Genomic DNA, 67,835 nt, shown 5'->3' with positions numbered 1-67,835 from the left:
AATGCTGGGATTACAGGTGTGAGCCACCACACCCGGCCTCAAGAAAGTTTTTAAAAAGTGTGAATGAGGAGCTGAGATCATGCCATTGCACTCCAGCCTGGGTGACAAAGCGAGACTTTGTCTCAAAAAAAAAAAAAAAAAAAAAAGTGTGAATGAGAATGTTTTGAATGGGAGTCTCACTATGTTGCCTAGGGTGGCCTTGAACTCCTGGACTTAAGCGATTCTCCCACCCCAGTCTCCCAAGGTGCTGGGACTACAGGTGTGAGCCACCACACCCGGCCTCTTTTCTTTTCTTTTCTTTTCTTTCCCCCAGCCTCCCCTCCCCTTTTTTATTTTTTTAACAGAGTCTCTCGTTCTATTGCCCAGGCAGGAGTGCAGTGGCACAATCTTGGCTCACTGCAACCTCCGGCTCCCAGGTTCAAGCGATCCTCCTGCCTCAGCCTCCCAAGCAGCTGGGGTTACAGGTGTGTACCACCATGCCCAGCTAATTTTTGTATTTTTAGTAGAGATAGGGCTTCACCATGTTGCCCAGGCTGGTCTTAAACTCCTGACCTCAGGCGATCCACCCACCTTGGCCTCCCAAAGTGATGGAACTATACGCATGAGCCACCACACCCAGTCCACATTTATTTTCTTGAAGCTGATATTAGATAACTTGAGTTGACAACTGTGATTATTTAAGGCTGATCAGAAACCGTGATTAGTATTATGTTGATGAAATTTTTATGGAAAATAATTGTTATTTAACAAATTAGGTTTGTTTCATAGATAAAATCTTTTGAAACGTGGTATGCCCCGGGAAGGCTGCTCAGACGTGACCTTCAGAGGTCACCACAGCACAGAGCACCAGGTCCCTCTACCTCATGTACCCAGCGTCCATGTGGTTGGGGTGTCTCGCTGTGCTAAGTGGACATGCTTGAGCTTTGGGCCCAAGGTGACCTTAGTTCAAGCCCCAACTCAGAGTCTTACTGACTGGGCAGAACTGAGCAAACATTCATTTATGTAACTTCTCTGGGTCTCCATTTTCTCTTTTATAAAATGGGGATAATGCCAGGTGTGGTGGCTCTGCCTGTAATCCCAGCACTTTGGGAGGCCAAGGCAGGAGGATCGCTAGAGATCAGGTGTTTGAAACCAGCCTGGGTAACATGGCAAAACCCTGTCTCTTCAAAAAATACAAAATTTAGCCAGGCATGGTGGTGTGTCCCTGCGGTCCCCGCTACTCGGCAGGCTGAGGTGGGAGGATTGCTTGAATCAGAGAGGTTAAGGCTATTCAGTGAGCCAAGATTGCGCCACTGCACTCCAGCCTGGTGGAGAAAGTGAGACTTTGTCTCAAAAAAAAAGGGCGGGGTATAAATCGTACCTCATTGGCTTGTGGTAAGGATTAAATGAGTTAATTCATGTTAAATGCTTAGAACAATGCTTTGTACAGGGTGCTTGTGTTATTATTAGATCAAGCTAAGGGGTTCTATCTTATACTGGTGAAACTTAGAAAGAGACTGATATGTAAGCTAGATGCCAGTTTATTAATTCATCATTAGAAACACAGCTGACAGGTGGCCTGAAAGTCCATCTTCCTAAGTCAGCACATCCTCTGTGGGTGAGAAGTTACACCAGAAGCCAAGTCATAAGCCAAAGGAGCCACGCAAGAGTGGAATGCAGTTAGGGAAGGAGAAGGAGCTCAGGGGCTGGTGGTGTCAAGCTCTGATAGACTGAGGCACCCAGGGCCTTGCCCAGTCTTGCTCATGGGACAAGTCACTAGATAGGGTCTGCCTCCTCCAAGGCAGGGCTGGGGATCCCGTGACCAAAGCTCGCTCTGTCACACCCTTCCTCATTGCAGGATCCCATCACACCTCACGTGTTCTTCCAATCGCTGTGTTCTTCTTTGGCTTATTGTGCGCTAGTCAACCTGATGGTTCTTTTTTTTTTTTTTTTTTTTGAGATGGAGTCTCGCTCTGTCGCCCAGGCTGGAGTGCAGTGTTGCAATCTTTGCTCACTGCAGCCTCCACCTCCTGGGTTCACGCCATTCTCCTGCCTCAGCCTCCCGAGTAGCTGGGACTACAGGCTCCCACCACATGCCCAGCTAATATTTTGTATTTTTAGTAGAGATGGGGTTTCACTGTGTTAGCCAGGATGGTCTCGATCTCCTGACCTCGTGATCCACCCGCCTCGGCCTCCCAAAGTGCTGGGATTACAGGTGTGAGCCACTGCACCCGGCCAACCTGATATTTCTTAAATGTGCTCCCAACCTGACACCACCAAACCACTATTTACAATATCTTGAATGACTTCTACATCTCAACTACTATCTGTAGGTTCTCACTAGTTTTACTCTAATATAACTCTACTCCCACATTCTGGGTATGCCATACTTGTGTTCTCACTGCAGAGTTCATGGTGGAGGAAGAGTACTGGATCTTTGGTGGGAAGGAGGTTCAGAATGACCACACTCGGGCCTGGTGCGGTGGCTTACGCCTGTAATCCCAGCACTTTGGGAGGCCAAGATGGGTGGATCACCCGAGGTCAGGAGTTTGAGATCATCCTGGCCAACATGGTGAAACATGTCTTTACTAAAAGTACAAAAATTAGCTGGTCATGGTGGTGCACACCTATAATTCCAGCTATTTGGGAGGCTGAGGCAGGAGAATTGCTTGAACCTGGGAGTTGGAGGTTGCAGTGAGCTGAGATCCCGCCACTGCACTCCAGCCTGGGCAACAGAGTGAGACTGTCTCAAAAAAATAAAAATAAAAATAAAAGAATGACCACACTCAAGGGGCCCTAATAGTCAAGAAACACCTGGACCCTACACTGATGGAGAGTCACCAACCTGGAACAAGGTAGAAAGAACCAGAAGTACGTGTATGTGTGTGTGCATGTGTGTGTAGTGGGGGCAACCAAGAAGGGGTATTTTCTGGGCCCAAGGAAACAAAGTTGGAGGCAAGGATATCTGTTCATTTTGACTGAGGCACTATGACTAACTATGGCCATGCCTCGGTAACCATGGGGGATTGGTTTCAGGACCTCTTGCAGGTATCAAAATTTGTGAATGCTCCACGCTACCTGACTTCAAACTATACACAAGGCTACAGTAACCAAAACAGCATGGTACATACCAAAACAGAGATATAGACAAATGGAACAGAACAGAGTCCTCAGAAATAATACCACACATCTACAACCATCTGATCTTTGACAAACCTGACAAAAACAAGAAATGGGGACAGGATTCCCTATTTAATAAATGGTGCTGGGAAAACTGGCTAGCCGTATGTAGAAAGCTGAAACTGGATCCCTTCCTTACACCTTATACAAAAATTAATTCAAGATGGATTAACGACTTAAATGTCAGACCTAAAGCCGTAAAAACCCTGGAAGAAAACCTAGGAAATACCATTCAGGACATAGCCATGGGCAAGGACTTCATGACTAAAACACCAAAAACAATGGCAACAAAAGCCAAAATAGACAAATGGGATCTCATTAAACTAAAGAGCTTCTGCACAGCAAAAGAAACTACCATTTAAGTGAACAGGCAACCTACAGAATGTGAGAAAATTTTTGCAATCTACTCATCTGACAAAGGGCTAATATCCAGAATCTACAAAGAACTCAAACAAATTTACAAGAAAAAATCAAACAACCCCATCAAAAAGTGGGCGAGGGATATGAACAGACACTTCTCAAAAGAAGACATTTATGCAGCCAACAGACACATGAAAAAATGCTCATCATCACTGGCCATCAGAGAAATGCAAATCAAAACCACAATGAGATACCATCTCACACCAGTTAGAATGGTTATCATTAAAAAGTCAGGAAACAACAGGTGCTGGAGAGGATGTGGAGAAATAGGAACACTTTTACACTGTAAACTAGTTCAACCATTGTGGAAGACAGTGTGGAAGACAGTGATCACAGCTCACTGTAACCTCCGCCTCCTGGGTTCAAGCGATTCTCCTGCCTCAGCCTCCTGAGTTGCTGGGATTACAGGTGCACACCACCATGCCCAGTTAATTTTTGTATTTTTGTATTTTTTTTTTTTTTTTTGAGACGGAGTCTCGCTCTGTCGCCCAGGCTGGAGTGCAGTGGCCTGATCTCAGCTCACTGCAAGCTCTGCCTCCCGGGTTCACGCCATTCTCCTGCCTCAGCCTCCCGAGTAGCTGGGACCACAGGCGCCCGCCAGCTCGCCCGGCTAGTTTTTTGTATTTTTTAGTAGAGACGGGGTTTCACCGTGTTAGCCAGGATGGTCTCGATCTCCTGACCTTGTGATCCACCCGTCTCGGCCTCCCAAAGTGCTGGGATTACAGGCTTGAGCCACCACGCCCGGCCCTTTTTTTTTTTTTTTTGAGATGGAGTCTCGCTCTGTGGCCCAGGCTGGAGTGCAGTGGCCGGATCTCAGCTCACTGCAAGCTCCGCCTCCCGGGTTTACGCCATTCTCCTGCCTCAGCCTCCCAAGTAGCTGGGACTACAGGCGCCCGCCACCTCGCCCGGCTAGTTTTTTTTTGTAGTTTTTAGTAGAGACGGGGTTTCACTGGGTTAGCCAGGATGGTCTCGATCTCCTGACCTCGTGATCTGCCCGTCTCGGCCTCCCAAAGTGCTGGGATTACAGGCTTGAGCCACCGTGCCCGGCCTAATTTTTGTATTTTTAGTAGAGACAGGATTTCCCCATGTTGGCCAGGCTGGTCTCGAACTCCTGACCTCGTGATCTGCCTGCCTTGGCCTTGCAAAGTGTTGGGATTACAGGTGCAAGCCACCACGCTCAGCCTTTTTCTGGAATTTTTTCTATCCATGGTTGGTTGAATCCATGGATGCGAAAATCATGGGTGTGGAAGTCTGACCCTACAGTGGTTCTCAGCCACAGAGCATTACAATCAATATCTCACTAAAAATCAACAGAGTAGTGAGGGGCTCAACAAATACTAATAGTCATCGTAATGGCTAATACTTACTGAACTGCTGGAAATCATAATGAGAGTTTTGCCTGCATTATCTTTTTTTAAAAAATAATTTTTCTTTCTTTCAAATAGAGACAACAGGGTCTCACTATGTTGCCCAGGCTTGTCCTGAACTCCTGGGCTCAAGCAATCTGCCTGCCTCAGCCTCCCAAAGTGCTGGGATTACAGGCGTGAGCCACTATGCCTGGCCTGCTTGTATTGTCTTATTTAATAATCACCATAATTCTTCAACGCGGCCGGGCGCGGTGGCTCAAGCCGGTAATCCCAGCACTTTGGGAGGCCGAGGCGGGCGGATCACGAGGTCAGGAGATCGAGACCATCCTGGCTGACACGGTGAAACCCCGTCTCTACTAAAAAATACAAAAAACTAGCCGGGCGAGGTGGCGGGCGCCTGTAGTCCCAGCTACTGGGGAGGCTGAGGCAGGAGAATGGCGTGAACCCGGGAGGCGGAGCTTGCAGTGAGCTGAGATCCAGCCACTGCACTCCAGCCTGGGCGGCAGAGCGAGACTCCGTCTCAAAAAAAAAAAAAAAAAAAATCTTCAACGCAGGGACTATTATTATTCCCACTTTATAGATCAGGAAACTGAAGTGCAGAGAGGCTTAATTTGCCAAGGTCACACAACTATTACAAAATAGAATCCAGACTCAAATGCAGTTCTTTCTGACTCCAGAGTGGGCTCCCTAATTGACAAATTAAAAACAAATTAAATCAGATTCACTATCACTCCCTCTCATTTTGAGTTCAAAATACTTCCTTAAAAGGATAGAAGGGCATGTCCCTGGGTGTGCTCAAAGGCATGAGGGACATGAGAATGTCACCCATTGCATGAATAGCCCCACAGGGGGCTCTAAACAAATTTGAGACCAGTTGATCTGGATGTAAAAAGGCTGGGACCCAGATACCGGGGTTCTTGCCCCATCTCTGCACCCACAGAGGTATTTAAACCAGGGAAAACAACATCTTTCTGTCTCAAACTCCTCTTTTTTTTTTTTTTTGAGATGGAGTCTCGCTCTGTCACCCAGGCTGGAGTGCAGTGGTGTGATCTCGGCTCACTGAAACCTCTGCCTCCCAGGTTCAAGCGATTCTCGTGCCTCAGCCTCCCAAGTAGCTGAGATTACAGGTGCCTGCCGCCACACCTGGCTTTTGAGAGGACCAAAAGAAAAGGTTTGGAGGCCAGGCACGGTGGCTCACGCCTGTAATCCCACCACTTTGGGAAGCTGAGGCAGGTGGATCACTTGAGCAAAGGAGTTTGAGACCAGCCTAGCCAACATAGCGAAACCCCGTCTCCACTAAAAATTTTAAAAAGTTACCTGGGTGTGGTGGTGCACATCTATAATACCAGCTACTTGGGAGGCTGAGGCATGAGAATCGCTTGAACTCAGGAGACGGAGGTTGCAGTGAGTTGAGATTGAGTCACCATACTCCAGCCAGCCTGGGCAACAGAATGAGACCCTGTCTCAAAAAAAAAAAAAAAAAAAAAAAAGTTTGGGAAAGCATTTCCCAGTGTTAAAAATGCTGTAGTATGGGCTGACGAATATTCATTCTAATTTAGAGTTTCACAGGTTTCTCTACATACAGTAAAACAGAAATCATTCCCAAACTACCTATTTATTTAACATAAAGAAAAAAGAAACCTAGAATTACTGACAGGGCATGATCTATACATATTATTAGAATGGGCTTCAATTGCATGGCGATTTCTGCCTCATGCCATGGGAATCAGTGGGTGCCAGGCAGAGCCTCATACAGCACTGCTATGTGCATGCTTTTTTTTTCCCCTCACATCTGAGCAGTCAGAGTGTATGCTTACTTATTTTTATTTTTATTTTTTGAGATGGAATCTCGCTCTGTCACCCAGGCTGGAGTGCAGTGGCACAGTCTCGCCTCACTGCAACCTCAGCCTTCCTGTTTCAAGCGATTCTCCTGCCTCAGCCTCCTGAGTAGCTGGAATTACAGGTGCCCGCCACCACACCCAGCTAATTTTTTATATTTTTAATAGATAGTTAATACTTTTTAATAGTTAATAGTTTTTTTTTTTTTTTTGAGACGGAGTCTCGCTCTGTCACCCGGGCTGGAGTGCAGTGGCCGGATCTCAGCTCACTACAAGCTCCGCCTCCCGGGTTTACGCCATTCTCCTGCCTCAGCCTCCCGAGTAGCTGGGACTACAGGCGCCCGCCAACTCACCCGGCTAGTTTTTTGTATTTTTTAGTAGAGACGGGGTTTCACTGTGTTAGCCAGGATGGTCTCGATCTCCTGACCTCGTGATCCACCCGTCTCGGCCTCCCAAAGTGCTGGGATTACAGGCTTGAGCCACCGCGCCCGGCCAATAGTTAATAGTTAATAGATAGATGGTAGTTTCACCATGTTGGCCAGGCTGGTCTCGAACTCCTAACCTCAAGTGATCTGCCTGCCTCAACCTCCCAAAGTGCTGAGATTACAGGCGTGAGCCACTGTGCCCGGCCTTATTTTTTAGAGACGGAGACTTGTTCTGTTGCCCAGGTTGGAAAACGTGCTGAGACCATAGCTCACCGCAGCCTTGGGTTCAAGTGGTCCTCCTGTCCCTGCCTCTTGAATAGCTGGGACTACAATTGTGCGCCACCACACCCAGCTACGTGCATGCTTTCTGATGCCTGATTCAGCAGACATGGAGGCTATGGGGGCTGTCTTGGGGTGATTCAGGCCTGAGGATGGCCTGGAATATTTATGTGCATGTGTGTAAGCATGTGTCTCAAGGAGGCTCCAGGCTGCTGACCTCAGAGCCAGCTCTTTCCTTATGAAATAATACCTCTTAGATCCGTAAGACTCTACAAAAACTTTTATTCTGTTTACACAGGACCTTGTCTCATTCAATCCTTCCATTTACCGAAAGAAGCAGGCAAGACAAACTGTTATGCCCATTAGAATGCTTTACTCCAGGAGAGATGCACTTGCCTAAGACCATCAGCTGTAGAGCTGGGCTAATCCCAGTGCATGACTCTTCCACGAACTGTGTGTTAATTATTTATTTATTGAGACAGGGTCTTGCTCTGTCCCCCAGACTGTAGTACAGTGGCATGATCACAGCTCACTGCAGCCTAAACCTCCTGGGCTAAAGTGATCCTCCCACCTCAGCCCCACAAGTAGCTGGGACTACAGGCACACACCCTCATACCTGGCTAATTTTTGTATTTTTTAGAGACGAGGTTTTGCCATGTTGCCCAGGCTGGTCTTGAACTCCTGGGCTTAACTGATCCGCCCACCTTGGCCTTCCAAAGTGCTGGGATTACAGGTGTGAGCCACCGTGCCCAGCCCCATTTATTTCACGAACAACTAACTACTCACTGAACATCTAGCATGTGTCAGTCACTGTCCCAGGAACTCCTACTTACTAGCTTGCTCTCCTGAGAGAAGTATGTTCAAGCCCCCTGTCCCTGCCACTAAGAACAAGTTTTAAGTGATGGAATTAACAAGCCATGACTCTTCTGCACATTAAGGTACTGGTAGCAGCACAGTGTGGCAGTTAAGAGCTGTGCTCCTCAGCCCAGCATGGTGGCTCACGCCTGTAATCCCAGCACTTTGGGAGGCCAAGGCGGGTGGATCACCTGAGGTCAGGAGCTCGAGACCAGCCTGGCCAATATGGTGAATCCCCGTCTCTACTAAAAATACAAAAATTAGCTGGGCATGGTGGTGCATGTCTGTAGTTCCAGCTACTCAGGAGGCTGAGGCAGGAGAATCCCTTGAACCTGGGAGGTGGAGGTTGCAGTAAGCCAAGACTGAGCTACTGCACTCCAGCCTGGGTGATAGCAAGACTCTGTCACTCTCTCTCTCTCTCACACACACACACACACACACACACACACACACACACAACCAGCTGTGCTCCAGAGTCAGACTGGCCTGGAGTCCCAGTCCTGCCATCCAATATATCAATTCCCTGTATTTCCTCATGACCAAATAAAGGTATAATAATTATGCCAATCATATAGGGCTATTGTGAGAATTGACTGAGTTAATATAGGTAACACAATTACAACCCTGCCATTACACAGTAAGAGCCCAGTAAATATGAACTGTTACGATTTTAAAGTTCCTTAGCATTGTCTTGAAACAAGGGGAAGTTTAAAAAAAAAAAAAAAAAAAAAAAAAAAAAAAGGCCCTGGCTGAGCATGGTGGCTCACACTGGTAACTCCATCACCATGGGAGGCCAAGGCAAGTGGATCACTGGAGGCTAGGATTTCAAGACCAGCCTAGGCAACATAGAGAGACCCTGTCCCCACAAAAAAAATTTAAAAATTAGCAGGGCGCGATGCTGTGTGCCTGTGGTCCCAGCTACTGGAGAGTCTGAGGCTGGAGTGAGCTATAATTTTGCCACCACACTCCAACCAGGGCCACAGAGTGAGATCCTGTCTCAAAAAAAAAAAAAAAAAAAGGCTCTTTTAAGGCTGGGCGCAGTGGCTGACGCCTGTAATCCCAGCACTTCAGGAGGCTGAGGCAGGCAGATCACCTGAGGTCAGGAGTTGGAGACCAGCCTGGCCAACATGGTGAAACCCCGTCTCTACTGAAAATACAAAAATTAGCCGGGCATGGTGTCAGGCACCTGTAATCCCAGCTACTCAGGAGGCTGAGGCAGGAGAATTGCTTGAACCCAGCCGAGGTTGCAGTGAGCTGAGATTGTGCCACTGCACTCCAGCCTGGGTGACAGAGTGAGACTCCATCTCAGAAAACAAACAAAAAAAGTCCTCTCCCCAGGCCATGCTCCTGGCGGCAGCTGGCACCCAAAGGCCAAGCAACTGAGCAGGATGGAAGCCTGACCACCTGCCCTGACTTAGGACAACTCTGCAGGGCTGAGCCGGCTGAGGCGCACACTGGGCTTGCATTGCTGCTCAACTTCTCTCTGCTCCAGTCTTTCTCCTGGGCCTGCTTTCCTGGGTGTTGATTCCAGGAGCAACCCCAATAAATGCCCTGCATGTTGGCCTCTCCAAGCCACTTCCCAGGGCGCCCAACCTGTGACAGGCACAGCAGATGCAGAGACGAGTAAGCCACAGTCTGGCCTTCGAGAATGTCATGGCCAAATGGGAACTGCAATCTCACGCAGCTCACTGGGGTGAGCACAAAGTGCAAGCAGCCCAGTTGGAGGGGCTGGAATTGAGGGAGTCCAGGCCCTACTGGGGATCAGACAGGTTGCCCGCGAAGGTGTTGGTGAGTGTGGTCTGGCCAGGAGAAACGGGGAGCCCAGGATTTCAGTGAAGATTCTGGGCACTGAGGCCTAATGTCAGCAGAGCAGCTCCAGAGTCAGCAGCTGTGGAAAGACAGCCCCCCAACTAAGTGGGGTTTGCGAGTGAAGAGGGGGCTGCCATGGTGCGCAGTCCAGAGTGAGCAGGAGTGAGCTCCCACTCTTCCACGCCTGGTTCCTCTCTCCCTTCTCTGTCCTGTGCTTTCCGAAATGGAGCTGGCTGACACTGCATTTTCCATCCTTCAAAACAACTATCTTCTGCTGATTCCCCTCTCACCTCCAAAAGCTAGGCCTTTCTCAGCTGCTCCAGTTCCTTGATCCCGTCTCTCTGAAGTCCTGCAGCACCAGCTCACGTTGTCATACATGCAGGCTGCTCACACTTTCATGGAATCATAAAATTGGAAGCCACCCTGGAGGCCCATCTAGTGCTGCCTCCTGCCCCAGGAAGGGCCCTTCTCTAAAGCAGGGCTGAACAGTCCCACTGACTGGGAATTCTCAGAAGACAGCCTGAGTTAGCCAAGTTTTCCATCCTTTGAGCCCAAACTGATCTGTCTCTGGAGTCACTCAGTGAAATATCACTTCTTTTCCCATATGATAGTCCTTCAAATCAGATGGTCACACAAGAGTCACTTTTTTGAGTGCTTATATATTGTTCTTGTTAGCAAATCCTCACAATAGTCCTATAAAGAAACCAGGTAGGTGTTCAGAAAAGTTGAGGAATTTGTTGTGGTTACCTTCTGCTACCAGCTGTAGTTATTTCTGTTACCAGCAACAGAGCTGAGATCTGATATTAAGACTCCAACTCCAGTGCTCTTGAAGCACAAAAGCAGATTTGGTGTCATAGAACCCTCCAGACGCATTCCCAAGGATTCTATAAAGAGTTGAGAGAACTCCTTTGGGGTTCACCACTGGTGAAGGGCTCAGAGGCTGAAAGCCTGGTGAGCAGGCAGGCATGATCCTATAATGGATGGCTCCCTGATACACCCACCTGTGGGTCTGAAGTTGGAAGAGAATTCTGAGGGCTGTGAGCAAGCTCTCTGCAGTGCTGAGCTAAAGGTGCCCATGGCCACAGACATGGGAGGAAGGAGGCGGGCACATCAGTGGTCCTTCTGCCAGCTTCACCAGTCCAGAGCCTTGCCGCCTTTATCTTGCTTTAACCCCCAAAACAGGGCTCTCTCCCCAGCGACCCACACCATGCTACCCTCAGCAGCTCAGAGTTAAGATTCTCTGGTCAAGCTTTTTTTTTTTCTTTTCTTAAGAGACGGAGTCTCGTTCTGTCACCCAGGCTGGAGTGCGATGGCACGATCTCAGCTCACTGCAACCTCTGCCTCCCAGATTCAAGCTATTCCCCTGCCTCAGCCTCCTGAGTAGCTGGGACTACAGGTATGTGCCACCACACCCGGCTAATTTTTGTATTTTTAGTAGAGACGGGGCCTCCGCATGTTGGCCTGGCTGGTCTTGAACTCCTGACCTCAGGTGACCCACCCACCTCGGCCTCTCAAAGTGTTGGGATTACAGGCATGAGCCACTGCTCCTGGCCTGGTTGAGCTTTTTGACTACAATCTGCATGAAGGCAGCAAGTGCTTTCTGGTGACTGGTTCCTTTGTTGTCACTGAGAGCAAAGCAGTATGTCCGTTTAATTTTTTTCTTTTGAGAGAAGTGGTCTCGCTAAGTTTCCCAGGCTGGCCTCAAACTCCTGGGTTCAAGCAATCCTCCCACCTCAGCCTCCACAATAGCTGGGACTACAGGTGCGCACCACTGTGCTCAGCTCAAATGTCTCCATTTTAACGTCCTCTGCATAACAATTACATACAACAGCTAACTCCTCAAGAAATAATATTTATAAATGATACTATCTCTGTTCAACATCTCTCCCCTCTTAAAGATTGCTTAATTTGAAAACAAAGCGTTCTATGTCTTCCTGTTAGACCCTGTCCTAAATTCCCTATTTCCCAGGCCCCTCCTACATGGTTAGAGGAAATATAAAGAACATGCAATCACCTAAGCAAAGTGAGGACAAAGACAGTTTCTCTTCAGCGCTGAGTCTAGAGAGCAGAGAAGCAGGGCAAGCCGGAGCCAGATACCACTGGAGAAAGGAGCCAGCCACGTGTGAGGCCAGGTTACAGAATCAGTTCAACTGCCCATCAGTGGGGGCTGTGGTGGCAGAACCCAAGACCCCTTCAGCTGAGGCTGAGCCCAGGCTAGGGCTAACAGCACCGCAGTGATGCCAATACACTGCCCTTCATTCCACTGGCTCAGCCCACCCCAAGGTCAGGCAGGCAGATGACCTCAATGCCCCAGCAGCTTGAAAATGTTTCTTCTAGAGGCAAGGCTGGTGCTGCCATTGCTTCCTCCACGTGAGTGATACAAGTGCCATAGGAAAAGGCCAATCTGAGAGTCCATAGCCCTCAATAGGAGGCAACCACTGCCCAGGGAGCAGCAGACATGAGGCAAAGGAGATGCAGGGAGACATTTAATTTACATAGCAGCCACTTGGGGTCCAGTCAGAGCTGGGGCAGTGGGGAAACCTATAACCCCAGAGGGTACCCCCAGACCCCCAGCCCCCGGGAAACCAGTCCTCACCAACCCTTGGATGGGCTCCCAAGGTTGTGCAGAAGATGCTCCAGTCAAAAGGAGAGAGACATTTGGGAATAAGGCTGTCCCCAAGTTGGGGGAAGTCCACGGCCTGGAGTTGGTGGCCTATGTGGTGGCCCAGGGGTCTGAGAGACCAGTCCATGTCCTGGGCGAGTCCTCAGCCTGGTAGCCCTAAAGGAAGCCTTCGCGGCGGAACTGTTCCTGGAGGAGGGCGCGGTACTGGTCAAATCCTCCTTCCACGCGGGTGACGCCGCCTCCTTCGCACACCCATAACTCCCGGCACACCAGCCTGATAAAGCGTTCATTGTGGGACACCAGAATCACGCCACCCTGAAAGACACGAGAGCAGGAGGTGCTGAGGGGGACACGAGAGGCACCGAGGCCTGGGGAGGAGTGGGCAGGGTGAAGGCACACTCACCCTGAAATTGTTGAGGGCACGGCCCAGAGCCTCGATGGTCTCCATGTCCAGGTGGTTTGTGGGTTCATCCAGAATGTAGAAGTTGGGGCTGGAAGGCAGAACCCAGGAAGGTAGGCAGTGAAGGGGTGCGGTGAGAGAAAATAAAGCCTTCTGATACAGTTTTCTACTGGGCAAGAAGGGGAAATGGGAGGGGAAGAGCTCTAGAAAATGAGGCCTCACCAGGGCATAGTCATCTGAGCAAAGGCCACTCGGCTCTTCTGGCCCCCAGACAAGCTGGCAACAGGGCGCATAGCCAGCTCTCCGGAGATGCCATACCGACCCAGCTGGTGACGGTACTCCTCCTCAGGCCGCCCTGGAAAAGGACTCCCCAGATCAGGTGGTTTCTTGGCCCAACTCCCTCCCTGTACCCTCCAGCCACACCTCCAAGTCCCCATGTCCTTCCATCTAGGCTTGGGAGGGCTGCTCTGCACTCACTCCAAGGCAGGTCTAGCTGCCGGGGTCAGCCTCATCCCTCTTTCCCCACTCAAATCCCCAACTCACCAGGAAACTTGCGTGCCAGCAGTTCCACAGCACTGATGTTCAGGTCCAGCTGCTCCACGTGGTGCTGGCTGAAATAGCCAATCTTCAGATTCCTGAAGACAGAAACCGAGGTGGAAAAGCAGACAAAGGCAACAGCCATGAAGGAGTGCAGGAAGCATGGGTGCCTGCAAGTGTGCTCATGGGCGGGGGTGCCTCTGACCTGTGAGCGTGTCTGATGCCCCGAACAGGTGCCAGGTCCCCCATAAGCAGCTTCAGCATGGTAGACTTCCCGGCCCCATTCTCTCCAACCTTAAGAAACGTGAAAATGTCATACAGTGTGTGCCAGAAAAATAAATACTGTAAGTTCTCACTCATATGTGGGCACTAGAAAATGTTTAGCACATAGAAGTAGAGAGTAGAGTTCTGGTTACTAGAGGCTGGGAAGGGTAAGCGGGGAGGAGGGGAATTGAGAGAGGGGATTGGGAGAGGTTGGTTAACCAAAACAGAACTGTAGCTAGATAGGAGGAATGGAGGAATAAGTTCGAGGGTTCTACAGCACTGCAGGGACACTACAGTTCACAATGACTGATTGTACATTTTTAAAAAGCTAGAAGATTTTGAATGTTCCCAACATAAAGTGATAAATGTTTACGGTGAATATGCTAATTACCCTGATTCGAACATTACACATTGTATACATGTATGGAAATATCACTCTGTACCCCATAAACATGTATAATTACGTATCAATAAAAAGAGCACCGCTGTGTGTAACACAGAAGGGAAGGAAATTAGAAGGGGTCTCAGGCAGTCCCCAGTCCCAATGACTCCTTCAACAACCAAAAAAATATTTTTAAGGACTCTAGCCGGGCGCAGTGGCTCACGCCTGTAATCCCAGCACGTTGGGAGGCCGAGGCAAGCAGATCATTTGAGGTCAGGAGTTTGAGACCAGCCTGGCCAACATGGTGAAACGCTGTCTCTGCTAAAAATACAAAAAATAAGTTGGGCATGGTGGCAGATGCCTATAATCTCAGCTACTCATGAGGCTGAGGCAGAATTGTTCGAACCCAGGAGGCGTAAGTTGCAGTGAGCCAAGATCGTGCCATAGAAAAGCCTGGGCAACAGGGTGGGACTCTGTCTCAAAAAAAAAAAAAAAGAAAAATACATGTACTAAGGGGAGCAATACTTGAGTATTTGCTAAGTGCTGGGGGGGACTTACTTCTCCCAATACCATCCCAGGTAGATGCCAGCGCCATCTTAAGGATTAGGAAGCTGCTTGGTAACCAAGCTAGGCAATGGTATAGTCAAGATCCGAAGTCTGACCCTGAAGCCCATGCTGTCTCCTCAATGTCTCAAGATTTAGAAAACTCAGAACTGAGATCAATAAGGTAAAGCACTGCTTTAAGTATTTTTAAAACACTATATACCAGGCTCTTCCTCCCTGAAGAGCAGCGCTGTGTAGCCAGAGGACACGGCTAGTATAAGTCCTGCAAAGTCCTTAGCCCAGGTCCTCTCTCCTGTTCCATGGACCTCATCCCTTTACAGCTTGAGGATCTGGGCCAATCCACACCACACACTGAGACGGGAGACTCCCAGCTCACAGCACAGAGAAACAGCAGCCATACCACACAGATGCGAGACTCGAGATCAGCAGACACGGAGAGGCGACTGAAGATGACGTGCTTCGGATCATAGTAGAAATCCACCTCATCTAGCTGCAGAATTGGCGGTGAGAACTTCTCAAACCCATCAGGGAATCTGCAGGAGGTAGGGGTGAGGATGTGGGGGCAGTTGGAAGCAAGCAATTCCCCACCAGCCCCACTGGCCCAGCACTTACTTCATTACGACCTCTGATTCCTTGTCCACAGGCTTCAGCTCAGGCCTGGGGGAAGAGATCAGGTAGACTAGATTTATGACTTAAAAAAATAACTTCCTACACAAGTAATATATGTTCAGAGAAAACTTAGAAAGGGCTTGTACTCCTACCACTCAGGTATCATTACTTTAGAGTACACTGTTCTCGTTTACTGAATGCTAAAAAATAGAATTAGGCTTTTTGTGACTTTTTACCCCCAGTTACTATATTGTGGTATGTTTCCACATTGCAAACATCTAAGCCTTATGATTTTAAGCTTCCTGCCAGCACTTATAGAAAGGGCACTTCAACGTTAAACTCCCAGTGCACACTGTCATTGGTTATTAAGGAAATGCAAATCAAAACCACAATGAGCTATCACTTCACAGCCACTAGGATGGCTAAAACTAAAAAAACAAACAGTCAATAACAGTGTTGCCAAAGACGTGGAGAAATCGGAACTCTCATTCCTTGTTGGTAGGAATGTAAAATGATGTTGCTGCTTTAGAAAACAGTTTGACAGTTCCTCAAAACATTAATGTGGAATTACCATGTAACCCAGCAATTCTGTCCCTAGGTATGCACCCAAGCAAGCTGAAAACATATGACCACACAAAAATTTGTACACCAGTGTTCACAGCAACATTACTCATAATAACCAAAATGGAAACAACCCAAATGTCCCCTAATGACTCAATAAACAAAATGCTGTATATCCATACAATAGAATATTATCCAGCCACGAAAAGAAATGAAGTTCTGACACGCGCTACAACATGGATGAGCCTCACACATGATGCCAGGTGAAAGACGCCAGGCACAAAGGTCACATACTGTATGATTCCATTTATATGAAATGCCCAGAATAAGCAGATACACAGAAGCAGAAACAGGAAGTAAATTAGTGGTTGCCACGTGCTAGTCAAGATTAGCCTTCCAAGAACAATGTGGAATACTCTGCCTCCCAGCAGAGGAGGAAGTCACAGGTGGCTTCTAGCGAAGGGGAGACCTGGAATGGTAGGGCAAGGGTGGCCTGCAAATGAGGAAGGAGACCGAGAGAACAGGAGTCAAGGCCTGGCCAAGGATGCTGTACTCACAGCTTCTCCAGCATCTTGAGTTTACTCTGCACTTGAGAGGCCCTGTTGGCATTGTAGCGAAACCGGTCAATGAAAACCTGCAGGTGGAAGAGTGCAGGCATTGGTCAAACTCCCCCACATCCCCCACTCTAGAACCCCTGGGATGGGACCCCCAGCCCTGCCAGGCCCCACACCTGGATGTGCTGGCGATACTGCTGCTGTGCTTCGTATTCACGCTGCTGGTTGAGCAGCCGCTCCTGCTTACTCTTGATGAAGGTCTCAAAGTCTCCCCGGTAACCATCTAGCCGCTGGCTGTGCAGGTGGATGATGTCCGTGGCGATGGCATTCAAGAAGTTGCGGTCGTGGGAGACGACTAGGATTGTGGAGGGCCACGTCTGAGGGGTCACAGGACAGCAGGCCCAGTTTGGGAGGGCAGTCAGTTCTCAGGCCCCCAGGTATCTTGGAGGCCGACTTTCCCCAACCCACTCCAGCACCCACAGGCACTCACCTGCAGGTAATTCTCCAGCCACAGTATGGCCCTGACATCCAGCATGTTTGTAGGTTCTGGAGAAGGAGGGGAGCACACACTTGGGATTGAAGGGCTGGAGAACTAGGAACTTGGATGCTACCACCCCCGTCCATTCTAAAGTCAGGGTACCCCATTTCAAACTCACCATCTAACAGCAGAAGATCTGGCCTATGAAAAAGAATACACCGCATGAGATTTTAGGTCAGCAACTCATGCCACCTCCCAAGAGCTAAGACCAATCTTCCATAGGGCTTCATACACTGGCCCAGAAAACTCACCTAGCAAATAGGGCCCGGGCAAGGGCCAGCCTCATCCTCCAGCCACCTGAGAACTCCCTAAAGAATGATGGAGCCACATTAGGGGTGGGTGTTCATCAGGGCAGGAAGCGGCTGAGACAACAGGGTTCAAGGCCAAGAATGGCAAGGGTCACTCACCGGGTGGGTTGCTGCTGCATTTTAGGGGTAAAGCCAAGCCCAGCGAGAATGACTGACGCCCTAGTAGAGAAGAAATTGAAGAACTCAGTTGGAACAGTCCACAGAAGGGAAAGGAAATCTGAAGGAGGGAGGGGGAGCTTTAAATACCTAGCAGGTGCCTTGTCAGCCTCAATCTCCTCCAGCTTGGCATAGATTTCTGCCAGCTCTGCAGCTTCAGAGCCCTCTGCCCTGGAGGGAGGAGAAACAGCAATTGGCCTAAGTGGGGGCAGTCTAGGAGGATGTCCTGCACCTTATACCATTGGAAAGAAGGCCATTGGCTACCTTGTGGCTGGAAGAGGAAGAGAATACAGGAAGGGTTTGCACAGTGCTCATTACCTTGGGCACTATGGAAATGGGCACTGTGGAAAGAACAAGGGCTTTTGAGTCCCAGAGCGCCAAGTTCTAAGCTCTGCGGATTACTAGGATGGACATGCAAATTATGGATTGTTCCAGGAGGGCAGGCACTCTGTGAGGGACAGCAGCTGCTGGTTGCTCCCTAGCCGGAAGCCCTCACCTGCCAGCAGCAATCTGGGCACTGAGCTCCCGCTCCCGCCGTAGCAAATCCTCTCGCACACTGTCACTCTCCAGCACACTCTGCAGGGCAGGAGTGTCATCTCCAGCAACCTCTTGCTCAACGTGCAGCAGGGAAATGTGGGCTGGAACCCGCAGACTCCGGGTGGCTAGCATCTTCAGTAATGTTGTCTTCCCCAACCCATTCCGCCCCACCAGCCCGTAACGGCGGCCCCATGCCAGGTTCACATCTGCTCCAGCCAGCAATACTCTGCAGGAGTGGAGACAGGAGACCAAAGATGCTCTAGAAATAGGTGCACAGCAAGTTTAACAACAAACCTCACATTGTTTGTAGCCCCATTTCATCTCTCCAAATTCTCCTCTAATTAGAAAAAGAAAGCCAACCCCTGCCACCACTATCCCCTCACCTATCGCCAAAAGACACATCAAAGTTCTCAATTCGCACATCATAGGATTTGTTCTTGCCAGATGATTCCAACCGACTCTCCTTTCTGCTGCCTGCCTGGCTGGCTGATGCCTCTTCTAAGACTCTTTAAAGGGAGAAACGGACAGCTCTTAATGCTCCCCACCACCTTCTGTCCAGGCAAGAACTGCTCCGCTCTCTTCTGGGCCATGCTTCCCCCACTCACAGAGGGTTGCTGGTCTTGAGCGTGTCCTTCTCTGAGCGCTTCTCCTGCTTTGCCTTAAGTCGAGCCTCGGCCTTCTCCAACTTCTTTGCATTCACTGTCTAAGGGTCCAAACACATCTACTTCACTCTAGGGTGTAGGCTCAGAAAGGAACCCCAAGAGAGAACATCTCGAGTAAACCCTCTTAACTTACCCATGATGAACAGACTCAAAGGCTCAGGGAAAGACATAGTCAGAAATCCCCCAAAAAGATACTCCAATTAGACAGTCAACTCCCAACCCCATCACAGACACAGTCCCCTCCCTTGCTTCCTCCTCCTCACCGAGGACTGTTCCCTCTTTAGCAGTCCTGGAAGTTTGGTTCCACAGTCTGTAAGCGATAAGAAAAGCAGTCACCTTCTCCCTGAGGGAAGGGAAACTAACACTTTGAGTGACTAATATGAACCAAGCACAGACACAGACGTTTTCTATAAAGCCTTATAATCCTGCAGATAGATGGCTATTATCTTCCCTGCACTAAAACAAAACAAAACAAAAACAAACACACAAACAAAAAACTCACATAAAAGGATAAAGAGGCATAGACGAGGTTGGGGACAGATAACCAACTCTTACAAGATCATGCAGCTGGTAAGTTGCAAAATTGGGGGTGAAAGCAAGTCTGTCCAGCTCCAGGTTCTTATGCTTCCTACCATACCCAAGAGCTGGGAGAATCCTCCAACCTCCTCCCCATCCCCATCATGGGCTCTTTTGCCCTCTGTGAAGACATCAACTAGCTCTTACAACCCTGTCCTGTGGAAAAGTCGTAGGAGCCCTAAGCTGCAGGGAGCAGATGGTTGGGGGCGCAGAAAAGGACAGGAGGGCAGTTAGTTCAACCTCCCCTGACTCTCACCGTAGTTCTCTGTTATCTTTGACAACTGGATGGGAGCGTCCAGTAGCACCTGGCTATTTCCCTGGCTCTGTGGCTCAGCCCTATGTGGGTAGGGATAGAAAGCGCAGTTAGGAGTTGAAGGAAAAGCTCTATGGCCATCAGATCTTCTTCCCCCACCTCTTGTCTCCGGACCGTTCGCCGCCCTTTCGCCCCCATCAACCCCTACTCCCTGGCACATACAGGCGCAGAGTGTTGTACATGCGCTGGCACACGGCCCTGATGCCCGCGTCATCCTTGCTGTCCCCGGACACCTCTTGCAATAGTTCCCCCACAGCTTCCACCAGGTCATCCACGGACTCGAAGTCCGCGCTGCCGCTGTGCAAGACGCCTGGGCAGGGCGTGGTAGAACGAGGAAGGTATCGGGTAGGGTGAACACACAAGCAGCTTCAGTCCCCAGACAGAGGCCCCAGTCCAGGCTCCAGACCCAACCGGCCCCCGGGACAAGAGGTCATGCAGAGGAGAGGCCTGGCAACAGTCCCAGGCACGACGCTCGCTTAGACTTTCCCCCAGCCTCCACTTCGGTCTCCCCAGCCGGCCGATTCAGTTCCGCTTACCCGTCACGTAGTCGAAGACTTGTCCGTCAATTTCGGGGAACTCGCTCCGCAGGATTTCGGCGCAAGTCGCCATGTTCCAGTCAGGAGCCCGTCCGCGCAGTCGCTGTGAGACCCCGGCCTAGGCCCGCCCCCCGCCCTGCCCCCGAAACTCGCCCTTCCTTGCAAGGCGCATGCGTAGCGGCGACGCAAGAAAGGAGCGGAGTGCGCGAAGCCCGGTGGGCGGGGCGAGCGGGGCCTTGAGGAGAGGCGCCGAGTCTGCGCCGGAGCAGCTCTCTCTGCGCGTGCGCGACGCCTTTTCTGCTGAAAGATTACCCCCCTGTGCGGTTCTTGCTGCCTTCTGGGAGGTGGAGTTCCCGGAGCGAGCGGTGGGGTGGAGCTCAAGTTTTATCAGGGCCGCGAGGCACCGGTGGTCTGGCGGATGGGAGCCTCCCAAGAGGCAAGCGGCTGATAAAGTATTTTGGCTTTGCCAGGTTTTATGCGCTCCCTCGAGGCGCGTCTGCTGCTGCTGCTGCTGCGCACCCAGCCAGGTCCATTTTGGAGCCCGCCCAGAGCTTTGCTGACTCACCCCGGTCCCTCTCAGAAGCCCCCTGCTCAGTGCTTTGCTTTCGCGGGTCCCCAGACCCTACGGCTCCTCAGCCTGGTTGCCAGCGCCACCCGCCTCCCCGCCGCGACTTGCCTCTTCACACTGTATAATTCAGCCGACCTTTGTGAATTAAACCAATTCAGTTCTTCCACCACCCCAGGGCACGACCAAATCCACCGCCAAAGGGCAAGAAAACCAGGACAATATGGCCTGTATAAATTATTCCCTACATACACCCAAAGCAGACTTCTCCGCACTCAGTAAATGCCAGTAAAAGGCTATTTCCTTTCACCGATTCCCTCAGGAAGTTAGGAATTTCCTCCAAAATGACGCTACTGCTTTACATTTAAATCGTAAATATTCCTCCGATGGTTCTCTAAAAGTGGCACCGAAAACTATATTACCCATTCACCCCTTTGGATTAAACACTGCCATCATGAGGAGTCAATCCGGATACTGAATCATTTTACAGGAAATACAGGTAAAGAGGAATATGTTAAGTGACTTCTTGGGGACAACAGGCAAACTACAGAACTCTGGTTTCTTCGACAAAATTGCAAGACCTGAAGGGAAACATCGATTTTTAAAATTTGAGAAGCATTAGCCAACCACAATGAACCTTGTCTGGAAAAATTTGGTAAGACACCTGGTTAGTGAACACAGATTGGATGTGATATTAAGGAACAGGTCACACATTGATCATAGTTGAAGTTCGGTGATGAGACATGGAGATGCATTTTATATATATATATATATATATATATATATATATATATATTTTTTTTTTTATTTGAGACAGAGTTTCACTCTTGTTGCCCAGGCTGGAATGCAATGGCGCGATCTTGGCTCACTGCAACCTCCACCTCCTGGGTTCAAGCCATTCTCCTGCCTCAGCCCCCCGAACAGCTGGGATTACAGACATGCACCACCATGCCCAACTCATTTTGTAATTTTAGTACAGACAGGGTTTCTCCATGTTGGTCAGGCTGGTCTTGAATTCCTGACCTCAGGTGATCCACCCACCTCGGCTACCAAAGCGCTGGGGTTACAGTGTGAGGCACCGCACCCAGTCCATTGTATTATTCTGCTTGCAAATCTTTCCTCCTACCACCCACTCAGCAAGATTTGGGAAGCCTGGGTAAATGATGGAATTAAAAGGTCAATTTCTTAGGATGGCTATAAGACCAAACGTAAACTTCACTTAATCTATACCTAATCTAATTAGAAAACATCTGCCTAAGAATTAGAGAAAGAGCTGGGTGCTGTGGTGGCGCGTGCTTGTAATCCCAGCTACTCCAGAGGCTGAGGCAGCCTCTGGATCCTAGGCTAAAGATCTCTTGAGCCTAGGAGTCCGAGGACCAGGGGGAATAAAAAAGAGCTAGGGAAAGATCTACCCCCAGGGTACTGGGGCCTGCTGAGGCTGCTTGCCCTTGAGGCTTTCTTAGAGGAGCCAGAAAACCTGGGCCCAAAACCCACAAGGATAGGGGCTTGGATGGCCCAGGAGACGCCTAACTGGGACAAGACAAGGAAAGAGCCTTTAGAGTATTCAGAACAGAAAACTGCGGGGAGAGCAACACCAGTTCCCTCCCCACGTAGCTCCCACATCAACACTTAGCCAGCAACTCCACTCTACAGAGTTTATTGGGTTTATAACTGGACGAAGTCACACGTGTACAAAATGAAGCTCACACTATCCCAAAGCAGAGTAGGGACTGAGGGCTGGGGATCCGTTACTGGCCTTTGGGAGAGCTCTGAGGTGAGGGGTGCAACCGACCCTCCCACTCCAGAGGTGCGGCCACAGGCGTGGGAAGGAAAGGGAACCCACCTGGCTTTGGTCACAGAACTCAGAGCCTGGCACTAGGCCAGGACAGACAGGTGGAGGGGAGAGCAGGAGCCTCAGAACTTCCCTGTCCAGGGAGCCCAGGGGCCACTCCACCAGTCCCACTTGCAATGTGCTTGGCCCAGACCTAGACTCAGGGGCTGGTGCAAAGGGAAGGCAGCAAAGCAGGAGGGAGGAGACACTGATGTGTGGTGGGAGAGGGAGCGGCACCTGGACCTGTTGAAGAGGGTGGGTGGGGAGGTGGGCTAGCTGCCTAGTGGCAGCTAGCAGCGAGTTTCATAAATGCCGCTGCGGCCAATGTAGCGCACCCATTTGATGACATCATGGTCGCTGTAGTTCAGCTTCGGTTCAAATACCTTCAAGTAGCGCACCTTGAGGCCAGAGGGCGCAAATGGCACCTGGGCAAGGACAGCTCGTTAGAAATGTGGCCTTCCTCTTACAGCTGCTCTCCTCTGGGAAGTCCCGTTGCCCTGCTCTACTTCATCTCTACTACAGGTGTTTGAATGGCTGGGGTCCTTAAAGAAGCTGGGGTGGTGAGGGACCCTCTAAGAGGTGACTGAAGAAGAAAGCCCTGCCAGTGACACCCGGAATCAGTTCCTTTCATCAGCAGGAGACAGCAACCAATGAACTGCTTTAGAACATACTTATCCTGCTCAATATTATGAACTTAAAAATAAGGTGGAGAAAATTATGTCTAACATGCACAAAGCAAAGTCAGTCCATTATCCTGTCTGTAAGTAAACTTTGTGTCTTACCTGGCATTTAAACAATCTAAGTTTTTCGAAAGAACTGTGTTAGGACAAGCTAAGAGAAGTGAAAGATTTGCCTCACTATGAATAGTAACTTCTACTAAGAGGCTTGAAAGGGGAAGAATGGATCTATGAATTAAAGCCAGTTCTTCTTTCTAGGCCTCAGTTTCCTCACCTCTAAGGTGCAGCGGTTTATCGGAATGATCTCTAAGAGCTTTTCCAGCATACCCTGGCATGACTCTAGGCCCCTCCTCTGCCATACCTCAAAGTTCATGGAAATGGGGGGTCGAGCCCATTTCTTCTTGTCGTTGGTAGGCAGAAGCTCAATCTCTGCGCTGATCTGCGATTCCTTCATGCCTGCCATGCGCTTGATCCTAGGAACACAGGGACAACAGGCAGCCCATTGTAGCTTGGAGAAGTTTCAAGGGCAGTTGCCCATTTTAAGGAGCACGCCCAGGAGCTTGCAGGAGGTGCCACAACAAGAAGTGGTCAGGACCCTGCTAACTACTTGCTATGGAAGCTTGGGTCTACTTCTTTAGGACAACAGGATGCAGTTTCTGCCTAGACACTTGGGCATGCTATCTTTGCTTTGTCAGCTTCACAGATACATTACAAAGGCAAGCAGGGAAATGCCAAAGCATCTTAAAAAATAAGCACGTGCATGAACCCAAATGCAGGCGTGTACATACTCACATGGAGGCATAAAGGCTGACAGTACAAGCAGAGGCTCCTAGAAAAGCAAAGAGGCACACTCCCCCACCCCTCATTCAGAAGGATCAAAGGTGAAAACAAGAGGGTACACTGGGATCTTGAACCTGCTGTGGCCTAATGAAGGAAAGACTCACTTCCACACGATGGCATTCTCGCTGGCCTTGTACTTGGCCTTCCCCTTCATGCAGATCACCTGCACCCCACTTGTGTTCAGTGGGGTTGGGATCCTCACCTAGAAGTGACACACCTGTCAGGGAGCTCTGTCAAGCTGTGACATCAGCTGCCTTTATTCCTAGGGACAAGTTCTTCCTCCTCCCCGAGCCCCTTGTCCTCACCTCAATCTTCTGAGCCAGGAGTGAGGGTTTAAAGTTGGACTTGATGACCACCTTGACCTCCAGTTTGGTGCGTCCCACTTCTCGCACTAGCGGGATCACCCGGAAGGGAAGGATGATGTCCTTGGTTGTGCGATACCTTAAGGGATGGGAAGCAAGGTTACCAAAGAGCTGACCCACTTCCTCTCCCCAATCTGCCAGCAGCACTGGCTGCCTCCTCACACCCCAATGGCACCTCATAAGCTCAAACTCTCCATCTGGCGGGATAAAGCTGATGCTGCGTTCAGAGTCAAACTTGCTGAGTCGTACACACTGGTGGAAGGTGCAGTCATCAATGGCAATTGATTGCTTCCCACTGCAAGCAGGGGCAGAAGAGGAGGTCTCATTGGTACAGGAGAATGACAGGTGTCACACTGGGAGACCACTCCACCCCAGGCTGGCACCAGAGACTATGAAAAGCTGCTAGAATGCAGCTTTCTGACTCGGAGGTCTGCCCCAGAGCTTGGGATGAGAGGGAAACCTTGTAAACTCATCTCTTGGGGGCCCTGCTGCTTGGGACCTGGGTGTTTCAGGCACAGTGGGCAGAGGAGGCTATCAGTATGTACAGAAGAGGCCTTGGTCCTAGGGACCAAACAAAGGGGCTTGCTCTGAGGACAGTCCCCTCATCTCTCTTAGCACCAATGTCAAGAGCGAACAGCCAGGCTTACCGTCAGGAACAGAGTTTGCAATTACAGTGGGAATGAAATCCAGAAGAAACTTGTGGTTCACTAGACCCCACCGAGCCCTCCAAGGGACACCCTTTCCCACCAGCTCTCCTGCCTCAGGCACCTCTTGCTTGTTTCATCAGCTGTGCCTTTGCCCTGCTTTTCAATAACAATCTTGTCATTCATCCCAAACTTGCATTCAGGCATGCCACTCAGGTAGCTCTTCATCACCACCCGGCCCGACACATGGGCACTCAGCACCTGCCCTGATGATGGAACAGATAAATGGGGAGCAGCAGAGTCAGGCAGGCAGACCCAGGATCCTGCCCTGGGCCCCCTCCAGCTTTGTTGTGAGAGGGACCTCACCTTGTGGGGACATGAGCAGGTTCACACTCTCCAGCACATCCAGGAAGAGCTCATTCCGGCGATACTTGATACCCTCTCGCCGCCAGCCAATCTGCCCAGTCACCTGGCTGGTGATCTGTGACTGCTCTTCTTTTGTCTACATGGGAGCAGAAACAAACAGCAAGAGCCTCACTCCCCTCTCCCTTTAATCATCCTGTCTCTATCCCCACTCCACCCTCATTCCCCATCCCTTCTAGTCCCCACCTGTAATCCATTTTCCCCTATAAGCCCCAAAGGGCAGGGCCTGGAGAAACAAAGCAAAGCTGCAAGGGCGGAAGCTAAGGGAAGGGCTTACCTGATGCTGGAGGCCGCAGGGCCAACGAGGTGCCCACATGAAGTAGCAAGGGAGGCAGAAAAAGAGGAGAAAGCTATGAGGCTTGGATCCTATAGGAGAGGGCCCAAGCTCTCTCCTCCTGAGGAACACCAGGCCTCAAGACCAGTCCTCCCCCAACCCTCAGTGCAAAAGGAAACTGCTTGAGCTGTATTCCTGGTAACAGAGATGCTGAATTGGCTGCTCCTGCAGTGGGAGGACCACATAGAGCAAAATAGGCCTGCAATCATGGCAGGAGGCTCAGGCCAGCACTTCCTGTTATGGGAGGGCTTATGAGTCAGCTCAGACAAGGCTCAGGGGCCAGCTGAGATGAAGGGAGATTGGCCTGCACCCTGACTATAGTCTGCACAATTCAAGTACCTGACTCTTGATGCCCTGCTGCGTGATGAAGGTTTTCAGCGCGCCTGTCTCGGAATTCTGTGGATAGCCAAAGTCTAGAATCTCTGAAAAAGAAGGGAACCATCAGCCCCTGAAGAAACCTTCTCATTCCAGTCCCTACTTGGGCCTACACATGTCTGACTGGCACAGCTCCCAAAGACCATGTGGGATCATCTGCAACAAAGTCTTCTAGCTTTGTAGCATTTATTCTGTGATTTGTGCTTTACAGGAAAACAATTCAAATGTTTGATTTTTTCAAATAGAGAAATCAAGGCCAGGCGCAGTGGCTTATGCCTATAATCCCAACACTTTGGGAGGCCAAGGTGGGAGAATCACTTCAGCCCAGGAGTTCAAGACCAGCCTGGGCAACATAGCGAGACCCAGCTCTACAAAAAATAGTAAAAATGAGCCAAGCATGGTGGCATGTGCCTGTGGTCCCAGTTACTCAGGAGGCTAAGGCTGGAGGATTGCTTGAGCCTGGGAGGTCAAGGCTTCAGTGAGCTGCGATTATACCACTGCACTCAGCATAGGCGACAACAGTAAGACCCTGTCTCAAAAAAAAAAAAAAAAATCAATAGAAGAGTCACATGGCCAGTGGGTGGCAAATCAAGAAGCTTTGAGCTGTTTTCTCCAGAAAATAAACAATGGGAAGGTGGAAGGATTCACCTTCCCTTAGATCACACTCTACAGAGAAACAGAGGTAACAGTGCACCCCCAGGGGCTTGTAGTATCTCAGTCTCCCCCAGGCTCTGAAGCAGCTGCTGAGATGGAAAACTGGGTGGACAGTCAGTGAAGTAAGGTCCAAGCCACAAAGGAAAGAGGATGAATACAGGAGGCTCACCACCAAACCTGAGTCAGGTTCCTAGCCCCGTGGAAGACCAAAACTTCCCCTCCACACCTGCTGGCCTATTTCTGTGTTCTACTTCAGACCAGCCTTTAGGTTTGGATGTGAACTGGCCTTCTGAGGGGCATAGAGATCCTAGTCCAAGAGCCCAGATACTCAGGAAAGAAAGTTCAGAGTGTACCAGAGCCTTGGACCTACACCCATTTTCAGGCCAGGCCCAGCCTGGTTCTTTCCCACCCTAGGCCCCCTGCCCTGCCAGCCCACCAGCCTCACCATCCAGCAGCTCATATATGAGTACAAAATTGTTCTTGATGTTTTCCTCGCTGATCTTGCCAAAGTAGGCAGCCATCACGTCACACATCTTATAGAGGAATTCGAAGACCATGGCAGCGTTGACATTCTGCTTGGTGACTGCTGCCAGCCAAATGTTGGACCGCTTAACGTGGAAGAAGCTGGTGCGAGCAATGTTGGTGACGGGGCTGCGCACCTGCTGCCGGGCATGGATAACATTGACCCGAAAGGCATCCACTGCGTTCCTCCTGAGGGGAAAGGGTGCACAGGGCCTGCTCAGCACCCAGGCGAACCTTACCCCACAAGGATCAACCACAGCTGTTAACGGCTCCACCCACCTTTCTGCAGAAGTCTGACACATACAATCTAAAGAAAGCCAATGCCTAAACCACTGGGGTGGTTCCCTTCTTATGACTCCCTGTGGAGGCATGGGAAGAGTGCCTGAGCTGGGCTAGTGTCAAAGGCCACAAGAAATAGGGAAGTCAACTATTAAGGCCGATGTAACCTTAATAAAGTGAGGTTCATCAGGTTTAGAGACAGATATTCTTGACTCCCAGGGCTGGCCCTAATTTCCCAGCTTTATCTAGCTTCCCTGTAAGCTCCCAGGTCCAGGACAGAAAGAGACACTGCTTCTCCAGTCCTCCCACTAGTGATCCCACCAGTGGGGAGGGCCGACTCCTCCAGATGTTATACAAAGCCAGCATGGCTTCAGAAGTCACAAAGGAGGAAGTACCAAGGGGCCATGGAACTGTGCTACCCATTCTTGCCCAGGATCCAACTCCAGAGCAAGTTCAGGGAATGAAAAAGGATGCAGGAAAACAATGATGGGGGCAGGGCCCCCACCCACCTGTACCTGGGCAGCAGCTTGAGAGGCCGCTTACCTATTGCTACGGCAGTCAATGAGATGGGATGAGAGAAATGACGCCAGCAAGAAGAGGAGAGTGACAGCAACGAGAGAGAGGGTTAGACACACAACACACCGGGAGGGCAGCACACACCGTGAGGTGGAAGCAGACAAGACAGGCAAGGTGGCGTGTGACCCAGCCTTGGCTTGCCTAGTCCATCCAACGCAGGAGGGGGGCCGGGGGTGGGGGTGGGGGGTGTAGCCAGCCAGGTTCAGGCAGGCCAGACCTTGCCACAGCTGCAGCTCTAACTCATGCCACACCACCAGCCAATGGACAAACACCCGCAAGGGCCAGGCCAGCCCATCAGCCAGGGAGCCAAATGAGGAGCACTGCCACAGGCCCATTCTGTGACTTTATCTCAAGCTCTCTGAGGAAGAAAAACAGGCAGCAGGAACCAGAGGAGCCTAATCTCATTAGCGCCTCGGAGGCTAGGATAGGTCCAGCGTGTGCAAGGGGGTGCAGAATGAGAAGGCAGGCTGTGGCTCTGTGTGAAGGCCCAGGATATGGAGCCGCTCTGGGTCTACTCTGATAAACCAGAGAGGGTAGCATGGCCTCCCTGCCCTTTCTTAGTGACCCAGAGAGTGCCTCACGCTCCCTCCCAGCCTCTCCCCCAGGAATGGCCCAGAGGAACTGAAGACAGCTGAGTCAGCAGCCTGACTCCTGAGAAAGGGAGCAGGAGAGGATTGGGTAGCCTGGAGAGGCTTTCAATAGAATCCAGTGAAGGCGCTTGATATGAGAAGGGCTTCTCAGAGCAAGGCTTAGATGGATTAGTGTCTCCAGCCTGGCCACTAACCCCACCCACTAGAGATATTTCTCTTTCTCCTCAAAGAAGAAATTCACCAGCCTGGGCAAAGGCACTCATCTCCAGCAACCAGGCCTGTATAGAGAAACAGGATGCAGGAAGGGCAGGTGTTCCTAAAGCTGTGGGACCATGCCATTCCACGGGTCCCACCTAGGGGCCAGCAGGCTGGCTGCCGGGTGAATACCACCAGACCTAATGGGAGCCAGGCTACACTAGCTGAGCTTCCAGGGTGCAGCCAGGGGTCAGGGTGGTCCAAGTCAAGCCTCTGGTGAGAAGAGACCTAATCCTGCATGCTGGGGCTCGGGGGCTGGAGTGGTGGGGCACAGCTGGCTCTGCCAGAGGACTCACCCGATGTCATCTCGGTAGACTCGGGAGATGAGCACCTCCCCCTTGTGATTATAGATGAATAAGCCTCCAATCATGGCGGCAGATCAGTCTCCGCGGCCCATTGCTCTGAGAACAGACCTAGGACAGGCGGGGGCGGGGTAAAAGAAGACCTCAGAATCCTTGCCAACATCCCCTGTGGAGCTGTGCAGATCACTGGAGCTTTTTTCCTGACTCAACCCTTTAGCAAGTGACCCTGCAGCCCTCCCAGACATGCCCCTCCCCTCAGCTAGGCTCCAGTTCCTGTTTATTCCACACTGGATGGGAGAAAGAAACTGAGAGAGATTAGGCTCAGGACTCTAAGGCCATTTTGACCCTCCGTTTCCTGGGGCTGAGCATCAGCAACCCCGCCCCCTCTCTCCAGCACTGAGCTCAGGAATGATCCTTTTCGGCCTCCTCCTGTGCAGACTCTCAGGCTCCCGCCAGTGAGTCACTAAGGCCTGCCTGCCTGCGGCTGCAGGAATGGCGGTAGGAATTACTCCAGTTGGTTCAGGCCTGGGGCCCCCAGGCATAACCTTTAGAGCATCCAGTCTCTCGGGCTCCACTACCCTTCAGAGAAGGTCGCAGGGCCTGAACTTCCGGCACTCTAATTCACAGAATTCAAACATTCCAAGAAAGGGTGTGAGGAGAAGAGATGGGAGCCCTTAGGCCCTAATGTGGACCCGGGAGTGTGGCTTAACCTCTTCCAGGCAGTGGAATAAGCAGGCAAAGGGCAAAGGAGGAAGGTCCTAGTGCTGGCAGACTACACCTCCATCACCTAAGCTGCTTATTACAGTTATTTCTGACTACCACCCCCCTTTCAAAAAGCTCTGGAATGCAATAAAAGTAAGGACTGGGGGGGTGGGGGTAGTGCAGGCTCATAAAATTAAGAAATCCTTCCATCTGAAATCGTGATTCCAGGCCCATCAAGTAACTCATTTCTGGCCTGGGTGCCTATAAACAAGAAGCAGGGATTTCAGGATGCCTGAATTATCCAAATTATTTGGGTCAAATTAATTTAGACTGCTTGAGAAAAGGCATTAATTTGCTTTTAGATTTCCTGGATTAGCTCTGGTATTAATTTCACAGGGAGTACTTTAGAAGACTTTTCTAAACTGGAAAATAAAGCCTTTTCCTGTGGCTGTCAAGGTCTTCCAGAGGGGTGAGCGGCCTCTCAAGGTGGTGGACTCATCCCATTCCTCAGTCCCAAACAGGCTGGTAGAGGAGATGCAAAATGGAGGTAGAGCCTGGGGCAAAGAACCAAGTCCACAGGTATATCGAGTGGTAGGTAGGGAAGGGCACCCGAGAACCAGAGGTGGGGCCTTGGGCAGGAATGGAACATTTAGTTAAGGGTAAAGACCGGCAGTGACAGCCAGGCAGCATCCTCAAGTGAGCCCACAGCAGCAAACTGGGCTGGTGGAGTGCACCTAAAGGTAAGGGTTTCCAGTATGGAAAAGGTCAAGGCTTTAAGAAGGAAAAACCAGCAGGGGGAAATTGACGGTAGTGAATAAGGGAAAGCTGGGGAGACAGAGCCTGCTTGGGGTTCAGGTGCAGAGTAATGAGGGGGTGGTGGGCTTTTCGCCTTGGGGAGACATCGTGGGAAAAGATGGTGCCATGGGGCGCGGGGGCCGTCACAGGTCTAAGGAAGAAGAGCCGCGGGATGTCACTGAACTGAGAGGAGGGGGCGCCGCATGATGTGAGATCTGTCACGGTGCAAGGAGGCGGAACAAGGGGGTGTCACTGTCCTACGAGACGGGGAAATTGTCCTTGCGCGGAGGGGTAGGGGGTTGGCACTATCCTAGGGAGGGGGCGCTGCGCAGCGTTCCTGCTCTGGGAGAATTTCAGGCGGTATCCCTCTCATGGGAGGCGCCAGGCGGGTCAGGTGGAGGGCACCGCTCCCAGCCAGCCCTGCAACCTCGCCCCGGGCGCCCCCGCCCCACCGTCAGCCAGCTCCCGGGTCTGAAGGCTGAAGCCACTCCCGGGTGTGGGCAGCTTTCTGCCAGCTCAGCGCAGGGCAGGACAAAGCTGGGCGGCGAAGCAGACGACCCGCGGCGTCCTCCCCCACGCCATAAGGCCAGATCCCCGGCTCACCTGGTGTCCCGAGGCCCCTTCTCTGCCGGCCCGGCCACTCTCCGGATCCCAAGATGTCCGCCCGCCCCCTGCTCGTCTGCCCGCTGCCTCGGCTTTCACCGCAGTGCCGCGGCCCCGCCCCGGTCCCGGCTGCGCGTGCGCGCCCGCCTCTCGCGCCGACTACAAATCCCGTCAGGCCTCGCGGCCTCCTTGCTTGCTATTTGAAGCGCTCTAGGTTTAGCAAAACTACAACTACCGACTGCTTTCGAGAAACCGTCCCTGCCTCAGGAAGGGGTAGGCGTGGCCTTAGCCGGCCCTACCAGAAATACACATTCCAGCATACACCGCTCCACCGGCCTCATTTTTTTTTTTTTTTTTCACTGAGCGCTCTGGGAATTGTAGTCCCTGCACTTCCTCCTGTTCCTATTTGTGTTTTGGAGAGTTTTGGAATATTAATGACATTTGTAGAAGCACATCTGTTAAGCCTGGGATTGCTGTAGGCCTTTTCTGTTTCCAGAGTCCCAGGACTGACTGTCCTCACTTTGCACACAAATAAATACAACTTGGCAGTATAAGTGTTTGTGCTGAATTTACTGCTTTCTAACACTACCTCTGATTCTCCCACGCTTTTCTCATATATTTATTCCGGACATGGGCTTTTTCCAAGGGATCAAGACCCAAGGAGAGGAGCGGGGAGCAAAGAGGAGACTACTCGGGAAGAAACTAAACCTTTTCACAAATATGTCCATGACTGTACACTCTTCCTCGAGGTCAGTTACAGCTTTTCATGAATGAGCCGATGTTCTCCTTAGCTATACCTATGCGATTGTGCATGCCTTCTAGTGACAGGCATATATGTTGCTTAGAAGATGTTCAAAGAGTTGAATTCAGTTTGACATGGGATTTGAAATCCCTTCTTTGATAAACAGAATCTTTACATCCAAGCTGAGGAGACAGAGCCAACCCTCAAACATTAAAGGCCTGCTTGGTTCTTGCAGAGATAAACTGCTGCCTTCTTTGGGCAGGACTGTGCCTGTCATGGGAGGAAGGAAGGGTGAGAAAGGGCAGATCTGGTTGCAAATGTTACAGTCCTTCCCAGCCTCTGGCCAGAAGCCACGATGTGGCAGGATGAAGATCTGACCCCTCTCAAATCATAGTCAAGGTCTGAAGTCATTCAGTGACTGAATACAGGCACTTCTAATTTTTGAACCAGCACTCAAGGCTTCACTCCTACCTTTGCAAAAGCTTTATCTTCCAAAAATACCCTAAACTGCTACCAATTTAGAGTAAATAATAATAATGATAAAATAATAATAATAGCTACCATTTATTGAGCACCTACTCTACTGTGTGCCAGGCACTGTGCTAGGCACTTTTCGTACAATATCTAATTTAAATCCTCACAACAACCCTGTGAGGTAGGTATTATTATCATCATTTTACATACGAGGGAACTGAGGCTCAGAGAGGTTAAATAACTCTCCTATCACACAACCAAAAATAGTAGAGCTGGAATTCAAACCCAAAACCACCTGACTCCAAATCCCATGCTCCAATGAATTAAAGTAAAGAGAGAGGGGAGAGGGAAGGCCACATTCAAGACAGATTGTTGGAGTGAAATGAACATGATATGCTGATGAGTAAGATATTGGAAGAAGGAATGTAAGCTCATAAATGTTTCTAGCTGGTGAGCCTATGTAGATTGCGATGAAGGTAATCAGGATAGGAATTCAGGAGGAACATACTTGGTTCGGCAGATGAGTTGAGTCTACATGGAACTGTCCATAGAGATGTCCAGTAGGTAATACCAATACAGATCTAAAGTCTGGGGAAGTTGGGGTTGGAGCTATGTATTTGGGAATCACCAGCATATCAGCAGCAATTGAGGACATCAGGATGAATGACTCCATTTTGGGAGTAAACAGAAAGGAAAGAGAAGTGAATCAAAGACGGAACGATGGAAGCACTGATACTGACAGGCATGAGCAATCGTGGAGAAATTCTCAAGAGAGTTGGACAAGACAGAGTCAGAGAGAGAAGTACGTGAAACTTCTAGTGGTGGCTAGAAGCCACGAACTAGGTTGGGAACAATTCTAGAGCTCCCAGAAGGCAGGCAAGACTGAGTCACACTTCCAACAAAGCTCCCTGTGCACCAAAATCCCAGGAAGTATTGTTTTTGTTTGCTTTTGATACAGAATCTCACTCTGTCACCCAGGCTGGAGTGCGATCTCAATTCACTGCAACCTCCACTTGCTTCCTGGATTCAAGCGATTCTTGTGCCTCAGCCTCCTAAGTAGCTGAGATTACAGGCAGGTGCCAAAACACCCATCTAATTTTTGTATTTTTAGTCGAGATGGGGTTTCGCTATGTTGGCCAGGCTGGTCTCAAACTCCTGACCTCAAGTGATCCACCTGCCTCAGCTTCCCAAAGTGCTGGGATTACAGACGTGAGCCACCGCAACCGTCCAAGGAAGTACTGTTAATTGAAATAAATGCCAAAATGTCCCTACCTTGGTTTATCCCAAAACCTGGAGCTAAGGACTTCATATCACTTTTGACACCCCAGCCCCCAAAATATGGAAGCCCAGGACAGCCAGGAGAATTTATAGCAGAGGCTTAAAGAGAAAGTCATGATTTGTTTAAAGTGGAGAATAAGGTGAAAAATAAAACCTGGTACTCTGTCTGGAAGTCCTGGTAGTCTCCTTGCCCAACCTCAATTGGCTTGTGGGCTCCTGTGTCCTTGCTCTGGGGTGTCATGGTGAATGTGAAAACGGGGGAGGTTGTGTGTGGGGGTGGGAATGGTCTGTCAGTCGCAGGGCGAGTCCTCTGCTGAGCCCAGCCTGAGACCCAGCTTACAGGCTTTATCCAGGTGAGAAAATGCCGGGGACATGTGTGCGAGGTTTGAGGGCTACCAGGGTGGGGAGAAGGGTGTCAGGGGACCAGCCCCACAACCTAGGAGAGGATTGAGAGGGTCCAGCCCTTCCGGCAGGGACCAGCCCTGAGGCTTTAGTGAACTTGCATAGGCACCTGTGCTTGCGTCTCTGTGCATGTATGCATACATGAGAAAGATAAAGAGCTAAAGAGGCACCCCCCCAACTCGCACCCCATCCCCTCGCAGGCTGCCACATGTGGTACAGTCCGATTCTCTCTGGAAAGGAGGAGAGTGTCTCATGCATGGGTGAAGCTGGGCCCTCCCCAGAAGCCTAGTGACCCATTATGTTAACGTGTGGGTGTGGGGGTTGGACATCCTTGGGAAGCCCTGAGGGGCTGCTGAAGCAGGGTTCCTGGTCTCCTCGGAGGTTGGGCCTCCCCTCGCTGGGGGCTCACAGAAAGTCAAACAGCCCGAAATTCTTGGCTGCTCCAGGCCCAGGGAAAATTGGGGGAGGAAAAAAGAAAGAAAAGAAATGTTTCAGGCCTGGAGGTGAGAAGAGCCTGATGGTTAGTAGGGTTAGGGGTCTGAAGGAACCAGCACGCAGGGCAGGCATGGGGCAGGGGTAGAGCAGAGATGCTCCCTGGAAGGCACTAGCCCCTCAGGCAACTGAGGGGGCCCTCTGGGCCTCTGATCCTGGGCACAGGCAGGGATGGCATGGATGGCTACTGGAGGCAACTACAGCTTTAGGTTGCAGGGCTAAGGCAGCAGGCAGGGGGACAGTTAGTAGGGGCAGATGAAGCAAATATATTTTGGTGTCAGTAATGTGGGGTAAAGTCAAGAGGTTTGCACACGTGCCTGATAGGGTGGGGTTAATAGAGGGATTATGTAGCTGAATGAATGGTGAAAGGGAGCTAAAGGGGAAAGGAGAGAATGAGGGAGTGAGCATGCCACCAAGGACATTGCTGGGGTCAACTCCCAAAAGGGGGTTTGCAGAGGGGAGTAAGGGGCAGCACCAAGTCTGGTCCCAGGGACAAAAAGGGTCCTGAGAAGTCCTATGCAGCGGTTAGTGGGCAGAGGAAAGGAAGTGGGGCCAGAGGCAGGTTAGGGGGCTGCAGAGCCAATCGGTAGGTGCACCCCACCCTCGCAGCACCCTGCGAGCAGTTAGCGCACCTGGATTTAGTTCCGTTTATTTCCCTTTCAGGTACCAGACAAAGTAAAAAAGAAGGACGGATGGAGAGAGGAACGCAGCCGGCTGGGGTGGGAGCGGAATGGAGGTGAGGGAGGGGCCCTGCTCACATCACATCCACAAAGAACTCACTGGGGTTTCCCATGGCCATGCGGAAGGACTGTCTGCTGGCGGTCAGTTCCGGGGGCACTGAGGCCAGGTCGCGGCCCGGAGGGGCTCCTGGGGGCCCCATGGCCGCGGGCGGCGGGGGCATCATCAGCATAGGGGGGCCGTAGAGAGGGGGCACTCCGGGAGGACCGTAGCTCGGGTGTGTGTGGTGGCTGCGAAGGCTGCTGGCCAGTGAATGGTGGCTGCGGTGGCTGTGCTCGCTGGCCGCTGGGCCTGAGCGCTCGCTGGGCGCCCGCTCCCGCGGCCCCCGCAGGCTGCTGCGTGTCGTGTGGTCCGATTCGCTGCCGCTGCCCCCCGACTTGGAGTCCCCGGCCTTCGGGTCTTTCTCCTTCCTCCGATCGCTGCCGCTACGGTTGGAGCCACTGCTCCGACTGCCTGTAGGAGGCAAACAGGGCCAGCGCGGGGCAGGCTGAGTGGGCGGGGGGAAGCCTGAGGCCTACCTATAGCCTTCCTCCACGGCCCCTCTACCTTACCTTCGCTGTGCTGACTGCTGGCGCTGCCCCCGCCGTAGCTGTAGCCCAGCTCCGGGAAGCCTGGGTGCGGGTTGTAGGGGTGCGGGGGTGGCGGGTACTGGTACGGGAAAGCCATAGGCCAAGGGGCGGCCCCCGGGTGCGGCAAAGGGGCCAGTGTGTCCTGGTCAGAGGCGCCACTGGAGCCATCGTGATCGTGGAGAGACAGGTTGGCCATGTCTGTGGAGGGAAGGGCCGGATGGAGCTAGGTCTTTCTGGAGAGAGGTCCCTAGCCTAGGTCAGGTGGGCTCTGGATGACAGAGACCGTGGTAGTTTCTGGCTAGAATGAGAGGAGGCACAGACCAGAGAGCTGCCCCTTCTGCAGACCCGCTTTGCCACCACCAGAGCCAGCTCCAGGGAGACCCGCCTCAGGAAGGCCTCGAGTCATCATTCTTAGCCAAAGCTGTACCTCCCAATCCCTTTAAGGCCCTTGCCAAGCTTTTGCACTTTCTCTGCTGGCCTCAGTGGGCTAGAAGCGGCAAAACTCTTTGAGACGGAGTCTCATTCTATAGCCAAGGCTGGAGTGCAGTGGTGCAGTTTCAGCTCACTGCAACCTCCTCCCCCCTGGTTCAAGCGATTCTCCTGCCTCAGCCTCCTGACAGGGTCACACCACCACGCCTGGCTAATTTTTTTATTATTATTTTTAGTAGAGACAGGGTTTCACCATGTTGGCCAGGCTGGTCTCCAACTCCTAACCTCAGGTGATCTCCCACCTCAGCCTCCCAAAGGGCTGGGATTACAGGCGTGAGCCCGGCCTGCAAAACTCTTATGTGGCCATTTTCTCTTCTGTTCACTCAGCTGGTGCAAGGTTGGAGAATTTGGAAGGCTGAAATACCAGACAGCCACCAGGTATGTCGCACCTGAAGTTCATGAAGCACAATAGTGAACACTACCTTCAGCTCAGCCTAAACTAATCAGAACAGAAGCTAAGAGTAGCTTAGTTTCTCCTTACCTTCTCAGATGAGGTCATTCTTTAGGAGCAAGGAGCAGTTTGGGAAATTTAGGTAAAGTTTTACCCACCCCCTCACCTAGAACTAAATACCCACTAAAAGCCTAGAATGAGTGCAGGGCCTGCCAGAGATTCCCTATATAGAAGGTACTAGGCCCTGATTACACTTTCCTGGTGCTGCTGGAGTAGGTTGGAAGGGGCCAGAAGCAAAGAACAACTTAGGTGCCTCCCCCAGTGCTCTCCACCCCGTTCCCGGCCAGCCCTGGCTCTTCATAGCTCTATCTCACTCCAACAACTCATCTCACGGACCCTGGCGCCCCCAGGGAAATTATACATTCCTTAAGGGCAAGGCTGCTCCCACCATTGTTGGAACTACCTTGAAGAGAGTATAAGGGGCCACCAGAACTGAATACCTGCCTGGGACACCCTCTGCTCACACACTATCGGTACCAGGTCCCAGAGCCTCAAGAGAGCTACGACTGCCCTTGAGGCCACCCGCCCTATTAAGATGAGACATTCCTCCAGCCCTAAGGAGAGCCAGCCCAACCTTCCAGGAGAGAAGTCAGGACACAGGGCTCTGAGGCTGCCTGTGGAGCCTGCAGCCAAGCCATCAACCTGTCAAGAGGCCAGCAGCCAACATGGGGAGTGGTGGTGGAGGAAAGCAGTGGTCTGTGTCAGCTGTTGCCCAGAGCTGGTGGCGACGTGAGCCTCCAGGCTGTTGTTTAGAGGGAATGACTGTGTGCTCCTTGGGGCTACCTAGGCCTCCAGTTCTTCCCTTTAAGCCTGCAACACCCCTAGCAGAGACCAGTGAGAAGGAAAAGGCCTGTTCTGGCAGTATCCTCCTGAGCTGGGCCTCTGGGAGGTTGTGAGGATTGAGTAAGATGATGCTTTAGGAACAGTCAGCATGGTACCAGGCAGAGCAGGCACTTAGAAAATGCCAGGCCCAAGAGGGAGATGTGGGCCAGGTGAAGAGGCTAGATTGGACTCTTCTTCCACCACAGAACTCTCAGGCCTTGAGTTGGGCCCCTGGCTCTGCTGTCCCCCAATTTGGGTTCCGCAGAGTCTGCTGCCACCTCCCTGGCTACCTCCCCACTCACAGCCAGGAGACAGGGCAAGAAGGTGAGGGAGGCACATACTGCCGCAGAGGTCGCCGAAGATGTAGTAGCACTGCTCGGAGAAGGTGATCTTGTTGACGGTATGGCGGATGAAGCCAGCTTTCAGCAGGTTGCTAGCATACTTGCGGGCCTCCCTCCGGTCCGTGAAGCCTTCCACATTGTGGTACAGCCAGTCCACTACATCTGAGCCTGGGGGCAAGGCTGCCAGTTGATGGGGAGGCCCATCTGACTTGGACTCATCTGGCCTCACAGAAGCTATGAGGCTGGGGCTGGCTCCAGCTCAAAGGAAGGGTCCAAGGGAAGTCCTGGGCCCTCCGGCCTGCCCTGCCCCATCACTCCCCACCCACCCTGCATCCCACCATGGGGCTCTCTCACCGATGAAAGCATTAGGGATGGTAATCTTGAGCCACATGCGGTCACGGACCTCCAACCCTGATTCAGGGGAGGCCATGGCTTTTACGATGGCAGCCATGTCACTGTGGATGGACAAGTGGAAGTCGTCTAGGCCTGGGGGTGGGAGGCAGAATGGTGAGGCAGAAAGGGGCTTTGGAGTTTGGTAAACAAGAGTTTGCATTCTAGCTCTACCACCTAGTAATTATGGGACCAATGCTGGGAAAATTACTGATTTCTTGAACTCTCAGTTTCCCCTTCTATAAAAAATGGGGATTTTCATATCTACTTTACAAGGCTATTTGAAGAAAGGATTAAATAATATAAATGCAGATGCTTGGCACAGTGTGCGATATACATGTGATGATAATCGAAATGGCTGCCGTTTACTGAATGCTTACTTTACACCACACATCGCAGTGGTGCTTCACTTAGATCCTCTCATTAAACCCACAGGAACCTGGTAGTTTATTTCGTGAGTCCCATTTTATAAGAGGAAACTGAGGCGCCCTGGGTGCTCATACAGGTTCAGAAGCAAACACTGTTTAGTGAGGGTTGGAGTGCCCGCTGTGGGGGAGTTGCAGTGTGGGGTTGCTAGAATGAGCCGAGCCCCATCTCCGGCCCTCTCTGATGCTCAAGCAAGAGTCTCCACATGGACCCTCATCAGTCCTCCCACCTGGCCCTGTCTGCTGGGCCCAGGACACAGGGTTGAACACTCACGCTCTGTGTCAGGGATGGAACTGGTGATGGAGGAGCTGGTGGAGGTGATGGTGCTCAGGGAGGGGCTCATGCCGTATGCAGGGAAGGTGCCGGTCATGGCTGCAGTGTGGGAGACCCAGGCCGCAGGGTCAATGGGCCGGATGGGCTCGCCTGCAGGGAGGATGAGGAGTCATGGGCTACCCACCCTGCCCACTGCTGGGCCCAACAGGATAGATGTGGGGGCTCTGGGTGAGAGAAGAAAGGAGAGACAGTGCTCATGTATGTAAGCACCAGCTTTAGGACTGAGTCTCCCATCCACTTACTCCTGGGCAATGTGAAGCAACCACGTGGACTTGGGTCCCAGCACTTGGCTACAGTCAGGGTGATGGGCCTGAAAACAAGGGTGTCCTGTGAAGGCAGGATGTGTACAGGCCAGACCAAGCCCCTTGCCCAGTGCCCCATTCCATCCATACCCCGGTTTGTGCACAATCTCCCGCAGTACCCGGACTGCATCGTCATTACTCATGTTCTCAAAGTTGATCTCGTTTACCTGGGAAAGGACCAGGAGTGGGATAAATAGCTGTGTTGGGGAGGATGAAAGGGGAACTCAAGTTGGTAGGTCAGGGAGTCTTCCCTCAACCAAGAAAGGGCCTCTGAATGAGCAGGGTGCAGATAGTAGGACACCTCCCGGCTCTCTATCCACACCACCGCCTAGGATGGGCACTGATACCTGTAACAGCATATCTCCTGGCTCGATGCGTCCATCAGCAGCCACGGCCCCACCCTTCATGATAGAGCCAATGTAGATGCCGCCGTCACCACGCTCGTTGCTTTGGCCCACAATGGAGATGCCCAAGAAGTTATATTTTTCTATAGAGAGCAATTTAAGACCTTAAGGGGGAGCAAGGTTCCTACCCGCATTCCCAGCCCATTAGAAAATGGAAAGGGACAGGAACTGAACTGACATTTACTGATCCTGAATCAGGCACTGCACTCAGCATGCTCAACATGCTTCCATGGAATCCTTGCTGGCTGTAAGGTAGGGACTCAGTCCCATTTTACACAGCAGGCAACTGAGGTTTAGTGAACCTAGAAGATGACTTTCCTAAGCCAGTAACTGGCAGAGCCAGGAATCAAACTCAGATTTAAATCCCAAAGTTGGGCTCCTTTTACTATATCCAGCTGCCTCGTAAAGAGAGTACCTAGGGCAGAAATCAGAGAGAAAGGATGCAATGGCTGAGAGATGTGAAGGAGTGGGCACTCAGAAATTACTTCCTCCAGGAATCCTTCCCTGATGCCATTTTCTGCTTCCACAGCTCTCTGTGCTTATCTCTGTCATAGCCCTGATGGTGAGACACTAAAATGATCAGTTTATGTATCAGCTGATATTTATGAAAGAGAGCTCCCTGAGGGCAGGGAACATATTCTGTGCCTCTCTGAGCTCCTCAAGTCTGCCCAGTGTCTGGCACATAGCAGGTGCTTTAGAGTGCTGTTTCCTCAGACTCACCCATGTTGAGAGTGACCGTGATGATGTTGAGTGACATAGTGGAGTCCGTGATGCTGCTGAAGGATGAGGACTGAAATAGACAGAGGCCCTGAGCAGTAGGCAGGGGTGGCAGGAATTCACTCCCACCTGGCTCCTCCTCAAGGTGAGTCCTCAGTGTTGCCCCCTGCCCCAAGGTTCTAAACACTGCACTAAGGGGATGGGATCTAAGGAAAAACAAGCCTTGGCCCTGCCTAGGAAGGGCTTACAATCTACCTCCACCCATCCCTAGCCTCCCAGACCCCATACCCGCTCAATCCGAGAAACCTTCTGCTTCCGCCGCCGCCGCTTGTGTCTTCTCATCAGGCGTGAGGCGCTGCTCTGTTCTGTGGAGCTGCTGAACCTGTGGGGCCCACAGTCGTTCCCCACCAGGCTGGCCCAGCCCTGCCCCCATGAGAGGCACTGCAGGGCCTGGGTCCCCAACACAAAGCCCGTAAGCCTCCCAGGGCCCTGCCTCCTCAGGGTTTAGGGCTCCTCCAGGGTCACCTGCCCCACAATCCCCATGAAACTCAAGCCCCACCTGCTGGTGGAATCATCCTCATCTGAGTCAAAGAAGCTGGTGGTCTCCAGCTCGCTGCTCATAAGGGTGGATGAGCTATCATAACCCCCTGGTTCTCGCCGCCGCTCCCCCTTTGCAGTTCCATTTAGCCGAGCTGCTGCAGGGGATGGAAGCAGTTGGGTTTACACAGTGCCCAGTGCAGGAGTGGAGGTAGAGAGGTAAGCCAGGGGCTGCACCGGGGCCAGGCACATCCTGAGCTCAGGAAGTAGGGCAAGGAGGTGGGTAGCTGGGTGGAAATTGTGGGGAGGGTGTGAGGTACAGACGGTGTCCATGTTCAGGAAGATATACCATGCTCTGGGCCATCCCTCCGGCGTGGCCGCTCTCGCTGGGCAGACACCAAGGAGTCCGTCTCTGTGTCATTGTCCAGGTTCTCCTGGCTGCCCCCACCAGCATGAGGGCTGCAGGGAAGAGACTTGATGGGGGAGGGGCCAGGCTGGGGGCTCCCTCCCCCAGCCCTGGGCTGAGCTGATGCTGCCCTCCCCACCCTCAGGTCACACTCACTGGAAGGACGGGGGTCGGGAGTCCCCGATGCCTCCCGTGCGCTCCATAGGTGGTGGCAGCTCCGATGGGTTGTCAGCACAGAAGGGGGCTGGGTCCGGGTGTGAGCCCTCAGCTGACACCAGCTGAAGGGGAGAAACTGAGTGAGTAGTATGTTAGAGGAGCACCAAGGAGAAGGGGATTGTTGGCTTCCGGCAAGGCATGAAGGCCTAAGAGGAAGGAAGCAGGAAATATTGAGGGAGAAAAGACAGGGCTGTGCAAGGATGGCTGAGATGAAGAGTGGCCCCTCTGCCACTTCCTGCTATTGATGGGGTGGCTGGAAGGCATGGGGTGGTGAAGTGGAGTGGGGACAAAGAACAAGGCTCAGTGGTCTAAGGCAGAGATGAGCAGGTGGCAGAAGGAAACCTGAGGCAAGTGTCTGAAAGGCATAAGAAACGTTGCTATCTCCACTGTGTGTTTCTATCTCTCCCTCTTCCCCCTTCCCACCAATTTCTCACTTTCCATCAAGGTTACAGAATCTGAGGTGAGAAGCAGTTCATTTAGAAAACTAAAGAAAGATTCAGATACTGAAGCTTAAAACCACCAGCTACAATCTCAGTGATGCCTTTCCCTCGTCCAGCCCAGCACAGGGATGCAGGTGGATGGAAGGCTGAGGGCTCCTTACCCAGGACACCACCCGGCCATTGAAGCATGGTAGCTTGGCATTGTCATCCGAGATCTCCTCCTTCACCACTCTGCAGAGAAAAGGAGATGGTCACAGAGAACCTTCTAGGATGGAAATGGAGGATCCTCAAATCCCCACTCTCAGGTGCTCCTCTATCCTAAACTGGGAATCAAACCACCAGCACAAGACTGTTCAAATGAAAGCAAAGGTTGGCGAGACCCAGGAACAGCTCTTTAGCACCACCAGGAAGATACCAGCCCTGCCTAGGCCAGATGCCTTCCTGGGGCATCCTCTTAGTCATCAGGTGATTGCAAATTACAACTGACACATCACTGTCCCCCATGCCACGCCCTAAAATCTCCAGAGTGCTCTACCCATCCCCAACATGACTCTCCTGGGCTAGACTTTCTCTTTTCCTCTGACCCCAATTGGAAAAAAGCATACAATTATAACTGTCCTTCCTTTCTTAAGTGGGAATCCTAACATTGTTGTGGGAGGTGTGGACAAAGAATTTAAGAAAATTAGAAAACAGAAGGGGAAGCCGGGCACGGTGGTTCAAGCCTGTAATCCCAGCACTTTGGGAGGCTGAGACGGGCAGATCACGAGGTCAGGAGATCGAGACCATCCTGGCTAACATGGTGAAACCTCGTCTCTACTAAAAAATACAAAAAACTAGCCGGGTGAGGTGGCAGGCTACTCGGAAGGCTGAGTCCCAGCTACTTGGGAGGCTGAGGCAGGAGAATGGCGTAAACCCGGGAGGCGGAGCTTGCAGTGAGCCGAGATCCCGCCACTGCACTCCAGCCTGGACGACAAAGTGAGGCTCCATCTCAAAAAAAAAAAAAAAAGAAAAGAAAAGAAAAGGGGAGGCCGGGCGTGATAGCTCATGCCGGTAATACTAGCACTTTGAGAGACCGAGGCAGGCGGATCACCCTTAAGTGGAGTTTGAGACCAGCCTGGCCAACTTGGCAAAACCCCATCTCTACTAAAAATAGAAAAATTAGCTGGGCTGGTGGTGTGCACCTGTAATCCCAGCTACTCGGGAGGTAAGGCAGGTGAATCGCTTGAACCTGGCAGGTGGAGGTTGCAGTGAGCTGAGATTGCGCCACTGTGTTCCAGCCTGGGCAACAGAGTGAGACTCTGTCTCAAAAAAAGAAAAAAGAAAAAGAAAAGAGAAAGGAAGAAGGCATTTACTGAACATTTTCCACATGCCATTATGATAATTAACAGTAACAATTGCTCTTTCTTACGCTGGTAATCTCAGCACTTTGGGAGGCTGAGGCAGGAGGATCGCTTGAGGCCAGGAGTTTTGAGACCTGCCTGGTCAACATAGCGAGGCACCGTCTCTACAAAACAAAACAAATACAAAAATTAGCCAAGCATGGTGGTGTGTGCCTGTGGTCCCAGCTACTTGGAAGGGTGACGTGGGATGATGGCTTCAGCCTAGGAGTTTGAGGCTGCAGTGAGCTATGATTGTGCCACTGCACTCCAGCCTGGGTGACAGAGCAAGACCCTGTCTCAAAACAAAAACAAAAAAATTTGCTGTCATTTATTGAGCATAAATGAGTATTTGGGCCAAGCACTATGCTAAACACTTTACTTATATAATTTCATTTACTACAACAACGCTATAACGCAGGTACACTGGGGAAACTAGGCTCAATAGGTTCAGTAATTCTCCTAAACTCATGCTGGAATTTGAATCCTGGTCAGCCTGACTCTAACGTCTGCATTCTTACCTATTACACCACCTTATCTTCCTATAGTTAGAACCTATAATCTTCACATCAGCCTCAGTGGGCAGACAATATGATCTTCATTTCATGAATAAGGAAACTGAGATACATTCAGTAACTTGTCCAAGGTCACAGGACTAGTAGATGTCAGAGCTGGAATTTCACCCCAGGCTTGTCTGACTCCAAAATCCATACTCTTTCCATTGTATTTCACATTCTTTCTATATAATAACAGAGGTAATGTGGGTCTATGTGGCGAGTGGGTGCTGGAGGACAATGATGTGAGGCATGAAGGGTGTGGAATGTGGTCATGGGGCATGTAGTGTGGCCTGGGGAATGTGGTGAGGCAAGAAGTCAGGCAGTAACTACAGTTGGGGCTGGGAAGGGGAGTGGGAAAGTTTGAGGACCCTCAGACTGTCAAATATGCCAGGAGTACAGAGATGGGAAGACATGACCAGGGGTCAGATGACACATGCCGGGAGCTCTAAGCAGAGAGGGAAGACAGCAAGGAGGAGGTTGGGAAGTTCAGTCCCCACTTGTTCTTTGTTTTTTGTTTGTTTGTTTGTTTGAGATGGAGTCTCACTCTGTCACCCAGACTGGGGTCCAGTGGTACAATCTCAGCCCATTGCAACCTCCACCTCCCGGGTTCAAGTGATTCTCCTGCCTCAGCCTCCTGAGTAGCTGGGATTACAGGCGCTCGCCACCACACCCGACTAAATTTTGCATTTTTAGTAGAGACAGGGTTTCATCATGTTGGCCAGGGTGGTCTTGAACTCCTGACCTCAGGTGATCCACTCACCTCGGCCTCCCCAAGTGCTGGGATTACAGGCATGAGCCACCGCGCCCAGCCCCCGTTGTTCTTAGAGCAGTTTCTGCCCAGAGCCGGGAATGTGCTTGGCTCCTTGTGATGCTCACATTTTTGGACTCACAGCCAAGTTCACAGGCCAAGCCTGCCCTCCCAACTCCCATCCAGCTCTAGCTCCTCCATCATTCCCAACACCACAGTGACCCTCGGAAAGCAGCCCAAATCATCCTACTCAGGCCCACCATGGCAGAAAGTGTAGAAAGCATAGGCTAGAAAGAAGGGACAGAGAAGTAGCTCAGGCCCACCAGTCAGGCTGGCCACAGGATACTACAAGTTGGCAGCCCCACAGGGCTCAAAGGAAAAGGGAATATGTGGACTACATGGCACAGCCTGCTTTGGAAAGGGTCTGCTTGTGGGTGGGAAAATTGCTGCTGAGTCCCTACCTCCCGGGTCCCCTGGCAAGCCCCACCACACAGCTCCACACTACATATTTCCTCTCTTTCTGGGGGTCATCGACAGGCCACCAAGGCTCTGCTGACTCAAAACAATCAGCTGATCTTTGGCAGCTTTGGTGAACCTCAGACAGGCCTCACTCTCCCACCATGGAGCTGAATGGCTGGGGGTTACATAGCACTTACACACACACACACACACACACTTACACCCCAAATGGAGTCAAATAAATAAGGGCTCAAATTCCAATTCTACCACTTATTGGCCCTCTTATCTTACAGAAGTTTCTTAATTTCTCCAAGCCTGCCGGGCGCGGTGGCTCACGCCTGTAATCCCAGCACTTTGGGAGGCCGAGGCGGGCGGATCACAAGGTCAGGAGATCGAGACCACGGTGAAACCCCGTTTCTACTAAAAATACAAAAAATTAGCCGGGCGCAGTGGCGGGCGCCTGTAGTCCCAGCTACTCAGGAGGCTGAGGCAGGAGAATGGTGTGAACCCGGGAGGCGGAGCTTGCAGTGAGCTGAGATTGCGCCATTGCACTCCAGCCTGGGCGACAGAGCGAGACTCTGTCTCAAAAAAAAAAAAAAAAAAAAAAAATTTCCCCCAGCCTTTGTCTCGTCCTGGCAAATGGGATCCTTAAATGCCTGGTATGATTCAGGCATACAATAAAAGCTAGTTATATTGTCAATCTTTAGCAGGGTCCACACACTATTTCTAATTACATATACATTTTTAAGGGCAGAGCAAATAAATCTGTTTATCATTCATTGTTCATCCAAGTAAAATGCTTTGGCTGGCTGGGCACGGTGTCTCAGCCCTGTAATCCCAGCACTTTGGGAGGCCAAGGTGAGCAGATCACGAGTCAGGAGATCGAGACCATCCTCGCTAACACGGTGAAACCCCGTCTCTACTAAAAACACACACAAAAAATTAGCCGGGCGCGGTGGCAGGCGCCTGTAGTCCCAGCTACTCAGGAGGCTGAGGCAGGAGAATGGCGTGAACCTGGGAGGCGGAGCTTGCAGTGAGCCGAGATCGCGCCACTGCACTCCAGCCTGGGCGACAGAGCAAGACTCTCTCTCAAAAAAAATAAATAAATAAATAAAATAAAATAAGATAAAATAAAATAAAATAAAATGCTTTGGCTGAGGGCCCAGTGGGTTTTAGGTCCTGAGCTTGCTACCGTAGGGATCTCATGAAACATCAGACCCAGAGCCTGCCTTGTTCTCGGAGAGACTTGGTCCAGTGGACAGTTCACGGAAATATACTGCAATCCAGGAAGTGGTTGGAGCCATAGAAGCAGCACATGTGTTCACTGGATAGACATCTGCTCAGTGCCACACAGGTGTCAGGATATAAAGATAAAATAAGCCAGGCTCAGTGGCCCATGCCTGTAATCCCAGCACTTTGGGAGGCCAAGGTGGGTGGATCACTTGAGGTCAAGAGTTCATGACCAGCCTGGCTAACGTAGCAAAACCCCATCTCTACTTAAAATACAAAAATTAGCCGGGTGTCATGGCACACACTAGTAGTCCCAGCTATTTGTGAGGCTGAAGCAGGAGACTCGTTTGAACCCGGGAGGCAGAGGTTGCAGTGAGCCAAGGTCACACCACTGTATCGCAGCCTGCGTGACAAAGCCAGGCTCCATCTCAACAACAGCAACAACAACAAAAAAAGGGATAAAATAAGAGATAAGAGTGCCATGACAGTTCTCATGGAAAAGCTCAACCCAGAGGGCAGGAGAATTTGAATCTGGAGGAGACAGGGGAAGAAGAGTGTTATAGGTGAAAGGCCCAGAGGGAGGACAGTGTATGACATGCAGCAGGGAGCCACACAGTTAATGACCTGGTCGCCATGCTGCCCCCTCTCACAGCTCAAGGCCAGATTAGCAGTAGGTACTTTACTTCCATGAACCATCCACCATGCCCTCAATGCTGAAAATGTTTATCTTTCCTCCATTTCTCAAATAACTTAAGATGACAGGCTGTGTGCAGTGGCTCACACCTGTAATCCCAGCACTTTGGGAGGCTGAGGTGGGCGGATTGCTTGAGGTCAGGAGTTTGAGACCAGCCTGGCCAACATGGCAAAACCCCATCTTTACTAAAAATACAAAAATTAGCTGGGCATGGTGGCACATGCCTGTAATCCCAGCTACTTGGGAGGCTGAGGCAGAAGAATCATTTGAACCTGGGAGGCAAAGGTTTCAGTGAGCCGAGATCGCACCACTGCACTCCAGCCTGGGTGACAAGAGAGAAAATCCTCAAAAAAAAAAGAAAGAAAAGAAAAAAAATTTAAAAAGATGGCTGGGCCTACCCTGAGCTTGACAAATGCTTTTGGAGACCAGATGGGACTTGAGGGGTCCTCAGGCCTCACAACCAGAACCTCCAAGGCTGAGCCAGGAGTGAAGAAACTGGAGAGATAGCAGCCTTCCTCCTCTGACCCATCTTCCCTTCTGTCAGTTAGGGTCACTGGCCTCCGCCAGTGATACTATTATGCTATCTATTTCATAAGGCTGTTTTGAAGATTAAATGAGTGAAGATTTGAAAAGCATTTGGATTAGTCCCTGGCACACTAAGCATAAAAGGCGTGTGTTAGCCAGGCGCGGTGGCTCTAGCCTGTAATCCCAGCACTTTGGGAGGCCGAGGCGGGTGGATCACGAGGTCAGGAGATCGAGACTATCCTGGCTAACACGGTGAAACCCCGTCTCTACTAAAAATACAAAAAACTAGCTGGGCGTGGTGGCGGGCGCCTGTAGTCCCAGCTACTTGGGAGGCTGAGGCGGGAGAATGGCATGAACCCGGGAGGCGGAGCTTGCAGTGCGCCCAGATCACGCCACTGCACTCCAGCCTGGGAGACACAGCGAGACTCCATCTCAAAAAAAAAAAAAAAAAAAAGGCGTGTGTTAAATAAATGAAATATATATATGCTCTTCAGCTATTAGTCCTCTGTGACAAGACAGCCCTCTCAGGTCCCCTGCTCATTTATCCTTCTGGGGATACAAACAAAATGTATCTCCTCCACTTCATTTTTAATACTGTTTTCAACCCTGCTAAAATGGTCCAACTCTGATTTTGGTTCAAGTACCACTGATGTTTGCAAGATGGCTTCAGGTGGCACACAGATTACCGTTGCTTAGTTCAATCGTTAAATATTTATGTTAAATATATTTTAGAAAGAAATATAAACAGAAAAGTCAGATGTATGGTTTCATATTATTGCTTGGTTCAAGCTAAGAAAAAGAATGAGTGGACTGACAATGGATTTAAAGAAAAATATTAAGTAAACAGTGACTGGATGTAATGGGGGCCCTCTTATAACTGCAGTTAGGCCTGGCTCAACAGCAGCCTTGGGATTGGGAGAGCAGCCCAGAGTTGTCCAGGCTTAGGAGGCAGGGGCCAGGCCCAGTGGGTCTAGAGATAAGTGGGGGGTGGAGAGACAGCCTATCCTAGTCCCTCAAGGCATCTGGATCTGAGGTGGCCCCAGGGCACTGGACTCTGGTTGATCTTCCCCTTTTCCTTGTGTGGGGGCAGTAGCTTGATCCCTTCTAATCCTGTTCTTCTCTTGCCAGGCCAAAGCATCCACCCGCTCACACAGACCCCTTCCAGATCCATCCCTCCTCAGAATCTTCCAATCAGAGGTGTCTGTCTCTGGGTTGAAGGCAGACAATCATTATCACAGCAGGAGCACCCCACCCCAGGGCAGGAACAACAACAGAAACAAGAATAGTTAGAATCTACATAGCACTGCCCACTGTACAAAGCACTCTCACACACATGATTTCACGGGCTCATCCAACCCTGAGTTTCAGGTGACAGCAAAACATGCCAGGCATTAGACAGAAGGTGCTTGCTTCCTAGTGCTAGGTGGGCCAGGGGCTTGGGAGAGAAGCCCGACAACTGAACACTGGGGAGGAGAAAGACTCCTCTTGGCTGTAGGGCCTCAGCTCCAAAAAGCAGTGCAGGCCTCAGGCTAGGGCTGGAGAGGCAGCCTTCAGGCCTGGAGGGGCCTTCCCCACCGCCTCCAGGCCCAGCGCCCAGTTAATGAGACGGCAGGCAAGTGTGGGGCGCCTCCCCCTCCCCCAGTCTCCTGGGAGTTGGGGGGGGTTCGAGGGGATCAGCCAGGCCCCCCCTTCCCAGGCCAGCTGCTTCAGAACCTTCCGGCTCCAACATTCCATCCCCTCTTAAAGGGGAAGTGCTTCCAAACTCTGCCTGTCCGGATCTCTGCAGCTGGGTGGAAGGGAAGACCCCACCAGCGAGGGGAAGATGGAGAACACCAAGAAACTCTTTCTGGCCCTCCCATCCAGGCCCCAGGCCCTTCCCAACGTCTCCCCACTGGCCACCATCTGGAGGAAAAAGACCCAAATTGGAGGAAAGATCAGCACCTGGGTCAGTGAGGACGCCTACTGAGGGGTCAGGCTCTCTGTTCCGGTGACAACACCCCCAACGGCCCACAAAGGAGAGGGGAGGCAGCTAGATAAACATCAGATCTGCAGACCCCGCTCACCGCCAGGCGCCCGAGCACCCCCGACACCCCTCCCCCAGCTCAAAGTCCCAGCAGAGCCCTCAGATGCAGCATACTCCAAATATGGCTGGGAGCTGTGCTGCTGAAAAGATGAAGGGGGCGAAGAACGAGGGTCACACAACGCAAGTCTGTGCGGAAAAAGGTGGCTCTGGCTCCTCGGCAGGAGGAGGATGGGGGACTCGGGCTCTGAAACTAGGTGGAGGGGGTGTGTGTCTGTCTCTGTGGGCCACTGGTCTCTGACGAGGTAAGGCGACCGCACCGGCAGGAACTCTGCTCGTGGGGAGTTGGACGTCCCCTTAAACAAGGGAGGCCAAGATCCCCCCTTCAGAGGTGAACGGGAGTTGCCAGAGGGGCTGGAACCAAAGGGGCCCAAATGGGCCGAGTCGCCCCTAGAAGTCAGAGCGGGGCTAGGAGCTGGTGTGGCGAGGGAAGTCGAAACGGACCGCGTCGTCCCTTAGAAGCCGGAGCGGCCGGGGCCCCCGGAGGCGGGGCGGGGGCCATCCTCACCCGAAATCGTCGTCCATAGACTTGAAGAAGAACTTATAGCTGGGTCGCTGCAAAACGCCCTTAAAGTCAGCCAACGTGACGCGCTCGGCGGGCAGGGGTAGCTTCACAAGGTACGGCGTCTCCTGCCCGTCCAAGTGGTAGATGATCTTGGTCTCGCCCATGGCTCCGGCCTCGGGCCCGACGGCCCGCGCGCGGCCTGCTCGGGTGGCCGGGCCGAGCCTCCCAGACGGCGGCGGCGCGCGGCGCGGCCCAGCGGCTCAACCCAGCTCGGCGGCTGCCCGCGGCGTCAGCTCCCTTGTTCTCCGGCCGCTCCCGGGTCCCAGCGCCGCCCGCCGCCGCCGCGGCCGCCGCTTCCGCTCCTCACTCTCCTGACTGGACTGGAGACCGCGACTCTTCCGGTGGCCGCGGCCCTCTCGGCCCAGGGCTGCGTCCCCCGCTCCCCTCCTCCGGCCCGGCGCGGCCCCGCCCCGGCGCGCCCCACCCCCGGCCGCCGCGGAGAGCGGAGAGACGCCGGCCTCGCGGCAGATGGCTGAGCTTCCACCCGGCCCCACTGACGTCCCGCCCACTGGCTGGGCCGCGGCGCTCCGGTCCCGGGTCCCTAGAAACGGAAGGGGAGATTCACGGGGATGGCGGCGTTCCAGGACCCCTGAAGGCCCTGACTCCGGACCCAAGTGGGATCGGTGACTGCTCTGCAGTCCGGGAGGAGTGGAAGGCAGGGATTGCTTTGGTCCCCAGAAATGGCCTGGGGAAAGAGGGTGGGTCTGACTCTGGATCCCTGGAGGAGAGTGACCTTACATGGCCAGTCAGGGTTTCTTGAGAAGCACAACTGCTGTCAATGAGTCTACTACACTGATCTCGAGAGCAGGACAGCATCCAGTTCTGATTCCTCCCTATAATCTTAGCGTCCAGTTGCAAGGTAGTGGTTTAGTAAGTGGATTGAATGAAGACTAAGTGGGCCCCGGGCGCGGTGGCTCATGCTGGTAATCCCAGCACTTTGGAGGCCAAAGCGGGCGGATCGCCTGAGATCGAGAGTTAGGACCAGCCTGACCTACATGGAGAAACCCCGTCTCTACTAAAAATACAAAAAAATTAGCCGGGCGTGGTGGCGCATGCCTGTAATCCCAGCTACTCGGGAGGCTGAGGCAGGAGAATCGCTTGAACTCGGGCGGCGGAGGTTGCGGAGGTTGCGGTGAGCCAAGATCGTGCCATTGCACTCCAGCCTGGGCAACAAGGGTGAAACTCCATCCCCCACCCCCACCCCCACCCGACACAAAAAATAGTAAGTGGATGCATGCACGCCTAAAACAGTAAGTCTCAAACCAGAACTAGGTATAGCCGGTTCCTCACAGATCTCCTCACCCCGTAACTTTTAATTCATTTAATAAATACTGAGGGCCTACTATGTGTAAGGCATATTGCATGAGATATAGCGGTAGCAAGACAGACAAGGCTGCTCTCAGGACCTTCTGTCTGCTGGAGGGACACACATAGGCTTGTAAATACATAGCTTCAGAATGACAACTGCTATGAAGAAGGTAAAACAAAGTGATATGATAGTGACAGGGGAAGCCGGGCGCAATGGCTCATGCCTGTAATTCCAGCACTTTGGGAGGCTGAGGCAGGTGGATCGCCTTAGGTTAGGAGTTCAAGACCAGCCTGGCCAACATGGTGAAACCCCATATCTATTAAAAATACAAAAATTAGGCCAGGCACAGTGGCTTATGCCTGTAATCCCAGCCCTTTGAGAGGCTGAGGTGGGCAGATCATGGGGTCAAGAGATTGAGACCATCCTGGCCAACATGGTGAAGCCCCTTCTCTACTAAAAATACAAAAATTAGCTGGGCATGGTGGTGCGCGCCAGCTACTTGGGAGGCTAAGGCAGGAGAATTGCTTGAATCCGGGAGGTGGAGGTTGCAGTGAGCCGAGATCCCACCACTGCACTCCAGCCCGGTCAACAGAGTGAGGCTCTGCCTCAAACAAAAACAAAAACAAAACAACCAAAACAAAACAAAAAAGATAGTGACAAGGGAAAGAGGTTTCCGGGTGGTTAGAGAAGTCCTCTTACAGAAGAGAAGACCTAGAAATAGTGAGGATGAAGTGGCTATGAGAAGATCTGGGGTGACAGCATTCTAGGCAGAGAGCACAGCCAATATACAGGCTCAAGGCAGGAATAAACATGTTACATTTGGGGAATGAGAAGGCCATGGTGACTAAAGGAACAGTTCTAGGTGAGGCTGGAAACAGACTGACCAGATCACATAGGGCCTTGTATGCCACGGTCTTAAGTATAGGCTCCTTCTTCTCCATTTTGTACACTGTTGCCAAATAAGCACTAGAATGACAACCTCTTTCAGATACCTCTTCTGCTCGGAAACCTTCCCACATTCCCCAAAGCCCCCAAATATCCCTATTCAAGGCCCCCCATAATCTAACCTCTACCTACTTTTACAGGCTTTTGTCTTATATCCTGGCCACATTTTTGACTTCAGGGAAATGAACCCACTTGCTAGCCCCTGTACACACCTTATATATATTGTCACTTCATACCCTTTCCTTCACCTTCTTTAAATTTTTTATCAAAGTAATATGTTTGCATAAACAGCTTTTTTTTTTTCTTCGAGACGGAGTCTCACTTTGTCGCCCAGGCTGGAGTGCAGTGGTGTGATCTTGGCTCACTGTGAGCTCCGCCTCCCAGGTTCACACCATTCTCCTGCCTCAGCCTCCCGAGTAGCTGGGACTACAGGCGCCCGCCACCACGCCTGGCTAATTTTTTTTTTTTTTTTTTTTTTTTTTTTGACACGGAGTCTCGCTCTGTCCCCCAGGCTGGAGTGCAGTGGCCGGATCTCAGCTCACTGCAAGCTCCACCTCCCGGGTTCACGCCATTCTCCTGCCTCAGCCTCCCGAGTAGCTGGGACTACAGGCGCCCGCCACCGCTCCCGGCTAATTTTTGTATTTTTTTAGTAGAGACGGGGTTTCATGTGTTAGCCAGGATGGTCTCGATCTCCTGACCTCGTGATCCACCCACCTCGGCCTCCCAAAGTGCTGGGATTACAGGCTTGAGCCACCGCGCCCGGCCATTTATTTGTAGTAGAGACGGGGTTTCACCATGTTGGCCAGGATGGTCTCGATCTCCCGATCTCGTGATCCACGCCCCTCGGCCTCCCAGGGTGCTGGGATTACAGGCATGAACCACTGCGCCCAGCCCTTAAAAAGCTTTTTAACAAAACAGCAATCCTCCTCATTGGTATAGTGGTGAGAAAAAAAAAAAACAAAAAACAACAGCAGTTCTTTGTCCTATTTCCCTACCACTCTCAGTACTTTAGCTCATAATACTTGTTCTTGATTTATGCATTTTAGACATTGCTTATTGATTTCCAAATTTGATTGATGATTATCTCTCTTCCACCTTACCTTTCCCTCTTAAAATAGTGAAAGCACACTTTTTGGCTAAATCAATATAGTACTTAGTATTGACCTTATTTTGACTATGAGCAAATGTTCACTGCTAAGTCATGTGGGGTTTTTAAATTGTGTTTTGTTTTGTTTTTGTTTTATTGATGGAGTCTCACTTGGTCGCCAGGCTAGAGTGTAGTGACGCGGTCTCGGCTCACTGCAACCTCCACCTCCCGGGCTCAAGCGATTCTTCTGCCTCGGTCTCGGAGTACCTGGGATTACAGGCACATGCCACCACACCTGCCCAACTAATTTTTGTATTTTTAGTAGAGATGGGGTTTTACCATGTTGGCCAGGATGGTCTCAATCTCTTGACCTCGTGATCCACCCGCCTCTGCCTCCCAAAGTGCTGGGATTACAGGTGTGAGCCACCGCGCCCAGCCTCATGTGTGTTTTATAATTGTTTCCTTTACAACTTTTTTGTTTCCTCTGACTTTAATCATTGCCTTGTTTTTTCATTTGTTTTAATATATTATACCTATCATTAATTTTTTCCCATGTAATCTAATAGTTTCTCAATACACACGTTGTTCACTCAATCAAAGCTATTAGATAATCCATCAGTTCCATTTTTCCCTAAAGCCTTCCATTCTTTTTTTCTTTTTTTTAAGATGGAGTCTCACTCTGTTGCCCAGGCTGGAGTGCAATGGCAAGATCCTGGCTCATTGCAACCTCCACCTCCCGGGTTCAAGTGATTCTCCTGCCTCAGCCTCCCAAGTAGCTGGGATTACAGGCGCCCGCCACCATGCCCGGCTAATTTTGTATTTTTAGTAGAGACAGGATTTCACCATGTTAGCCAGGCTGATCTGGAACTCCTGGCCTCAGGTGATCCACCCGCCTTGGCCTCTCAAAGTGCTTGGTAGAACCTTCCATTATTTTGCTCTGGTCAGCACCGCTGGCTATCTCAGCCTGTGCACACCTATCATCCTGGGACTTCTCTGCATCTGTATCCTCAAAATTCCCTTTACCTGTCTCTGTGTTGGACTCGTTTCCTGGATACTTTACTCCTTTGTTTTATTTATTTGTTTATTGAGACGGGGCCTTGCTCTGTTTCTCAGGTTGGAGTATAGTGGGGTAATCATGGCTCACTGCAGCCTCGAACTCCTTGGCTCAAGCGATCCTATCGAAGTGCTGGGATTGTAGGTGTGAACCACTGTACCCAGCCAACAATCAATTCTTGAATTAAGAACAGGCCCATGCCTGTAATCCCAACACTTTGGGAGACTGAGGTGGGATGATTGCTTGAGCCCAGGTGTTTGAGACCAGTCTGGACAACATAGCAAGACCTTGTTTCTACTGGGGGGAGGAAAAAAAAAGGCTGGGCGTGTAGCTCATGCCTGTAATCCCAGCACTTTGGGAAGCCGAGCTGGGCGGATCACTTGAGGTCAGGAGTTCGAGACCAGTCTGGCCAACATGGTGAAACCCCGTCTCTACTAAAAATACAGAAATTAGCCAGGTGTGGGGGCATATATGTGCCTGTAATCCCAGCTACTTGGGAGGCTGAGGCAGGAGAATCACTTGAACCTGGGAGGCAGAGGTTGCAGTGAGCCAGGACTTTACCACTGCACTCCAGCCTGGGCAACAGAGGAAAACTCAATTAAAAAAAAAAAAAAAACACGGAAAAATGGTAATTAAAATGTTCTTGTTTTTGAGACAGAGTCTCACTTTGTCACTCAGGCTGGAGTGCAGTGGTATGGTCTCAGCTCATTGCAATCTCCACTTCCCAGGTTCAAGTGATTCTCGTGCCTCAGCCTCCTGAATAGCTGGGATTACAGGTGCATACCACCACACGTGGCTAATTTTTTTTTTTTTTTTTTTTTTGAGAAGGAGTCTCACTCTGTCACCCAGGCTGGAGTGCAGTGGAGCTATCTTGGCTCACTGCAACCTCTGCCTCCTGGGCTCAGGCAATTCTCCTGCCTCAGCCTTCTGAGTAGCTGGGATTACAGGCATGCACCACCATGCCTAGCTAACATTTTGTATTTTTAGTAGAGACAGGGTTCCACCATGTTGACCAGGATGGTCTCAAACTCCTGACCTCAAGTGATCTGCTTGCCTCAGCCTCCCAAAGTGCTGGGATTACAGGTGTGAGCCACCACGCCCAGTCCTAATTTTGTTTATTTTATTTTATTTTTTTTTGAGATGGAGTCTTGCACTGTCGCCCAGGCTGGAGTGCAGTAGTGTGATCTTGGCTCACTGAAAGCTCTGCCTCCCGGGTTCACGCCATTCTCCTGCTTCAGCCTCCCGAGTAACTGGGACTACAGGCACACGCCACCATGCCTGGCTAATTTTTGTATTTTTAGTAGAGACGGGGTTTCACTGTGTTAGCCAGGATGGTCTCAATCTCCTGACCTTGTGATCCTCCCGCCTTGGCCTCCCAAAGTGCTGGGATTACAGGCGTGAGCCACCGTGCCTGGCCCCTAATTTTGTATTTTTAATAGACACAGGGTTTCACCACATTGGCCAGTCTGGTCTTGAACTCCTGGGCTGAAGTTATCTGCCCGCCTTGGCCTCCCAAAGTGCTGGGATTACAGGTGTGAGTCACATCGCACCCAGCCTTTTTTTTTTTTTTTTTGGCAGGGTCTTGCTCTGTCACCCTGGCTGGAGTGCAGTGGCGTGATCATAGCTCACTGCAGCCTTGAACTGGACACAAGTGATCCTCCCACCTCAGCCTCCCGAGTAGCTGGGACTACAGGCGCACACCACCACCCTTGGCTGATAATTTAAAATTTTTTATCAAGATGGGATCTTGCTATGTTGCCCAGCCGGTCTCAAATTCCTGGCATCAAGCAATCCACCTGCTGTGGCCTCCCAAAAGGCTGGGATTACAGGCATGAGCCACCATGTCCAGTGATTTTTCCTATTCTCTTTCTGCAGCCCAGTAGATGATTTTGGGCCTTATGGATTGATCCTTAACTACTTTTTTTTTTTAGATGGATAAAATATTCATGATTCAAGATTCAAGAAGTATGTAAGAATGGAAATACAGTGAAACGTTACCCTCCTATTTGATCCTCTAATCCTCCAATTCTCAAGAGAAGGACTTAGTTTGCTTATTTTAAATTTCTAAGAACTCTTTCTTCTCCAATTCTTTTTTTTTTTTTGAGACGGAGTCTCGCTCTGCCGCCCAGGCTGGAGTGCAGTGGCCGGATCTCAGCTCACTGCAAGCTCCGCCTCCCGGGTTCACGCCATTCTCCTGCCTCAGCCTCCCGAGTAGTTGGGACTACAGGCGCCCGCCACCGCGCCCGGCTAGTTTTTTGTATTTTTTAGTAGAGACGGGGTTTCACCGTTTTAGCCAGGATGGTCTCGATCTCCTGACCTCGTGATCTGCCCATCTTGGCCTCCCAAAGTGCTGGGATTACAGGCTTGAGCCACCGCACCCGGCCCAATTCTTCCTTTTTAAAGTACTTTATGGACACAATATCTTTTCTTTGAGTTTTGAGAATAGTTATTGTAGCTTTTTCCCTATGAAGTTTTCAGAAAGCTCCCTACTTTGTCATTGTTTCCTTGGTTTCAATTTTCTATTTATTTGTTTTGGTCTTTCATATTGGAAGGTTACTCAGATGTTTAATGGTCGTTAGCTGTCTATTCACATTTAACAGTGAGATACCAAAAAGTGGATTGGAAGCTCAGTCTATTTACAAGGGTTATTAACGAACAGGCTTCATTGTAGGGTGATCATGTGGGGGGAAAGTTGACTTTATTTGTTGTTGAAGAAACCAAAAATGTCAGTATGCATAGGCATTTTTTTTTTTTTCCTGCAGTTGTTTCTTTTTATACCGGAGGTTCTGTCAGTGTGTGCTGATGTTGAGTCTCACTGCTCATGCATTTTCACTTAGTTCTCTATTTTCGATCTAATACCTCACCTCTATCCCCACTATGCCTGCTGCTGAATGCAGAGGCTCTGATAGTTTAAGTTCCCCTGGACATTCTGAAATTTCATGGGCTTTTTCATTCATTATGCTGGGCACTCATGGACAATTGGTCTGGAAACTTGTGACCTTTGGGCTTAGGAAACCTTAAGTCTATCTGCTAACTTCCTTCCTACCATTTCTCCAGAGATGGAATCTCCCGTTTTATGCAGGGGAGAAGTAGGCATAATCACTCAGCTGGATCAGATGAGGTTGGGACTTGGCGGGGCTTTTTCTTATACAGATCATCGAGTAATGTCCTTCCACCCCACCCCCAGTTCTCAGCGTCGTCCATACCCTCCTGTGAGGTGCTGAACCTTTTCTGGGTTCAGAAGGGCACATTGGCTTACTTCTTGCCACTAACTCCCTCAGCAGGTAGAACCCAACTCATTCTACTCTGTTAAGTCATTGTCGACTCTTCTGTTTTTCATCTTCCAAAATGTTGGCATCTCTCATTCATTGTCACCTCCTATTTTCCTTATTACTGGGTCACATGGCTTTATTATATGTATTTTTTGAGACGGAGTTTCACTCTTGTCACCCAGGTTGGGGTGCAATGGCACGATGTCGGCTCACTGCAACCTCTGCCTCCTGGGTTCAAGCAATTCTCCTGCCTCGGTCTCCTGAGTAGCTGGGATTACAGGCACCCGCCACCATGCCTGGTTAATTTTTTTTTTTTTTTTTTTTGAGATGAAGTCTCACTCTTGTCCCCCACGCTGGTGTGCAATGGCCTGATCTCGGCTCACTGCAACCTCTGCCTCCCAGGTTCAAGTGATTCTCCTGCCTCAGTCTCCCGAATAGCTGGGATTACAGGCGCCCGCTGCCATGCCCAGCTAATTTTTTTGTTTGTTTGTTTTTTTGAGATGAAGTCTCACTCTTGTCCCCCAGGCTGGAGTGCAGTGGTGTGATCTCGGCTCACTGCAACCTCCACCTCCCAGGTTCAAGTGATTGTCCTGCCTCAGCCTCCTGAGTAGCTGGGATTACAGGCGCCTGCCACTATGCCTAGCTAATTTTTGTATTTTTAGTAGAGATGGGGTTTCATCATGTTGGCCAGCCTGGTCTCAAACTCCTGACCTCAGGGGATCCGCCCACCTTAGCCTCCCAAAGTGCTGGGATTACAGGTGCGAGTCACTGCGCCTTTTTTTTTTTGTATTTTTAATAGGGGTTTACTGTGTTGGCCAGGGTGGTCTTGAACTCCTGCCCTCAGGTGATTCACCCGCCTCGGCCTCCAAAGTGCTGGGATTACAGGTGTGAGCCACTGAGACCGGCCAGGTCACATGCCTTTTTAAAATAATTCCTTTACTGGTTTTCAATAGAGTTTTTGGAGGGGACATAAAAGCTAATATGTTTAATTTTCCATATTTAACTGGAAAGTTTTTGTTTTGCTTTTAATGCATCCTTCCAGCCTATTTTTTAGGCCACTCCAGCATCAAATTTCTGTAAGGCCTTCCCTAATCACCCTAACTGGAAGTAATCTCTCTTTCCGAAAAAGCTCCGTAGACTACTTCTGATTTCTGCTATACATTCAGTACAGATCAGGGATGCCTTGTAAGTTACTTGTGTCTCACTGTACTAGGTCCATGCCATAATGCCAGAATCTTCATACTAGATACTAGATCCTGTACCTGACGAGACAGAAACTGAGATTTACTAGAAAAGTAAATTAAGCCAAACCCTGGCCAGCCTGTCTTTTCCTTTTCCAGTAATGCCTTCATACTTCGAAGACATCAGTCACCATGTCCTCAGTTTATATCTTTTTTTTGAGACGGAGTTTCACTCATCGCCCAGGCTGCAGTGCAATGGTGCAATCTTGGCTTACCGCAACTGCCGCCTCCTGGGTTCAAGCGACTCTCCTGCCTCAGCCTTCCGAGTAGCTGGGATTATAGGTGCCCGCCACCATACCCGGCTAATTTTTGTATTTTTAGTAGAGACGGAGTTTCACCATGTTGGCCAGGCTTGTCCCAAACTCCTGACCTCAGCTGATCTGCCCACCTCGGCCTCCCAAAGTGCTGGGATTACAGGCGTGAGCCACCGTGCCTGGGACAGTTTATGTCTTTCTACCCAACTAAAATGAATAAAGGCAACCATTTGATCTGTAATGTCTGGGGCAGTAGGGATGGGGGGTCAGAGCATCGCTTGTTACAACAGTCACATTAGCCACAGTTTAAGTACCACTAAAGGAAATTATTATTGTTATATTTTTTTTGAGGTGGAGTCTTGCTCTGTTGCCAAGGCTGGAGTGCAGTGGCGCAATCTCGGCTCACTGCAACCTCCGCCTCCCGGGTTCAAGCAATTCTCCCTGCCTCAGCCTCCCGAGTAGCTGGGATTACAGGCGCCTGCCACAACGCCCGGTTAATTTTTGTATTTTTGTAGAGATGGGGTTTCACTATGTTGGTCTCGAACTCTCGACCTCAGGTGATCCACCTTCCTTGGCCTCCCAAGGTGCTGGGATTACAGGCGTGAGTCACTGGCCCCGGCCAAAATTATTGACTCACTCTATATGAAGACAAGGAACTTGAAAAGACAGAAAGGCATGTCTCTTTTGGTTGAAGTTAAAGCAATACAGCAAAGTGACAAGCTCCAGGTCAAGAGTCCAATATCAAACCTGGCTCTACCAGTTACTAGTTAGGGAAGCTCTGTGAGCTTCAGGCACCTTATATGAAAATGGGGATAAGACTTCATAGGGCTCATGTGAGGGTTAACGAAACAATATGTGAAAACTATTTGCCTGTCACATAGTAAACACTCTCAAGGGAAGCACCCTTCACAGGGCCTTCCTGTGTTCTTGGAACTTCCATTACTGGCTCTGGGTTATATTTGTCTGTGGGGCCAATTTCCCCTTCACTGAAACACAATATGCTGAAGTACAGAGTTCTGCATTCTGAGGGTCAAGTCCTTAGCTTTATCCCTCAAGAGTCATGTGACCTTGAGCTGATTTATTTATTTATTTATTTTTTTTGAGACGGAGTCTTGCTCTGTCGCCGGGGCTGGAGTGCAGTGGCTGAATCTCAGCTCACTGCAAGCTCCGCCTCCCAGGTTTACGCTATTCTCCTGCCTCAGCCTCCCGAGTAGCTGGGACTACAGGCGCCCGCCACCTTGCCCGGCTAGTTTTTTTTTGTATTTTTTAGTAGAGACGGGGTTTCACCGTGTTAGCCAGAGTGGTCTCGATCTCCTGACCTCGTGATCCGCCCGTCTCGGCCTTCCAAAGTGCTGGGATTACAGGCTTGAGCCACTGCGCCCGGCCTGATTTCCTTATTTTTAAGATGAAGAGTGGCCCACCCTCCTGACAGAACGAGTACCAGATCAACTGGAAAGGTATGTGAGAGGAACTGACATGTCTAATGGGCTTTACTTATGGTTGGCAACATAACCCTCTGGCAGAAAAGTGTTCAAAATCGGACTCTATGGAAATGGGCTTAGGCACATCACCCCAGGATCACAAGTTGGTCCCCAGAGGATGGAAAAGAACCTCGGCCCTCTGCTACCCATGAACCATGGGAAAGGTTAATTCGCAAGGTACCACAGTACCACCTAGTGGCTGGAAACCTCTGTCCTCCCTCTCCCCCAGGTGTTAAGGAAAGGCTACCATGTGACTCTGGTCACATACTTCACTGGCTGATTAGTCAGGGATGGAGACAAACCAAATACACCGCTCTCTCTTTTAATATTAACATATACAAGCAGCAGAGAGAGCCAGCTGCTCTCTGCTGTTCCCTGAGGGAAAGCCGGAGCACAAAGCTGTTCCTCTGGCCTTCCTCCAACTGCAGGGCCTGCTTAGCTCCTCCCTAGGCAGAAGCTTTGTTCCAGCCACACTTCCCACATCCCAATTCCACAGTCAGGATGGGAGGCACATGGTTGCTAGCAGGAGAGAGAATACTGTAGTTCCAGCCTCTGCTCCTTTCAGTCTCAGCCTGGATGGTGGTCATTCATCCCTCTGCAGCTAGTTCCTTACTTGTCCCAGCCCAGGAGCCAGGAGGGTACTCAATCACACCCACAGGGGCAGGCAGTGTGACTTCAGTCATCTTCAGATGACTCCTCTTCTGCCTCTTTTAGCCACTGGATGAACCTCTGCAGCTGTAAGGAAGCAAAGGAGAGATCAGCTGGGGGAGGTGCACACAACTCTCCTGTTCCCCTCGGCAGATAAACAGCTTTTAACAACCAGAGCCTCAGAAACCAACCACCCTAGAGTCTAGGGGCCAGGACCTGGGAATGAGATAACCATCTTGACGAGAGGAGGGCAGCCTGACACACCTGTTGATTCTTGCGCAACTGCCGGCCCTTGTCAGTTGTATCTCTTTGGCTGAACCAGCTCAGAATTGTTTCCTCAGCCAGGATCTCCAGCTGGTAGAAAGCCATCAGTACCTGCAAAAGACCAATAAAGGGAACCTCAGGGGCCTTGGAGAGTCCAGCAGGATACTCTACCAGGCCCTCAGATCCCTCTACGCACTGAGTAGCCTCCTCCAAAATGGACAAGAGTGAGCTGTTCACTCTGCTCCTGGGGCAGGTCTAACTTCTGGAACTATTGCTGAGGAGAGCTTTGCACATTTCCAGACCACCTCCCAGATGGCTACCTTACTAGCCCGGCTCCAAGCTGTACTATTCTAGCAATAAGCATGATATTGGGGGAGTGGATGGTCCATACTGGATTCACATTAGCTTCTATTTTATGTCTCCCACAGTGGTCACAAACCCTCATTTGAAAGCAAGTGCAGAAGAATGGGGCTTGAGGTCATATTCACCTTGGCCATGGAAATACCAAGAGCTTCATGCTCTAGGAAGAAGTCCTCAATGGCTGCTAACGCTTCCAAGTGGTCGGCTGCACGCTTTATGTAGTTCCTAAAAACAGGGCTCCAGGTCTTGAGCAGCTATGGAAGAAAGAAGGGAGCTGCAATATATTCCTGAGCATTCACCTGTACCTGGACATCCAAGCAAATCCATATTGATGACATGGGTGGACAAGAGGGAGATGATACAGGTTCTGTGGAATTATGTCCGAGGGACTTGGGAGTTGTTGACAGGGTTTGGGAAAAACAGATTCCTTAGGGAAGGTGAAAGGGGATCAGATGCTATAGGCTGCCTCAAAATACCTATTCCCACCCCAGAGGCTGATCTTGTGTTGGGTCAAATTGCTGCCATAGAGTCTGAATGTAAAGGTCCATTCCGAGTATACCTTTGGGGGCCTAGGATGGTATGAATCCTGGAGTCTCAAAGGCCAGTCAGTATTGAACTCAACCTGACCCCTCTGAACCAGCCAAGGCTGCTCTAGAGCCCAACCAGCTTCCAGAGGCAAGGAGAAAGGAACCAGAAGTCATATACCCAATATAACAGGCTAGTCTACTCCTGATTTCCTTTAAAGTCAAGTACAGCAAGGATGTGTATCTGCCTCTACCCAATCCCTTGTACTCAGCTCCGATTTTTGCTCACAGGAAGCAGCAGGGCACAGTAGCGGCTTGAGTCAAGCGGGGAATCCATCTGTTGCAGGGGGAACTCCAGGACCACGTGGCTCAGTACCTGCATCACCTCCTTTAGACTTATGTTATAGGCATACCTGTGGGGAGACTGGGGTGACACCAGGGCCTTCACTGGCCTTTCAGCAGGCTTAGAACTATGACACTGACAGACATTGAAGAGGAATTTGGATGGATTATGGAAGGGGAGGGTTTAGGAAGGAGAAAGTCTATGCTGAGGCTAGAACTTAATAGTGCTCTCCTTGCTCCAAATACTACTGGTCTTTCCATTTGGGATTTCAAAGGAATACATTCCTATTTGGAGAAGAAACGCTTACGAGAAAGCCTCTACTTTCCTGGGATCACCCCGAGGAGAACAGGGAGGGGCTGCTCTTACTTGAGAGAATTGATTTCCAGGACGAGATTGTCACAAGAAATGTTCTCCTCTTTGCCCCGCTGTAGTGTTCCTAGAACTTCATTCTGGAACACTGGAATCAAAGCAAGAGTAAGTTCATGGGCCAACATCATTCCAAAATGCTCTAAGTCATCCAGTCTTGACTTGATACCAAACCCTTTCTGAGGAACACAAGCCTCTGGCTAGTTGATCCAGGCAGAGAATAAACCAGTCCAGCGCATTTCTCCCCTGGCCACTCACCTTTGATGTCATCCATCTGAGGGGAGCCTCCCCGGCTGTCCGGCTCCTCAGAATCCATACTTTGCTCACTTTCACTTTCACTCTCTTCTTCCATGTTGATCTTGAGTCCTGAGAAGCCATAATGGGTGAGGAAAAAGAAAAAAAAGAGCCATCGACAGAGAGGAATATACCTGCCCTGTCTGCATAAATAAAGGAGTGAATAAGTAATGCGACTCTGAAGTATTCATTATCCTTCAAAATATTCCGATTCAGTAGGAGGGCAGGCATCAGGCCTAGCTCACCCCACAGATTCTGCTGCAGTTCCTCCTCTTCCTCCATGTTCATGCCTGCAGCTTTCCAGAGGTAGCCCTTGCCAGCAACTCCTACTTCTGCTGGATTGTAACCTGGAAAAGGCAATGATCTATAGAGGGCCCAGCGGAAACACTAATCCCTCCAGGAGGAAACACTGGTTCTTCTATGAGGCAGCGAGACACACAGATGCCCCACACCTGTCGAATCTCACACCTTTCATCTTCACTTTCTCCTTTTCTTGGTCAGTCCCAGAATCATCACTGAACTCCCCATCATCTTCATCTTCCTCTGCATCTGGAGGGTGCAAAGAGATTACCGAGCCCTCAGGCAGCATGATATTTGGGCCCACAACCACCTAGGGGAAACAAAACACAGAACCATTAGTGTGTGGAGGAAAAGCGCATCCTGATAATGAGAGCAACTTTTTTCTTTTTTTTTAAACTAAGCCTAGACGGTAAATGAAACCACCGGATTTGTTCTCTCAACTCAGACAGGATTATGGGTGGAAATAATGTCCCTTCTGGCTCAATGTGACTGCCACTCAATTTGGGGCCCGTGCACAGTACACATCAGGTCTTACCTGGGAAGTGAGGACACAGCGTGGTTTCAGTGTCACTCGTTCCTTGACCTCAGCATTGTCACAAAGCAGAGACTGATGGATCTGTGCTCCAGTAGCCACTCGAACACCCTGCCACAGGTAGGTCTGGTCCAGCACCACGTTATCACCTGGCTCAGGATGGGAAGGCCTCTGGGTCACTAAGGGTACCAACTGCAGAGCAGAGCCCTTCATAAAGGACAGGGCTGACTGACACCAGCACAGCTCCCACCTAACTCTCATTCCCCATCCCACAAGTCACCAGAAACACCCACTCACCCCCTAAGCCCAAGCCTGAGAAGAGAAGATACTTCACCAAGTTTACAACAGTTATAGACTATATACAGTGCTTAAGAACCCGAGAACCTTCAGGATTTCTGGGGACCCTCTGAACTAAAAAACCTTATTAGAATCGGGCTGGGCGCAGTGGCTCAAGCCTGTAATCCCAGCACTTTGGGAGGCCGAGACGGGCGGATCACAAGGTCAGGAGATCGAGACCATCCTGGCTAACACGGTGAAACCCCGTCTCTACTAAAAAATACAAAAACCTAGCCGGGCGAGGTGGCGGGCGCCTGTAGTCCCAGCTACTTGGGAGGCTGAGGCAGGAGAATGGCGTAAACCCGGGAGGCGGAGCTTGCAGTGAGCTGAGATCCGGCCACTGCACTCCAGTCTGGGCGACAAAGCGAGACTCTGTCTCAACAAAAAAAAAAAAAAAAAAAAAAAAAAAACAAAAACAAAAACAAAAAAACCTTATTAGAATCATATCTATGTCTACAAGCAGAACCAAATAATTCCACCTCTTCTGGTACATTTTAGAATCCAAGTCTTTTTTTTCTTTTGAGACATGGTCTCACTCTGTCACCCAGGTTGGAGTGCAGTAGTATGATCATGACTCACTGCACCCTCGACCTCTGGTCTCAGGTAATCCTCCTGCCTCAGCCTCCCGGAGAGCTGAGACTACAGGCACGTGCCATCACGCCTGGCTAATTTTTGTATCATTTGCAGAGAAGGGGTGTCGCCATGTTGCCCAGGCTGGTCTTGAACTCCTGGGCTCAAGTGATCTTCCCACCATGGCTGGGATTATAAGCATGAGCCACCACACTCAGCCCCTAGAATCTGAGCCTTACTGTTGTTCTTGGAAAGGGGAAGTACTATTAGAAGCATCACATTACTGCAACCAAAATGAGTTACCAAGAGGCCAACCAGGCAGTTATGGTAGACTAAAAAGAACACTGGACTTACAATCAGAAAACCCAGATTCAGGTCCCACCATTATTGCCAATGACCTTGGGCAAGAAAATCTTGTTGAGCCTGTTTATTTGTAAATTATGAGGATTAATGAAACAATGTATATAAAAGCCCTTTGTAAACTGTAATGTGCTAAATAGATGTTGTTACTGCATGTTAATTATCTGCTTGCTCCTGAATGTGACTATAGGGTACCCTGGAATGTGAAGAGTCATCCAATGAGAGGCTCACAGGCCACAAATTAAGGTATCACTGTTTTCAAATCCCTGTTTCCTCCTTTCCTGAGGTAGCCACTCTAGTTCCTTATTCCTAGGGACTGTCCCTTGTGTAGCCATCCCTTGTGTTTCTGGAGACATGCACCTCCCAGGTTCCTGTTCCTAGGATGGTTGGCTTGATTCCCCACCTGTGCTCACCAATGCGGCAGCCAGGGCCAATGACACTGTTGGTGATAAAGCAATTGCTGCCAATGACAGTGCCAGAGCCCAGGAGCACATTTTCCTCTAGGATGCTGCCATGGCCCAGGCTGACCTCAGGCCCTCGGTAGATATTGTGCCGGGAATGAGTGCAGCTCTGGGTGGTGCTGTCAGTGAAGTTCGCCTCTGGGGTGAGAGGGTAGACCCATCGGCGGATGACGTCAGCACAGACAGCTGAGTACATGTGTAGGTTGGAGACACGGGCACCATATTCCTTAGCTGTTACGTGCATGTGGATCTGGTTCCCTAGAATCTGAATGAGAAGGAAAGGGAGGTCACCTAAGCAAGAAAGACAGGAAGAATGCCCCAAAGTACAAATTTTCTAATCCTCGTAAGCTCCCCTCTGCCTCTCACTGCCACAAAGACTCTTCTTTGTGTACTGTTCCTCCTGCCCCCGGCTTTTCCTCCCTCCTAAGCCTCAATAAAACACAAAAAGGGATCAAAAGTTACCAGCATGAGATACAATCATAGCCTTCTCCTCTCTCCTAAAGAGGCATTGGAAGACTTTTCTCACCTCCTCATTCACTAAGAGACCTCGCACAAAGTCATCTCGAGTTTGGTAGTCAAAGTTGTCTGTAAAGAGTTGCGCCACCTGTGGAAGGGAAGCGGAGTGGGCTAGAATTAAGTACTATTCTTTTTTTTTTTTTTTTTTTTTTTGAGACGAGTCTAGCTCTGTCGCCCAGGCTGAAGTGCAGCGGCATGATCTCGGCTCACTGCAACCTCCGCTTCCTGGGTTCAAGTGATTCTTGTGCCTCAACCTCCCAAGTAGCTGGGATTACAAGTGCCCATCACCACACCCAGCTAATTTTTGTATTTTTTTTTTTTAGTAGAGATGGGGTTTCACTGTGTTGGTCAAGCTGGTCTCGAACTCCTGACCTCATGATCCACTCACCTTGGCCACCGCGCTCGGCCAGGATTAAGTACTATTCTCTAGGAGCACAGATAAACCCCCAGAGACCTAGCAAACCCTATGACAGCTGGACATGGACCAGAATTCCAAAGAGACTCCCAGTGGGAT

General features: G+C 50.8%; 4 protein-coding genes across 8 annotated transcripts in view; all 4 read right to left on the bottom strand.

The window, feature by feature from the left end:
• Positions 1 to 7,750: 7,750 nt before the first annotated feature.
• Positions 7,751 to 20,423, bottom strand: LOC105480121 (ATP binding cassette subfamily F member 3). Of its 3 annotated transcripts, XR_011619945.1 has the most exons (22): positions 20,273 to 20,423; positions 19,899 to 20,046; positions 19,680 to 19,759; positions 19,111 to 19,157; positions 18,791 to 18,888; positions 18,569 to 18,691; positions 18,145 to 18,411; positions 17,739 to 17,819; positions 17,592 to 17,651; positions 17,436 to 17,492; positions 17,303 to 17,325; positions 17,137 to 17,192; positions 16,823 to 17,023; positions 16,650 to 16,726; positions 15,535 to 15,579; positions 15,323 to 15,455; positions 13,918 to 14,006; positions 13,719 to 13,810; positions 13,398 to 13,530; positions 13,179 to 13,266; positions 12,167 to 13,090; positions 7,751 to 10,845 (listed from the first exon to the last, which is right to left on the bottom strand). XR_011619945.1 is itself a non-coding variant. In XM_011738592.2 (21 exons), exons 1-21 carry the CDS (start codon positions 20,343 to 20,345, stop codon positions 12,932 to 12,934), a joined length of 2,130 nt encoding a protein of 709 aa, XP_011736894.1. In that variant the 5' UTR covers positions 20,346 to 20,423; the 3' UTR covers positions 7,751 to 12,931. The 3 variants fall into 3 exon arrangements, 2 of the variants coding, with proteins under 2 accessions (XP_011736894.1, XP_070947472.1); XM_011738592.2 differs by having other exon boundaries at positions 7,751 to 13,090; XM_071091371.1 differs by lacking the exons at positions 18,569 to 18,691; positions 18,791 to 18,888; positions 19,111 to 19,157; ... (1 more) ...; positions 19,899 to 20,046; positions 20,273 to 20,423 and adding an exon at positions 17,913 to 17,919 and having other exon boundaries at positions 7,751 to 13,090; positions 18,145 to 18,392.
• A 2,055-nt stretch (positions 20,424 to 22,478) lies between these two features.
• Positions 22,479 to 31,744, bottom strand: LOC105480122 (adaptor related protein complex 2 subunit mu 1). Its single transcript, XM_011738595.2, has 11 exons — positions 31,602 to 31,744; positions 29,496 to 29,612; positions 27,423 to 27,688; positions 26,288 to 26,370; positions 25,558 to 25,693; positions 25,316 to 25,457; positions 24,723 to 24,842; positions 24,491 to 24,626; positions 24,290 to 24,387; positions 23,707 to 23,818; positions 22,479 to 23,093 (listed from the first exon to the last, which is right to left on the bottom strand). The coding sequence occupies exons 2-11, from the start codon at positions 29,567 to 29,569 to the stop codon at positions 22,959 to 22,961; spliced, it is 1,302 nt and encodes a 433-aa protein (XP_011736897.1). The 5' UTR covers positions 29,570 to 29,612; positions 31,602 to 31,744; the 3' UTR covers positions 22,479 to 22,958.
• A 1,144-nt stretch (positions 31,745 to 32,888) lies between these two features.
• Positions 32,889 to 51,142, bottom strand: LOC105480120 (dishevelled segment polarity protein 3). Of its 3 annotated transcripts, none has more exons than XM_011738589.2 (16): positions 50,748 to 51,142; positions 42,732 to 42,801; positions 42,071 to 42,192; positions 41,858 to 41,967; positions 41,531 to 41,663; positions 41,260 to 41,353; positions 40,975 to 41,044; positions 40,198 to 40,337; positions 39,941 to 40,017; positions 39,791 to 39,858; positions 39,489 to 39,638; positions 38,754 to 38,885; positions 38,400 to 38,567; positions 36,279 to 36,494; positions 35,770 to 36,180; positions 32,889 to 34,934 (listed from the first exon to the last, which is right to left on the bottom strand). In XM_011738589.2, exons 1-16 carry the CDS (start codon positions 50,906 to 50,908, stop codon positions 34,903 to 34,905), a joined length of 2,154 nt encoding a protein of 717 aa, XP_011736891.1. In that variant the 5' UTR covers positions 50,909 to 51,142; the 3' UTR covers positions 32,889 to 34,902. The 3 variants fall into 3 exon arrangements, with proteins under 3 accessions (XP_011736891.1, XP_011736890.1, XP_011736892.1); XM_011738588.2 differs by having other exon boundaries at positions 41,531 to 41,666; positions 50,748 to 51,138; XM_011738590.3 differs by having other exon boundaries at positions 32,889 to 36,180; positions 41,531 to 41,666; positions 50,748 to 51,136.
• A 10,611-nt stretch (positions 51,143 to 61,753) lies between these two features.
• Positions 61,754 to 67,835, bottom strand: part of LOC105480608 (eukaryotic translation initiation factor 2B subunit epsilon) — an 11,424-nt gene continuing 5,342 nt past the window's right edge. The window contains exons 6-16 of the mRNA XM_071091370.1: positions 67,332 to 67,409; positions 66,758 to 67,070; positions 65,082 to 65,227; positions 64,715 to 64,856; positions 64,492 to 64,593; positions 64,211 to 64,318; positions 63,953 to 64,043; positions 63,533 to 63,656; positions 62,848 to 62,973; positions 62,360 to 62,470; positions 61,754 to 62,182 (exon numbers count right to left, since the gene is read on the bottom strand). Of these exons, the coding sequence (XP_070947471.1) occupies positions 62,123 to 62,182; positions 62,360 to 62,470; positions 62,848 to 62,973; positions 63,533 to 63,656; positions 63,953 to 64,043; positions 64,211 to 64,318; positions 64,492 to 64,593; positions 64,715 to 64,856; positions 65,082 to 65,227; positions 66,758 to 67,070; positions 67,332 to 67,409 (1,401 nt within the window). The 3' untranslated portion in view covers positions 61,754 to 62,122. The remainder of the gene's footprint in view (positions 62,183 to 62,359; positions 62,471 to 62,847; positions 62,974 to 63,532; positions 63,657 to 63,952; positions 64,044 to 64,210; positions 64,319 to 64,491; positions 64,594 to 64,714; positions 64,857 to 65,081; positions 65,228 to 66,757; positions 67,071 to 67,331; positions 67,410 to 67,835) is intronic.

The sequence above is a fragment of the Macaca nemestrina genome, chromosome 2 (genome assembly GCF_043159975.1).
Source record: "Macaca nemestrina isolate mMacNem1 chromosome 2, mMacNem.hap1, whole genome shotgun sequence".
In the NCBI taxonomy this organism is placed as follows: Eukaryota; Metazoa; Chordata; class Mammalia; order Primates; family Cercopithecidae; genus Macaca; species Macaca nemestrina.
This window is presented reverse-complemented; position numbering and strand designations above follow the sequence as displayed.

Coding starts and splice junctions, on each gene's coding strand:
- LOC105480121 (XM_011738592.2), bottom strand. CDS start 20,345: ATGGCGACTTGCGCCGAAATCCTGCGGAGCGAGTTCCCCGAAATTGAC. Junction 17,652..17,738: donor GCTGACAAGGCACCTGCTAG/GTATTTAAAGCT, acceptor CTTCTCTACTAG/GGCGTCAGTCATTCTCGCTG. Junction 17,493..17,591: donor ATGCAGCAGCAACCCACCCG/GTGAGTGACCCT, acceptor ATCATTCTTTAG/GGAGTTCTCAGGTGGCTGGA.
- LOC105480122 (XM_011738595.2), bottom strand. CDS start 29,569: ATGATTGGAGGCTTATTCATCTATAATCACAAGGGGGAGGTGCTCATC. Junction 26,371..27,422: donor CATATATGAGCTGCTGGATG/GTGAGGCTGGTG, acceptor CTTCTTTTTCAG/AGATTCTAGACTTTGGCTAT. Junction 23,819..24,289: donor GAGAATGCCATCGTGTGGAA/GTGAGTCTTTCC, acceptor CTGTGTTCCTAG/GATCAAGCGCATGGCAGGCA.
- LOC105480120 (XM_011738588.2), bottom strand. CDS start 50,908: ATGGGCGAGACCAAGATCATCTACCACTTGGACGGGCAGGAGACGCCG. Junction 40,338..40,974: donor CACGGTCACTCTCAACATGG/GTGAGTCTGAGG, acceptor TGCTCTCTATAG/AAAAATATAACTTCTTGGGC. Junction 38,568..38,753: donor CATCCCTAATGCTTTCATCG/GTGAGAGAGCCC, acceptor CCTTGCCCCCAG/GCTCAGATGTAGTGGACTGG.